Genomic DNA, 60948 nt, shown 5'->3' with positions numbered 1-60948 from the left:
AAAAGATTAATCTATCACTAATTTATTTATAACTAAATACTTAAATTTGTGTTGGGGGTGCACATGGAAACATTGACTTTTAACATAAATAGTAATGTTAAATATTAATTTCCAATGCTTTGGCAAAACTCAAAGCAAATTTTTTAATTCTTATATCTTTTTATCCCACTAAGTGCAAACTAATTTTAAATTGTAGAGAAGATTTTCCTCATGATTAGTGAGATATATACAAGCTCAAAGATTAATTAGTCAACACTTATCAAGAGTTGGTGGTCACAAATATTCACTTTTTCTATAGTCCCCTATACTAATCTCATCATTAAAATGAAGTTCCCACTAAACCATATATTATATATATTTATATATAAATAAACTCACTTAATCTCTATGAAATCAATCATTCGAAAATAAACCTTGTTTTAAAAAAAAAATAAGCAATACACACTCACATGTTTATACACATATATAAACACACATGACACATATATGGTGGATACATTAAATGCAGAATATAACAAGAACACTATATTTTTTATATTTTTTATATATACAGTTAAACCTCTATAAATTAATACAGTCGGGACTACGGAAATTCTATTAATTAAGCGAATTATTAAATTACCGAGTTAATAATTTAACACGTTTTCACCGAATCGGGACCGAGAGAAGTTATTATTTAATCGAGGTTATTAATATATCGAGTATTAATTTGTGGAGGTTCTACTTTATATATACAAGAACTAGGCTTAATGTGAACATAAGAATGAGTTTGTCATGCAATTGGCCTACTTTTAACTTTAGATGATTAAAGAGACCTTAACAATATTAACTTTACATAATCTCAATACTTAAACCAAATAGGTTGCATGCGTAAAGTTGCTACGTCAAGTCTAGAACCCTATTTAAATTAGAAGAAAAATAACATGTATATTTAACTATCTAGCTATTAAAATAAATAATAATAACAATAATAATTAAGTAATATAGTAATTAATTAACAATAAACGTGGTTTGGTTTGAGTTTTTAATAATGTAAACATCGTACTTTGACACCTACAGCCATCCAACTTTGTTCCTTGAAATTTAGACCACTCTAACTAAGCCTATACCACACTTTAATCACAACATACTTCTTAGGATATATAGGCTTTTTGTACCTTTAATTTATTTTCATTTAGTTCAAGGCTTCAAGCTTTTATGACTTATAGAATTAACTTAGCATTCAAGTGTTGTTTTTTTCTAAAAAAAAATGATTATAATTGATAGCTCGCGAGTTGACTAGGAATACGAGAGGGGCACATCATACAAGATTCGTTGATCGAACTGAGAACAATGTTCGCACGCATATAAACACTTAAAACACTTTGTGACACACCAAATAATCCATCAGCGATTATACTTCGTGCTCAAGTTACTATGGCGATATATTTACCATAGTAATGACTAGTTATACACTACATCAATATGTTTCTATATATAATTAAACATGATGATTTCTTGCTTCCGACTAATTTGGCCAACAAACAAAGATCTAACCATAGATTTCATGTCCCAAGCTTTTGGAGACAAACATCCATCATTCTTTTTTTTAATTTCTTTCCTCCTTTAGCTTCATAATTGACCTCTTCAAATTACCTTACCACCACTAGAGTGTTACAAACTAACCACCATTGAAGTAAAATTAATTAATTCAACCATTGCAATTAGTATACCAAACTTTTTCAAATACATATAACATCAAATTAGTGGCAACCATCATCCTTATTATTATACTTGGAGTTTTTTTAGAACACGATGACCGTACAGCAGTACGCTGTTACACCTAGTGAAATACAACTATTTATGTTGAAATAAAATAAAATATATCATATATCAAACATAAATCAATTATTTCAAAAGATGAAATCGTTTGCTCAATCTTGAAGCCAAAAACTAATAGACCCCACAAATTAAAGAAAAAGGTAAAAACCTTAGTTAATTAATCTCCTCTCTTGCTTTTCACCTTTTTATCTTCCTCACATTTTACTTTGTCCCTCAATATTTTCATCTCAAATCAAACTAGTAACATGATATACACTTTGATTATAATAATTATTTGAATTAACACAAGTTTTACCAATAATTAACCACACAATTAAAAGTTTAATACACAAACACTGGAAAACACTAACCACCCCAAACCAATTAATTACTCACTAATCAAAATACAAAAATTACAATATTTTTTTTTGGTTGAGAAATTACAAATGAGTAGTCTCATAAACTGGTAATTCTTGTCTATACCTCTCCATTCCAATGGCCGAAAGATTATCCAATTCGAACAAATCCGAACTCGCACAGCTTGCCGCGTCATCGTCTTCCTCGTCGAAATTATTTTGATTAATGATTTGATTATTTTTAATTACTTGCGGTTTTCTTAAATGATCGAATGACGAATCGAATTCACATCCGACTTGATTTTTCCGGTGGTAATTCCGTAGCAGATCTCTGGCGGCATCCTCCACTCGCCGGTTTTTGTCCATTACATGAACCATGAGCTCTTCGTTGATGACGTTTCGGAGACTGTTAATGTTGTTTTTGTTGTTGTTGTTGTTGGCGGCGGCGGTGGCGGCGAATTTTGAAGTTTGTTTTTTGGTGTAGTTGTTGTTGTTGTTGTTGTTTACTTTGTCGTCTACGATCACGCTCACCGGAGAAAACCGTACGGATCGTTTCGCGCCGTTGGAAGGTTTACTACCTCCGGACGACGGCGTTTTGCTGAGGCAGGATCTGGAGAATGATGAAGCCGACGAGCATGTGGATGCGTTTGCCGATTTTAGCGATGGGGAGTAGTCGCCGTTGGCGGCGGTTTTAGGTTTCTTCAGGTTTCCGCCGGCGAAGATGGAGTTCAGAAATCCGGCGAGCTTGCCGCCGGGAGAAATCGGCTGCTTCACCTTCTTAAGGTCGCCGTAGATTTTCAGCGCTCGCGATTTCGTCTTCAGAAATCCGCCTTCGTGCTTAGGTTTCTGCTCCACGTCGCCGCCGAAACCCCGCCTCTCGCGGCGGTGGAACTCCGATTCGGAATCGCGGTGGTTTTTCTCCTTTTCTAACCCCGTCCGGATCGGCTTCGGCCTCTGAACCGGAAACGATTCAGCCTCCGACGAGGAGAAAAAATCGCCGCCGCCGCAGCTCGAATCGGAGGAGCTAGAAGTCGAATTCTCCCGATCCTTCCGCGGCTTCTTCATCCCCAAATCCGCCGCCGAATTTCCCCGTACGGAGACCTTCTCACCGGCCTTCTTCTCCATCCATTTCTCAATCATACAGGCGCGCTGGAAATTAGCCATTTCCTCCTCACTCCGAAACACACCGGCGCCGCCGTCGGAACCGTAAGCAATACTCTGCTTCGTCCTCATACCTAATTTCTCCTCTTCTCCGCCCTGATCAATAGATCTGTAAATCGTATCCAACAAAGTGGAAGAAAACGAAGGATTGTATAGTGAGGTATTAATATCACTCTGCCTTCTGTAATTAGTACTATACCCATCCACCATAGCTTCCTATATATATATTTATAAAATTGAAGAAGAAACAAGGTAATGTGAAGGGAAGCTTTATTGTCTGCTTAGAGATTGTCAAAAAAGCTGCAATTAAACAAAATCATGTGAACAGAGAGACAATTACAGCAGTTGGGGAAAACAAACACACACACACAGAGCACACAGTACTTGGTGCATATATATATATAAATATGTATGTATTATTTTAATAAGAGGAAATTAAAATAGTGACTTTAGGTGGTGGTGTTGGGTTGGGGAAGAGCAGCCATGTTTATGATGGGTGAAAGCTCAGTGGTGAGAAGGGGAATTAAGAGTAGAGACAAGAGTACTCATTTGATGTTTGGGGGATTTGTTTTGTTTGATAATCAAAGCTTGTTTGCACGCCAGCTTCTAGAGAGAGAGAATCAAAAGAGGAGTGAGAAAGATATGAATGGTGTGTGATTCTCTCTCTAGTGGTTGTGCTTTATATTGGGGTTTCAAGGAATATTATTATGTGCAATTTCAAAATTATTTTTTATTCATTTTATTTTGTCAATTCAATTATTCAAATTACTTACAACCATGGGCCGGACCAACATTGGGCCCGGACACGGTCGCTCAACATTTCTCAAATCAATATTAATTTATTTACGAATATAATTTTGTTGTACATTATTATTAACAGCATCTCTCATAATTTTTTTTAATTCCTTCCGAGTCCGACCCGACTGAAAAATTTCGATGTGCTAATGCGTCCAACTAAATTATGAGCTTATTATAGAATGCATCCCTTGAATTATACAATTATTTTATATATAAAAACTTTGGATTTTTGTTACATTGAAAAACCAAAGATCTTAAATTGGAAATTATTGAAAAATACCTATATTTTTCCCTTATAATCTGAAATTAATTGGAAAAGTGACTCGAAATTCTTTTTTATTTTCGTAAATTTAGAATGAATGAATCGTGTTTGTTGTAAAAACTAAGCGTCATCGAGGAGGTGAACCATCTGATTCAAATGATCGATAATAATTAAAAAATAATATATATATATACATTAGTTGTATTATTACGTATATAATATTGATATTCAATTATATGAGAGTATATAATAAAGCTGGAGAAGTTGGGAACAATAAATTTTCAGTTGAAGAAACCATGCAGTGTGATCTCATTTATTCAGTCTTCTGGTTTATGGCCATACCATATACATATATATAGCTGTCATACGTGGTACTGTATTTCAAGATTAGGACAAAGGACGTGTTACGGAATAACATTAAACTAATCAAAATAATTTAGTTCCAATTTGGAAAAGGAACAATTTAATATTTTTTTTAATTTTTTTGGTAATAATCATTTAATTGGATAATAAATTCTAGAACGCTTTCTTCTAGTAATTTAAGATTCGAATTTTAGATTTTCTCTGTCATTTCATTTTCAACAAATTGCCCTTGAAAAAGGGTAAATAATAACTCATGTATGCCTTAATTTAGTAATAGGCTTCAAACTATATTGTATTAAATATTAAATATTTTATATATTTTCAAGCTCACGAGATTATTAAATATTTTTTTTCAGGAAGTAAATGCATGCATGCATGACAGAAGTTTTCAAATTTATTTAAGAATTTGCTCAATTTTTTAAAATCAAGTCGATATTTTCATATTAACGTTTCCATACCATTTGTTTTTTCAATTTTTCTGACTTTCTTAAAAAAAATGACTACTGAGTAAACATTTATAATAACTAAAGAATGGTTGGTGTTGTATAATCAAGAAATTAATATAACATTAAAGAAATAATGCCCAATTTAAAAGTGTGAACTAGTGTGCATGCACGTGCACAAGAGTGTAAAAAGTCATAAAGTATAACACTTTTTAGAGCCAATACTTCAATTAATATAATTCAATTAATCCAATTAATCCAAGTAGTTATACTAGTTAAAAAGTAACACCTCACTAAGATAACATACCAAAGCTTATCTCTTTAAACTTGATAAGCAATGGAATAAAAAAATTATAATTTAAGATGAATATAAGTCTTAAAATTTATAATCTACCTCTAAATTAAATTTACAAGTTTCTTTTATTTTTCAATATTTTTTTTTAATGTGTGTGCTCAAGTGTGCGTGTTTGGTTGCGTGCGTGCGTGAGGGAAGGTGGGGACAAATAGAATAAAATTAATTAATTGTTAAGTAATTATTAAATATGTAAAAATATGATTGCACTCGTGGCCCTTGGGCTCTCAATATATATTACCTTTTCTCTTTAGGGGGTTGGATGTTATGCAAAGTTGGAAGATATTCCACGGAAAGAATTTAATCAAGATTTGATTTGATTTCATGAAAGAATTAAAGTCACTAGTGACAAGATTATACCAAAAATAAATTGACTAATTCTAACTATAGGGATCATATATAACTTCAAAATACAATTTAATGTATAGTGAAACGTTCATCCCACAAAATTAATCGAACGAATCTCGGACATCTGAGTTACGAAAAATATGAAAGTCATGCGATATTGAGCATTCTCGCACACACATTAAAAGCAAAATTATAATAGTAGTAATAATAATTTTAAGAAGACTAATTGAAGATCCCATTCATATCATGAGGGTAATGGGCACTAGAGATTCCATTAAGATAAATACAATCAAGTGCATGAAAGACCTACCAATGTGTCTAATGGATACACATACGTGCAAGAAGTAGTTATTCAAACACATGTTCCCCATTATCACATTCACCACTGAAAATCAAATCAAACTATTCGATATTCGATTCGAAATCGTTCATTTAAAACTTGTTTGAACTTCAATCGATAAGATATGAAGCTCAACTCGAACTCGATCCATGTTCTAATCGACTGAAGCTCATTTGAACTCGACTCTATTGCTTATCAAACCAAGTTCAAAAGCAGTGACCAAAAACCTCAAAAAAAATGAAATTACGGGTGTAGCCCTATCGCTAAAAATAGGGTATATACACCTATCATCCCACTACTAGTTTCCACTTTCATAAACAACCGTTGAAATGTTGATGGCAAAAAAAGGCTACAACCATTAAGCAAATAGGGAAAGCAATGTTTGCATTAGCACAAATGTTGTTTGGTAACTTCTCATATCAATTAAGAAATTAATTTTGTTTTATATATATTTTTATAAAATTAAATTGATGGGTTGATGTAAATAATCTACACATGATCCGAGGAACAAATACTGCTAAGTGGGCCAAAAATAAAAGAAAAGAAGCAGAGGCAATAATTCAAGGATTAATAACGTCGTACATATACTAAAAAGTCTAGGTAAATTTGCAGTAGCCACGTGAACCACTGCTGCCATTGTCTTCCCCACAAGGCCGGACCTTGTTCATACATATTCACCACACTTTTTACTTCACTCGAAATTATAATTTTCCTTCTGTAAACCAAATTTTGGTTTATATGTAAATGAAAATGAATACAGGACTTCAATGCAAATAATAATTAGCTCTGCTACATTCATACAGAATCAGAGGTGAACATGTTTCAATTGAGTGAATTACAAGTTTCTGCAACATAGTGTTACAAAAAGTGTAAGAGTGTGTGTGTGTGTGTGAGAGAGAGAGAGAGAGAGATTGCTTTAGTTGGGGGGTAAAAGAAAAGAATGTGGGGGATAGAAAGGAAGGAGATGAGGGAATCATGTACAATCACCAAAAAAAGAGTTTTTGGCAATCCCAAGAAGAAAAATCAGTACACTCTCCCTCCACCCAAAGAAATTTAAAAAAAAAAACAAGAACATCTGCTGCTGCTGCATGCATCTTAAAGTGTATTATGTATACTTTTAGAGAGAGAGTGATGGATGAGTATTAACACAACAAATCAAAAGACACATCAGCCTCTTTATCTTTCTTTTTTTTCCCTCCCTCTCTCTGACAAAAGGCAAAACCAGACAACATGATAATTCCTTTGTTCACACACACACACACACACAGTGGGGGGAGTGTGCTTTTGAGTGTAGAAGGCAACAACAAGAATAAAGAGATGATGATCAATGAAAGTAACAATAGAGTCCAATTTTTTAAAACGAATCAAACAGGGTGGTGGGGAGTGATCCGAGGCGAGGCGAGGCGAGGCCCAACCGTTGCAGGTTTTCTTTTTCTAAAGCTAATAAAAGATGATGTGTCCACTTTTGCTATTTCCCATCTTATCTACCCTTTTTTACCCTTTGCTTTTAAGCTCTAAGCATACACTAACAAATTCCAAGTTGGGCTAAAACTGAAATTTTCTAGTTATTATATCCAAAAAATCGCTAAACAAGCTCTAACAAGGCATCTTACAATATAATACCAAAATCTAGTCAAGACAAGTTAAGTAGTTTCTAATACTACAAACTTAAGAAAATTAACTTGTTAATATGGACAGAACACAGTAAAGATTTCTCACAGAACAGAAACAAAACTAAGAGCTGAAACAAACTATCAAACCTTAGTAAATGAGATACTATACGAAAAAAACGAACAGCATCTCAAGTACTAAGAGGTACTTGAGATCTGGAGCTCCTACTCAAGGAATCTGTCCTAGAGATCAAAATAGGCTAAGGCAAGATGGGCAAGACAACTTCTCAATGCATTCATTAAAACCATAAAGCAGTCTTTACATTTCATAATGACACAGTTAAAGTACCTATAGCTTTTATATCTGCCTTTGCAAGCTAGAGGAGGGGGTCCGTCCAACAAAGAGCTAGCTCTCTTCAGAAGTTTCCGTTCCAATTCAAGTGCCCAAGCTGAGGTTGCTGATAGGCACCCACTTGTGCTCCGGGAGCTGGAGCGGCAACACCAACATTGCCGCCAATGGAGGGGCCCATATGGTGAGGACCTGCAATTGCAGTGGGCTGTGGAGAAGGATGGTACATTCCCGGGAACTGCATATGAGACGATTGTGCAGCCGCGTTAAAAGAAGCATGACCACTGTGTGATGTCAAATAAGCAGGATGAGGTGTCTGCCCAGGCATGTTGTAGTACGATGCTGACTGCATACCAGAAAGATCCCTTGGGTTCATCCAAATTTCAGATGTCTCTGCCTATATTATCAAACATGTAAAAACCAAAATTAGAATTGATCGGCAGTTTTATCTTGCAGAATCAGAATGCCTTCAGCAATGTAGATAGAAAAGTAATAAACATCTTCAAGATTGAAACAGGGGTCCCATCAGAAAAATTACAGTTCCATGAGCCTTTGAATTGTTGGATTATATTTCCCCACCAACAAAGATAAACAACATTATTTATGAGAAGATACATATTTCATCTCTTAATACCCACCACATCCACCTTTTACGAAATACTATTGTTGCCAACCAGCAAAAAAATTGACCAAAAAATCAATCAGTTTCTGACAAGTCCTTCATTTCCGATATAATATCAGTAGATAAGAAAATAAAACTACAGACAGACAAATCTATGTGCTACATGCAAGCCCAAAAACATTGAGGCACGCGTTAACTAATATATGCAAAGTAGGACGCTAAGACCCTGTTGAGTGAGCCATTGTTTCTGGTAGTTAACTAGTTCCCAACTTTTCATTACCAACAGAAGTATTCATTACAAATATTCAGCACATGGTTCAATAGTAATAAGACTTAAAAAAAAAGATGTTAGTTTACCTGAGGGTTAGGAACATAAAGATTATCTTTGTACTTGAGCCGAGATGAATCATCATGTCCGGGTGCACTTGCAACAATCCCAGGAGTACTGATGGCATAACCGGACTGATTGGTGAAGTTTCCAAACCCAGTTGCACTACCAGCGGGGACAGGCTTAAATTGCTGGATGCCATACTTGACGCCGCTTGATGCCTGGAAATTGCTATTTCCAGGCATCAATACATAACTGCTACCGTTTGAGGGATGAGGATAGGCAGGACTGTTAGAGTAACCAGGCACTGGCATTGGTGGTACATAGACAGGAGATAGGAACTGACGGTACGGCATTAGATTAGCAAAATGAGAAACATGAAGCTGGGGGTACATCTGGGCCAGCTGCTGCTGCTGTTGCTGCTGTTGTTGTACCATTGCCATCGTGGAAGCTGGCATCGCATTTGATGTGTGCACACTTAGGATCTGTGGACAAAAGAAAATCGAACAACTCTAAAAGGTAAAAACAATGTAGTAAAGCCAAAACAAAATAGCACAATAGATTCAAATACAGAAGAAAATCAACCCTTCAACTAAAGAACAAAAATAAATCTTGTTCATTATTCCAGAGGATATTATAAGTTTGAGTCAATAGAACAAACAAGCAGATATCTCATTCTAGCATATAGCTGAGGGAATGGCTATTAAAGGAATCTCCCAGGATGCCCTTTTACATCAAATGGCATCGAACATATGAACATTTAATTGGGAGGTAAAGCAAGTGGGTCCAGGGATTGACAACATCCATGTATCAGGGTTTTGATCTTATGTTGTTGTGGATATGCATGAAATATACAGTCTCTGATATTTGTTTCAATCCAAGAGCTTATCTATGGATAAGAGTGTATGATGGTATGTTAATGAGCAACAGGGCCTCCATTTGTGTGATGTGTGTGTGTGTGTGTGTGTGTGTGTGTGTGTGTGTGTGAGAGAGAGAGAGAGAGAGAGAGAGAGAGAGAGAGAGAGAGAGAGAGAGAGAGAGAGTGTGAGAGAGGGAGAGAGAGAGAGAGAGAGAGAGAGAGAGAGAGAGAGAGAGAGAGAGAGAGAGAGAGAGAGAGAGAGAGAGAGAGAGAGAGAGAGAGAGAGAGAGAGAGAGAGAGAGAGAGAGAGAGAGAGAGAGAGAGAGAGAGAGAGAGAGAGAGAGAGAGAGAGAGAGAGAGAGAGAGAGAGAGAGAGAGAGAGAGAGAGAGAGAGAGAGAGAGAGAGAGAGAGAGAGAGAGAGAGAGAGAGAGAGAGAGAGAGAGAGAGAGAGAGAGAGAGAGAGAGAGAGAGAGAGAGAGAGAGAGAGAGAGAGAGAGAGAGAGAGAGAGAGAGAGAGAGAGAGAGAGAGAGAGAGAGAGAGAGAGAGAGAGAGAGAGAGAGAGAGAGAGAGAGAGAGAGAGAGAGAGAGAGAGAGAGAGAGAGAGAGAGAGAGAGAGAGAGAGAGAGAGAGAGAGAGAGAGAGAGAGAGAGAGAGAGAGAGAGAGAGAGAGAGAGAGAGAGAGAGAGAGAGAGAGAGAGAGAGAGATAGAGAGAGAGAGAGAGAGAGAGAGAGAGAGAAGAGACGATAAGTAAAAGTTCGATTCTTACCTCCTGTGATGACGGCAAGCCCGACCCTCTAAAGGTTTCATCAACAATTGGACGGAAGTATGAGATATCGTATCCCATCTGTGGATCATAACCCTGAATGAAACAAAAGGCGAAGTAAATAACTTGGGATGGTCAATACGGCAGTGAGTCCAGTGAAAAGATATTTGAATCCTTAAGTGTTCAAGAATGCAATTAAGCAGGACAACAGTAAAAAAGAAACCTAGCATGCTCTGTTACAATCAAATTACTGAACGGGTAACAAAATCCGTACTCACCGAGAAGGTCGGCAATTCAGAAGCATCTTGCTGCTGTAGCAATTCTGGAGTGTAAGATGGGCTATTTACTCGTACCAAGCCAACAGCAGCATAGTTTTCCAGATTCTTCGGATTCGAAGGCTCTTTCTTCTCCGTCAGTTTGTGATCAGATACACCAGAATCGGGAGAATTGGACTCTGAGCTACGGACAGAGTCATCCATCGTCTCTACTTGTCTGCTACCACCAAGATCATCTGGTGAAGATTCTGGAACCGAGACTGAAATGCTGCAAATCAAAATTGTTCAGTCATTCTTACTGGTACTCTTCAAAATTACAGTATAAATGATCCACCTAAAACAAGCAAGGGGACTTATTGAACATCTATAAACATATCAATTAGGGATCACTTTCAACATAAATGATTGCAACCTTTTAAATTCATCCATCATCCTAAGAGAATCATTCCTCACCCACAATCAAGAAACTTGCATTAGAAAAATCTTAGTTTTCAGAAGTCCCTAATGCTGGTTCATTTCTAATTATGGATAAAAAACGTTTTTTTATGGAAATTAACTCAACAAGAGTTTACAACTAGCCTTAAAGATGATGAATACAGTAAACATATCCACTCAAATGATTCCTTGAAAGAAAAATGATCCTCACAACTCAAACTTCTAGGAAAATGTACTATAGAAGCAGGTTGGACAGGGCAAAAAGAAAAAAACACATATGGTGTAAAAGGTAATGTAACATTAGAAGTTACGAGAAATTATATAGCAAGTTACAAAATTAAAACAAACCTTCCAGAAGGTTCAGCAGATACTTCTTCTGCAGCATCAGCAGACATGCTCACTGAATTCGTCGAACCATCTAATTCAGCGCCCAAGCTGCCAAAGGTCAGTCGACATCTGTCTGTCTCGGAGACACGGATATGTGCTGCTATAATCACATTTTGATTCTCAGAGAGGTTCAATCGTGACATACTATCTTGCATCTGAGCAGCTTCCTTTTTCAAGTCTTCTGGATTGACCGCAGGGGGAGAAATTGTTTTTGCAGGAGTTCCAATAACGCCAGGACCGTTGGCAATTGGTTTCACGCTTGATTTTGGCTTCCATTCCTTATTAGGCTGAGGAGCTACAGCAAGAAAACCTCAGTAAGTTTTCTGATAACTAAAAGGAGTCTGAAACTAAAACTAATGCTCAATTATTCACATCTAATGCAGCGTATATGTTTCAATAAAGAACTAAAACCAGCTCTATTCAAAATGTAGATACCAATGTAGCCAAGTTACCAACCCTGGTCTTTTCATAAAGTTAAAACAACAGATGCAAAACACCAAACTAATGAAATTTAATCCATTTTAAATAGAAAAACACTTGACGAGACAAACAGTGAACAAAAGACTCTACAAAGCGCTTCAGGAAGACAATCTAGTTTGGACAGACATACCTTTCTGATGGCCCATCAGTTGATGTTGTCTGCTACCATATTGATTACTTGAAAAACTTCTGTTTGCTGGCAAACCAGGCATAGCAGACTCCGGTGCCACATCTTGAACTGATTGGTCGCCCTTAGGTAGAGCACTTAATGGTCTTGCTGAATCCCTTGAGTGACTTTCTCGACCTGATTGTGTATTGGGCAAAGAGATGTTCTGAGATGAGGGCTTAGCAGAATTATCCGATGACTGACGACGAGGTCCCACAACTCCAACTTCCCTCCTGATGGCCCCAACACTAGCAGCAGGTCTAGCAGCAGGTACATGAACAGGATCAGAAGAGGATGAATATACACCCACGACAGAACTGGTAGAAGAATTTGTAGAATGTGGTTGGGGGCCATTTGCCTTTTTATGCGATCGTGAATTAACATTTGTACTTGGAAGCCGCTTCTCCGAAGGCATTTCTTTCTTGTCATTACCGCTTTGTTTAGCAATCTTAATTTGTGGAGCATGTAAATCAGCAGGTCTATTTAAAGCTTGAGATGAACGCTGACCAGCTGGAGGCTCTTGATGTTCAGAAATTCCAGTCAAAGTGCTATAAAAGATAAATTTAAAATAATCTTCATGTCAAACACAGATCTATAGAACTTCTGCTTTCACGTATGGAAAGGTAAAAAAAATGCTTTATTTTATATCAATTTTTTTTATCTGTGTGCGTTGGTCTTAAGACTGAATAATAACTCCCAATTATTTAGCTAAACTTCTGGTTAAATATGCCAAGGACATCATACCAGCTAACTTAATGGAACCGACCTAGTCATTGAGACATATATTGCATTACTTTATTAAACTAGCATTTAAATAAGCGTACACAAGAAAGCAAAAAAACATGCATCAAGTATGCTATTAGTTATATCATATATACCTCTTCATAGAGACAGTGTTCTCACTCGTAGAATTAGAACTTTGAACAGGTTTTAAATCTGTACCGGCATTCTGATTAACTCTGTTGTCTCGAACAACACGGAACTCTCGGTTGGCTCCTGCATCTAGTTAAACAAAAACCATCAAGAAAGTGATAGCAGACAACAATATTTATAAATATAAGAGACTATGAGATGAAAAATTACTGGACTCCACAAATTACTTTAAAACAGACAGTTCTGAAACAGAATTAATAAACTGATTTTATAGTTTAACACATCTCTATGCAGAGATACTTCTAGTGGCACTAATGTTTTTTTTTTATCTAAGGATGATTAAGTCGGGTTCTCATCTGCAACCCATGAGGAATTCCCAACTTCAAATGTATTCAAACAACAAGCCGTGAGGGATAATGTATTACCAGGTGCAGCATTTCGAGTAGAAACACCTTTTCGAGTATTGCGGTCAGAATAAGCACCAAACTTCACTGGCATATGAGCAGGGTCGGCACTTTTCTTGGGATCTGCAGCAATATAGCTCTTGTACCCTGAAAGCTGAGGAAAAATAGGGCAGGCTCATACATATTTTATGGTTATATAATATATAAAATTAAAAGCACTGGAACTTCAAACCCAACTACCCAAACTTCACTCATCTTAGTATCCTACAATTCAGGCCTTGTTTGGTTGGTGAGATTAGTCATGATTAATTAAATAATTGGACTTTGTTTGATGTTTGGTAAACCCAATAACTTCACAGGTCGACCGTGAAATATTATGTTATCATGCTTTGGCATTCCTTTCAGGGAGCTTTTTTGTTGGCCTTGTGGGGTTCAATAAAAAATTGGGTTTTCATTAGATTATTTAATATTATCTTGGTTAATCCTATCTTGGCAACCAAACGAGGCCTCAATGTATTAGTTATAGGCAAAACAAATACACAAAAGATGAGCATTGCATCTCAATTAAACTAATTAATGAGCAACAAAATTTGACCAAGAAGACGTGACCATGATTATGAATTATATAAAATAAAAAAATAAAAAAAGAGAGAGAAACGGAAAGAGATCACATAATGTTTCCGAAGAGTATAATTGAATTTCGAAGGTAACGAAAAAAGAAGAAATGACCAAAATATACCTCTCTTTTCCTGTCTCTTTTTCTTTTCACCTCGTGAAATGGATCTGAATGAAAAACAAATAGGCACTTAAAAAGCTATGCAAAGTGAAGTATAGAAGTAAATGGATAAAAAGAATGAAAAAATCAGAACCTTAGATTTACATAATAAAAAATCAACTAAGGATCTATAAAGCAGAACATGTAAGCGCATAACTTAAAAGTGAAGCTTCTGGAGAAACACATAAAATTGGGTCTAAAAACAAAAAGAGTAAACAGGTGTAGTGAAAATATTTCTCACACAAATATGAGGTTAAGAATTTACGATTCATGCTGCAAACCATCAGCAAATGAAGCTAATTGTATTAATAAGCCTAGCACATAGCCACTTCCTGTTAAAAAATTCCACTTCTGATGAATTTGTCTCTGTACTCTGGTTATTATCATTCCCCATAAACTGTAAATACTCTTCTACAACCACAGTTCCAACACCACATGCAGAAAGAAACAACTCCAGAACTAACCTAACTGCCCACACAATAATCACTCTCCATAGTATATGTATATTTACAAAGGGCTAAGCACACATAATCACTACATAGGTAAATAAAAAATACATAATAACAAATACAGCAAATCAAAAAAACGAAAGAAAAACTGAATGGAAAAAAAAAAAAAAAAAAAAAAAAAAAAAACTAGAAATTGGACCTTGATTGAGCATCTTTTGAGCGGTTTCATTAGGGTCCATGTTTGTATCCTGAAGCACCGCGTAGATATCAGCATCCGAGTGATTCCCCACGATCTCTTTAATCGATTGTATAGTTCTTCGCACGCCCGCCGATATAACCAGCGGCCCGCCCTCGGCTCTCGAACCGGACGAAACCATCTCCAATCACCAACCGGAAAAGAAAAAAAACAGAGAGAAACAGCAGTAAAACACGAAAGCAACAACCCTCCTCCCCTTGCACACGTAACGAGCGGAATGTATCCGACGAGAATCCTGGACCGACGAAATTAGGGTTTGGAATCAAACGGTGTTTTGCATTGGAGGAAGAAGAGAACGGCTGAGAGAGAGAGAGAGAGGGAAGAAAGGGAGAGAAGGGTTAGAGAGAGAGCGAGGGTTTTGAAACTGAAATTAGGTTTTCGATAATGGCGAAAAAATTGGGAAAAAAAATTAATAGAAATTGAAAAAAAGAAAAATTTGCAGAAGGATGAAAAATCCAGACTTTTTATTAGTGCCAGTAGATGCTGACTAAGCCCTTGTGAATTGACTTAAATGCCCTGCGTTATTCCCGTCAGTCGTTACGATTCAACAGTTATTGACGAAAATAACCTTGCAAGTCGATTCATGATTATTTGGTGATTACTAGTTATTTCATTATTAATCAAATCTCATTAGTGGGAAGCACGTGCCAAATTAATAGATCATAGTTTGCAATCATATGAGCTAAAAATCCCTATTGTTGCTATACCTTGAAATAGCAACTACATATAATAGATATCTCATAATTGAATTTGACACTTATTTGTCAAATGTCTTTTATTCTTCATAGTATATATGAAAATTAAAAACACTATATAAACTTAAATCCCATTAACAAGAGTCGCTAGATCGAGTTTGTCACACATAGTTAGTCTATTGTGGTTTACGTCTCGTTATATATACATATTAATATATATATCATATTTTGCAACCATTAAAAAAAAATTTAGACCAAATCTCGACTAACACAATCATAATTCAGTACATCTATTTCGTTTTAATTGTTATTATTATTTGTATCTCTTATTTTCCAACATATTTTATTTAATTCTTCTTTGTTTCGTTTATTTAATAATCAATTTTATATTATGACAATTAAGTTTGTATATTTTTTTGCAGAATGAGTTTGTATTATTAAATTTGTACAAATATTTTATGTTGTTTCCAATATCATTAATAAATTTTATTATAATTGTTATATTCATGTATTAAATTAATCATTGTTTTATTTTTGAAATGTTATCCCGTGCATGGCATGTGGAAAATACTAGTTGTTAAAATGAACGAATACGGAGAGTTGAATAGCCTAAATTTGAATATTATTTTTGGCACGCCTTATCGGCCAAACTTATATGCCTAGTGTTTTCATTTGTTTTGGAAAAAAATAAAAAGAATAATTTCAAAAATATATATATTTTTAAAGAATAAGAAGAAAAAAAAAATGGGCCCAAATATAGCCTGCGAGCCAAATTAGGTCTTCATAGGCCCATGTGTTCCAACTAATTAAAATTTTATATGGTGATTTTTTTTTAAAAAAAGGGCAATTTTATATATCTTTTTCACATACGAAGAAGCAAAATTAGTGGGTGGTGGTCTATGAGATGGTACAACTACACCCGATAAGCACACATACACATAGGTGTGTTATTATGTCTACAAAACCTATTATGATTATTCCACTCAAACTCAACCAAACAGTTAAACTGCAATTACAAAATGGATTAAATCTTAACCGAAACCTTCTACGTACAAGAATGGAGAAAAAACGCAGCACAAATCGAAACCTATTTAAATCAAGTAATTCAAGACAATAACTCGTTATATTTTGTTATTTTTAAATATTTTTTGCCCTACTTAGTTTTAGCAACTCACAAGTATTGCTGTTGAATCCTTGCTTTGTTCTCTTCCCACCACAACCTTGCATGCGTTTCTCCAAACCGTTCTCGGCTGCATTCGTAACATCGAAGTTAGATAGGAGCAACCGTATACGCAAATTTAAATAAAATTAAAAAAAATTGCATATTAATAGAAGCAACCGCCGACCTGAACCGGACTCTTCTAAGCTCACGGGCGCCACCTGGCAGAGCTCTGATAGTAATGTAGACTCCAGGTTCGTCTTGTTCGACCCACTCACTCTCTAAATCGGAAGCATTGCTCACTGAAAGTTCACCAGAGTGGTCGATTTCTCTCGAAGAACTCGATCGTGCAGAAGCATCGATGGATGATGTCTCTGTTTTGGCTGCGCTTATGCTCGAGAGCTTTGGAGTTGAATTGAGAGCTGATGCTGACTCATCGTCATGGTAATTACGAGATTGACCTGTTTGGTGCTCTGTTCCTATTGGTCGGTGGAAGTGACGTGGCGGATGCTCTTTTGTGAGTGGAGGTGTCACGGGGCTGTCCTCGGGTGATTCTATCTTCGAGTTCTGTTAGTTGACATATTTAAATTAATTAAAATGAAAATAAAAATGAGTGATTCTATTCAATATTATTGTTTTTAGAAAGCACAAATAGCACCTTGGAGAGGAAATTGGAACGGAATTTCCAATTTCCGTCGGTTTTGATCTATATATTCCGATTTTGGAACAGTATTTTTCATCTCGAATTCCGAATTCCGTGTTTAAAAAAAAGGGATTGGAATTGGAATATATATATAAGATTCCAATTTTGATCCGATTTTAATTTCCAAAAACAATTCTGAAACATCCGATTGTTTTTTTCCCCGGAAATACACATGTAATATCAAAATTACTAAAAATTGAAAATGTTCGAATTCCGCCGATTTTGGTCCGAAATTTTCCGATTTTTGGAACACGTTTTTTCATTCCAATCTCCGATTTTTCATTTTTTTTCCATCTGATTTTTTTTCGAAAGTGTTAATTCCAATTCAATCTCTCCGGTTTCCACCCTAATAGCACTAGTATCTGACAGCAGACTGAAAAAGTAAATTGAATGAAAGCATAAATTTATTTATTCTTATTAGACCCGAAAGTACGAAAAGAATACCTCGTCTTCGGATCGAGGTGGAGTAGGCAATGGTACTTCGTGACGATTAAATCTCTGGACGTTGTATAATTCCATTACTTTGTCGTAGTTCTCTGACCACCACCTTTGAGCTTGCCACTTATTAAAAATCTCTCGACTGTAAAAACCCAAAAAACCATCGTGCAAAATCAAATATTATAACACAATACAATTATTGTAAATAACAATAACCCACCAACTCCATCTGCATGAATTAGTAAAAGCAAAGATACGAAACTTCAACAATGAAAATTGAGGCACTGAGAGAATCAGAAGGGGATAATATGGTCTGTACTTAACAGCAATAAATTACTACTCGGGCCCAATTATAAGTCGTTATCTTCAGATATTTATATCACTGAACTCCATGTCCCCGCTAATGTCAGGTATTAATGGCCATTGTTTTCCCTACAATGTTCATATAAAAACACTCCATCGTACCACTGTAGTTTTCTCTTTTCTAAATGTGGCACAAAATGATACGGTGGGGGTGAATTCAGGTTTCAAAGAAAGCTACCTAACACTGGAATTATCTTTCGAGAATTGTGTGGTGTGTAACTCAATTTTCCGCCTTCAACTTAGCAATTTTACGACGTATGAGCCAATATAATCAAGAAATTGATCGGGTAACCAAGTGTAAACTTCGTCTAAGTTGAATATAGATTAAACAACTGCGGCAAACTCGTGAACGAAAAGTAAAAAAGATAATAAAAGAAGAGCATCATACTTTGGTTATCCATAGCTTTTCTTTAAAGCCTTTAATAATAGTTAAAAAAAATTAATAATAGTTATTAGCTGTTCTGAACATTTTATTTAATAAGGCAGTAATCAAGAAGCCAATTGTGTAAAGGCCCACAATTTAATTTAATTAGAGGGGCCACTTCCAGAATTTGGGGGGCTGGTGTAACACAATGTGACTTCACATGCTCCCATTAAATTACACCACTGTATAATTAATTAACAAAAACTTAGCACCCTTTCAAGAAATCACGAGACAACGACCCATCATAATCGACATCTTGAAACCACATTGAACATTCACACCATTAACAAATCACAACTCTCAGATTTCAGATCCAACATAAACAGCTTCAAATTGCACCATGAAAAACAAAATGTACTAAACTCGTTTTCAATGAAGTTCAACACGGTTAAATTCGATGTATAAGTACTCAAGATAATAACGATGCTTCTACTACATATAAGCTAACTTCGATTTAGGCCTAAAACCGAAACGAAACAAAAATGAAATATCGAAAATACCTGAATCGAATCCTTTTGAGATCATTGCCACCTTGAGGCAACGAAACAAAGGTAATTAGCACACCAGGCTCAACCTGTGCAACCCACTCTTTCGGTTCATCTTCCTCCATGAACAATACTGAGTGATCGGTTCTACCACTGACTGAAGCCGGTGTAGCTGAGCCGCTCGAAAGGGCTTTCAGCTTGGCTTCTTCTATAAACTTCCGGCGAAGCCTCGGAGTGGAGTTTGAGCTGCCGGTTCTTCTGTACGAGCCGTAATACCTCTCCGAAACCGAGCCTGCATCGGAGGAGTCGACGTAGGCTCGGCCTCTGTCATGGCCGGATGAGCCTGAACAGGGCCTGCAGCTCTTGTACGCGCCTGATGCCTTCACTGCTATGTCCTTGATCTATGAAAAAATAAATTAACAAATTAAAAATTGAAATAGGTTATAAACAAAAGCGAATTAGGCAATATGAAATTGAGAAGGAGAGTGATGTGATTTTTGTATTTTAACCTGGGCGGTGAGGGTTTTGATGGCTTGCTTGGTGGAAGGAGTGGCGGAGTTTTCGTCGTCTTCGGGCGGCGCGTCGCGGAGAGATCCATTGGTGTGTGGCTGCTGCTTTGAGCAGGCGATACAGGTTAACATACTGCTCTAAATCGAAACAAAATGCCTAAAAATTTGAGAAAGTGGAAATACAGGAAGGGAAAAAATTAATTTAAGGTTGGAAAAACAATGTTTGTGTGAGAGAAAATGGCCCTTCGAATCGAGAGTTGGGAGGTGATCGAGGTGGCGTTAATGGCGGAAACATAGCGTACAGAACATAGGTTCCGGAGATTTAAGACTTTAGAGAGAGAAAGAGAGAGAGGTGCAGTGCAGCATAGATCAAGGGAAAAAAAATAAGGATTTGATTATTCTATTTCCGTCTTCACAAGTCACAGCTCAGAAGTCGAAGAGGAGTGAGAAAAAAGCACAGACTCTCTCTCTCTTCTTTTCTCTCTCCTCTCTCTTCTCTCTCTCTACTATTTCTCACCGGATCAGAGAAACTGTTGAGATTTGTGGGGTTCTCGATGGGGGAAGAGGTGGCAGCAGAGGGAGAGGAGAGGAGGAGCAACTCGTTTGTGTATTTATTTATTGATAATAAATTTGTGTATTTTGGGTAAATTACACCCACACCCCTGAGGTATGCTTAAATAACTTTAAGGTCTCTGTGGTATCGATAATTATACTCACCCCTTGAAACGTAGTTATAAACTCTAATGAGATGATGCATTAGATACATTATTATGATAGAGTTCTAACAGACTATTGGTTTCAGGAAGTGGTGGAGACAACAAAGAGTTATGAGTGGTGATTAAAGAAATATTGGGGGAGTCATGTCACCCCATAACTCTATGTTATCTACACCACTAGCAAAAAGTAATAGTCCATTAGAACCTTATCGAAATAATGTATCCAATGCATTATCCCGTTAGAGTTTCTAACTACGTTTCACGGGGGTGAGTGTAATTATCGATACCACAAGGACCTTAAAGTTATTTAAGCATACCTCAGGGGTGCGGGTGTAATTTACCCTTTATTTTTTTTATAATAATTCAGTAGCTATAATAATTTGTCTAGAATTATTGTATAACATATATGATTCAATTCAATTTTGGATTTAATAGAGATTAACGGTCTTTTTTTCTCGCACGTGGAATATTTGACATAACATCCTGAAAACAAGGATCGGATTTAATTTGCTGGTCTGGTTTTTAAAATTATCCAAAAATCCATCATGTACGAATTTATGGCCTTGTTTCAATAATTAATATTCAAATTATTTTGTCACATCCTGCTACAAATTGTGGAGTAGTATAAATAAATATATAAAATCAATTATATATTAAACTGTAAAATAATAAAAAAAAAATTATATTTATATGTATGTGTATTTGTACCTATTCAATAAATAGATAAGTAAAATAGCACTGAAGGCCTACATTTCAGGAATAAATTTGTCTATAAAAGGGAAGAGAAAAACCATTGTGATGTGCCATAAATAAAGTAAAAATTCACCAACTGACCAAAGTCTATGAAAAAAATATACATTCAAAAAATAAGGTCAAAAAGTTAATCATATGATTTTTTTTGTATCAAAATCGAATTAATTACACTTAATAAAAAAATGAATAAAATCTGAATATGACAGTCTGAAGTTTTACCTGCAGCCATTTATAAAGCTTTAATTGAATTAATTGCAGAATAGTAAAATATCAATAATAATATATATTTATATAATAATATTAATAAAAAAAAAAAAAAGTTTCTACAAGAGGTATACAGTAAAAGGGCCCAAGTCAAAGAGATCCAAGGGTCATAAATTAATAAAGGCCTAGGCCCAATGAGACGATATAAGAGCCGTTGAGTTTTCACGTGACGAGATTATGATTTTCTCACGTGCACCATTATTTAAAAGAAAAAAATCCCCAAACAATAGCTCATTAAATTAGTTGATTTAATTAACTGAAATGCTATTCATAGTGCGGTTTTTACCGGCTTGCAGTGCGATTTATTTCATTTGTAACTTTCCTAAAAAAAAAACAAATTCGCCTGCTATTTCGTGTATTATTACACGAAATCCACTCAATAATTTCGTGTCTTTTCACACGAAATATAAGTGTTTATTGTTATAGAACACGAAGGACGAAACTGTTAGATTGAAAAAAATCGTGTATTTCGTATAAACGTACACGAAATGTGACATCATATTTCGTGGAGTTTTCTACGAAATGGAAGACCATATTTCGTAGATTTTTCCACGAAATATGAAGTGACATTTCGTGGAATTCAGTACGAAATCACTAATTGATTTATTTTTTAATTAACCAATTTATTTCAGACACTCAAATTGACCTAAAAATTCAAATACAAATACAAATTGAACTAGAATTCAAATACAACTACAAATTGATCTAAATTTCAAATACAAAATTGACCTAAAAATTCAAATACAAATACAAAATTGAACTAGAATTCAAATACAACTACAAATTGAACTAGAATTCAAATACAACTACAAATTGAACTAGAATTCAAATACAACTACAAATTGATCTAAATTTCAAATACAAATACAAATTCAACTAGATTTCAGATACAACTACAAATTGAACTACCGACCAGACTTTAATTGTTCGTACAAGAGTAGTCGGGGCTTGTACGTTTTGAGTAAGTGCCTCAAGTTTTTAGCTCTATGGTGTACCCATGCCGGATGGATTGGTGGTAGTGGACTATTCGCGACCAAATTAACAAACATTAAATGATTGTTGTGCAATGCCACAACAATCATACATGATAAGTGACCACTGCCAAACATAGGAAGGTAAGTCATACTCCCTACTTGAGTCAAAAGTACCACTAATGCACTGTATCTGGTAGCAATGGCCAATCTCATTTCATTCATGTCCATCCAATAAGCTTGTGGACAAGGCCCTGAGGTCCAGTCACACTTGCATATGACCTCAACGTATCCGGTACTGCCAAACATCGTCGTGTAGACACTAGCATGCTCGTATAACTCAATAAGCAACTCCCCTCTCACTTGCGGCCATCTTTCTTGATCCCCGTACACGGCTTGAGCAACGCACCGGTACCCACAATTGCCATCCGCCATCACGTTAACATAATCTTGAATAAGACGGACCATAAATCTGGGCACGAAAGAATAAAAGTCGATTCCTTCATGTGCAGGTATTGTAGGGGCAGCAGATTCTTGTGTGGGAATACGAGAACCACGACCTTTCATCTTCGATTGAGGCGTTCCATCAGTGCTTCTCTCAACCTTTGCTTTAGGAATCTTTGCACCAAATGAGGTTTGGCGACCCGTGGAACCACAAGACGACTTAATTGTCTCCTCATCAATATGATACTGCCATCCAGAAGGGTCTCTCTTTGTCGAGTTATTCTTTGGTCGTCCTTTGGTCTTAACAAATGATGGCTCGGACAGATGCGACGTAGACGGATAAACGATGCCACGCAATGAGGCCACGGCATTTATCTTACTCGTGTAATTCATCTTCTTCAAATTGCAATTCAGGTCATCAATCTGTCTATCCACAATCTGCTCGCGGTTTACTTGATACTCAGGTAGCTCCGAAGGCTCAACTGCCATGGTACTCCAGAATGGATGCAAGTCTGAAATGACGAACGTGTCATTATCTTCCATTTTCTGCACAATTTTGCACGCGCATGGCAGCCCATGAGTATTCCAAAGATAGTGTGTGCAAATACTCGGATCTTGCATCGCCGGGGACTCCATCTCTTCATTCAATTTCTCTAATGCCAGATGCGTAACATAACAAATCAAACCCTGAAAACACGGCCATGCTGCAGTATGCTTCCTTATCTTAGATGATAATGAAAAATCGCACTTCAGCTGACTAATTTGGATATAAACTTGGTCCCAAAGTTTGCCTTGCACGTTATCCAGACCTCCGGTCGAAGCATTTAACCAACCCTTCGCTGAAGAATGAGCACTCTCCACCCTATCCAATTACAAAAACAATCAAAGCATACAACGACAATCAAATTACAAAATAAATATTATTTTTATATAATATATTTTATCATTTAGATAACTAAAACATGTAATACATGTTAGTGCTCGTGTTGCCAAAATGATACACATTGCGAGTATAGGCTCGAACAAACTTCTCCTTGTATATCAACCACGTATCATTCAAATATTGTATCAGCCTAGGATACTGTTGGGTGCTAAATACCAACACGCAAGTGTACGTATCGCAAACAAGTAGTAAAGTAGACTCGTGAGAGTCGGATGTCGATCCCACAGGGAATACGGAAATTATTTAATCCTAAGTACCAAATCCTAACAATTGTGATTTTTATCCAGCCTACGCAAGGTTGTCAAATTAATTAACTAATTAAATTAAAATAATTAAGAAAGCAATTAATCACGAGAAAATATCAATATAAAACGGATCTAGGATTTTATCTTCCCCCTATGCGATAATTCTTCACCCAATTAATTTCCTATCATGCAAGTTACGATTCCCGATTATTAACCCAAGACACAAAATTATTCATAACCAGCTGTCGTTGCGCTATAAACCTATTATTCATAAAAGATTCACTATATGTCTATGCAAACTTAGTATAAATAAAGCATTAAATAGCAAGTCTCGCAAACGGCTACCTAAGGTATTATCTGTATGTCTACGATAATACATGCAATTAACACACACATTCGGTGAAAAACTACTCGAAGGCTCTTCTATCCCTGTTCTAATTATTAAAACGATCTGTCAATCAATTCTAACAATAACAAATAGCAACATAAGTTAGCTACGCTCATGCACTAAATACGATCAAGATAGAAGAAATAATCGAAGAATTAAACTTGCATAAAAGTAGAAAAATAGGTTCGAGTTACCATATAGGGTTCCAATAAAATCCTAGAATAAAAACTTAGCTACTCATGTTCGTTACGAAAAGCATAATAAAAATACGAAAAATCATAAAAACTATAAATAAAAATCAAAGAGGAGAACTAGGATGAAGATTCGTCAAGTCTTCGTCTTCGTTCTTGTGCTCCTTGATCGCGTGTAGAAAGATGAAAGATAAAAACTAAAAATAAAGATAAAAGGTAAAAGATAATCCTAATTGTGTGTTTGTGGCCTTTAAATAGGGTGCAAAAATATAATAGGGCGGGTTTCCTTGTGTAATTAAACTTCCTTCACTGCGCCCCTACGCCCATCCGGACGGCCGTGTGAAATATAAGCTTAAAACCCGCACGGCCGCGCGGCCTTCTGTTCTTCAGAATTCTGATTATTTCACTTTTGGCCCACTTTTTCTCCGAATTTGCTGTTTTCACCCCAAAAGTTTACATTCTTCAATTTGCACCTAAAATACAAATAATAACCATTTTAAGCACCAATTATCATTAAAACACACCAAAAGCTCCAATTAAAAGGTACAATTAAGTATATAAATATACACTTAACAGATACCCTGCATACCGTCCAACAATTTCATTGTAATTGTAATGATACTCTTCTTCGGTTTCTGATTTCACCAACTTAGCCCACAGCACACGTCGGAATATTAGACCTTGGTCCTTGTTGCCTCCCATAAATTTCGTCGCATTTGCCTCAACATTTATGTTTATATGGAATATACACAACATATGATACGAAAATGGGAAGACATTTGGCAATGCTTTAAAAAGACCCAACTCTCTGTCTGTCAAGATCGCATCAGGTTCGACACCATCTAGCAACTCTTTCAAACAATTCAAAGTCCACTCGTAGGTGTCTGCATCTTCATGCGACATAAATGCAACAACAATTGTAAAATTCGTCCCAACTGGAGTTATCCCAATTATTTCCAAAAGAGGCATTCCATACCTACAACAATGTTGTTTTTACATATTTAAACAATACAAGACATTAAAACACAATAATCATAATTTAAACAATCGTAATTTTTACTTACTTATTGGTTTTGTATGTGCAGTCCATCAATATAACATACGGGAACAGCCGTAATAACTTAATAGATTCGGGACATGCAAACATAATATCTGTAATCGTGTTGCTCGTTTCACTATCGACGCGATGCCAATATCGATACTCGCCTTGTTGAAAGTTATGCATCATAAACTGAATAACAGTCATGCCCTCCATTTCCTCAGATTTAATCTTGGCCAACTCATTGTAAACATGCTTCATAGAGGTTTGTATCGACGGATCATCTTTCCTCAATCTATCCATGATCAGCATTGGCTTCACATGAGAATTTCGCAATTCTTTAATTCTTTCTTTCTGTTGTGGAGTTATACGACTAGTCGTACCTTGTCCGTGAGGGAACAAAGCCGGACGATGACTATGCCTGCCATCGCTGACAGTCAACCGCCATAATTCATCAAACCTTGACCTTTTGCCAATCAATTTGAACGGACAACCACATTTTTTTGTTCCTGTGTTTCTAGGATCTTCCACATCGATATTCGTTTGTCGGCCATGTCCGTATTTGTCACACGTCATGTACTGTGCATTCTCCCTTTTAGACTGACAAATCAAACGGTGACAATGACTAACTGCAGTTGCTTTCGCCCAGTTGATTAATTCTTCCCTACTACCGAACACAATATCAACTTGGAAGAAGTGAGAGAAATCTTCATATTCATTTTGATCCAAAACCGAGGGATCAAAATACAAATTGTCGTCATATGGCTGCGTAAATACAAAAAAAAGGTTAGATACTTGCACAAAAAAATTTAATAATAATACTAGGTATTTCGTGTAAAATGACACGAAATTTATGTATACATTTCGTGTAGTACTGCACGAAATGAATAACAAAACTGTTTTGACTGCTATTTCGTGTGACTTTACACGAAATAAGAGGTATCATTTCGTAGTATTGTACACGAAATGACTGGAAAACACGAATAAAGTGTTCATTTCGTGCAAAACACCACGAAACGACTTGAATAATTTCGTGATATTCTACACGAAACGACTGAAAATCGAAAAAAATCACACTAAAACGTATTTTTTTACCTCATTTACGGGATCGATGTTGGCCATCTTGATAATCGTTGGGTTTTAACTGATTTCTACGAAAACAAATCACGATCTACGAAAGTCGAAATATTTGGAGGTTGAGAGGATTTTGTAAAAGGTTAAAGTGTTTTTTGACAAATGAATTATTTCGCACTGTAGCTGGAAAAAACCGCACTATGAATAGTAAGCCCCTTTAATTAATTGATTTATTGATCAAACCACATGGCCAAACCCTGTAATTGATTTAATGATCGTATTTTATGATTGTTTCTTTATTAGCAATTAAGCTCTCAAATGACCGCTTAATCGTGCCACCAACCACTCTTAAGCCTCGTTTGATTGGGAAGATTAGTCATTATTAATTAAATAATTAAACTTTATTTGGTGTTGTATCCCCAATAACCTGACGGGTCGACCCACAAATATTATGTTATCATATCAAATTAATGGATAATCGGGGAAAAGGGCTGCCTCCTCAACTTCATGCACGTTCTTAGAATGGTAAAATATAAAGGGGTTTTAAGATCTATTTTGGGCCTTGTTGTTATTTATTAAATGAAAGTTTATATTTGTTAAACTTTAGCCCAAACAAGTTGGTCACGCTAAAGCTCAGCAAATTAACAATTTTGTTTTGGAACTATCAACTAAGGCCCACCTAGAGAGATCTATGTTCATTATTATTAGGTATATGTATTATCTTACATGCTCATTCTTACATTGTTAAACTTACGTACTAAATGAGGGATTTTTTCGTAAGAAAGTAAAAAGTTATGAGGTTGTTGTAATTACTTTATCCAAGTTCAAATCCATTTGTCAATAGTCGTTATATTGTGGTTAGCCTAGTGTTGTTTACGTCACTTGCATAATTTGCTAATTAACATACAAGAGCGTATGTTTACAGAGCACACGTATATAATTGGCTGTGCATTTTTTGCATTAAAAAATATATCTTAAACATATATGGAAGAATATAATCCGTTGAAGTTTACTGAAATGTAACATAGAATAAACCTCATTATTAACATGTCAAATTTGAATATTCCACTCCAATCCAATCTATTTTGTGTTGGCAACATGTAACATAAATATATGCTTTTTTATTTCCAAATTTTATTTTCTTAGTTATAATTAGAAACATAAATATCTTGGCTAACATATTTTATCAATTAAATATCATTTTGTTGACTTTCAAACTATAGAAAAATCAAATGAAAGGAGAAAAGAAAACCGGTGGGAGATCCGAACCCGGTTCAAGACTTCCAGATCACGACCCGGTTGAATATAATAATGAAATAATACACGTACAACAGCTCAAACGTGCCGGAGAGCATGGGACCGTCAAAATAAGCCACGTCACCACATGTAGAAACACCACTCTGCTGCTCGGCTCCTCACACCCCCAACCCTTCGACAGTTGCCACCACCACTCCCTCCGCCGCAGCGCCGCCACCTCCACCACCGTCGCAAAGCGACGTAGATCTTAGGAGAAGCAGACGCACAAGCTGCAACCAGCCACTTCGTTCCTTCTCCTCGATTTCAAATTCAATTGACGGATTCATTCCGGTAATTTTGAATTTTTTTTTTTCATTTTCGGGCAATTCGATGTCTCTATTGAGAAGAAGGAAGGTCCACGAGAAGGAAACAGCGCGCGTAGCAGCGGACGACTACGACGAGAAAAAACCCGAGACCTGGAAACCGGAAAAACCGGAAAAACAGAGCAAATGGTCATGTGTGGATAGTTGCTGCTGGTTCATTGGGTGCATATGTGTTGTGTGGTGGGGTTTATTGTTTTCGTACAATATGATGCCTTCTTCTTTCCCTCAATACGTCACAGAGGCTATAACCGGGCCGATGCCCGACCCGCCCGGGGTGAAATTGAAGAAGGAGGGTTTACAGGCGAAGCACCCCGTCGTATTTGTGCCCGGAATTGTGACCGGTGGGCTGGAGCTTTGGGAAGGGCATAGTTGTGCTGATGGCTTATTCAGAAAAAGGCTGTGGGGAGGCACTTTTGGAGAAGTCTACAAGAGGTATAAAAAAGAATTTATGTTTTTTTTTATTTGGGGAATTAATTTCACATTCGGAATGAATTGATTTGGAAATTAAATATATAGATTGCCTTGTACATGTTAAGGGTTTTGTCATGATTAATTGAAAAAGGGAAAAGGTCAAAAAAGCTTTTCATATTTCATGCTGCTCTTAATATGGTAATAGATTCACTGTATCTGGATTTAGAGAAGTTAGATTCAGTGTGAAGAATTTGTAGAACTGTTGAGTTTGAAAGGAATGATTGTATGGAAAAATGTGTTTTTATGGTGGTTTTAGTCTTCATTTATTGTCTGGAAAAGAGGCAATTGTTTTGTTGAACCAACGGCACTTGAATTTTCTCATGTCTTGTAGTTGATCAACGGGTAGTTGATTAGGAGATACGTTAGCCAGTTTGTGCATTCTTGAGCGTTAGTGCAATGAATGATTGCTATTGTTCATACCGATACTAATTTGGTAATTTAAGTGGTAGCAACGACCTCAGATTCGAGTGGATGAAAAGATTAATCAGTAAAGAACCAGATCGATTAGTCTGGAAATTAGAGGGATAATTTATTAAAGTTGAAAGATCGAAACTTTATTCACACCCGTGTTAGTTAAGTGATGGAACTGCACATGTTTCCTCTTTTCGAAATTCATTCACTTATCTTAGTTTTACCTCTTTACATATATGTTTTTTCCGTCACATACTTCAACTCAAGAAACTCAGTTGTTCACTTTTCCCGGAAACATTTTACGTGAATGTATGTTTCGTCGATCCTAATACCGTTTCTGTGAGAGGATGTTCTCTTTGTTCTGTACTCTAAATTCTTCATTATCTAAAGAAACATTAGAGCAGGTAATTCTTGCGTCTTATTTACGAGGTTTTCTTTAAATATTTTTTTCCTCGTAGACCTTTATGTTGGGTGGAGCATATGTCGTTGGACAACGAAAGTGGGTTAGATCCACCCGGTGTAAGAGTCAGGTCAGTCACTGGTCTTGTCGCTGCAGATTATTTTGCTCCAGGTTACTTTGTCTGGGCAGTTCTAATCGCTAATCTTGCTCGAATCGGATATGAAGAGAAAACAATGTACATGGCCTCATACGATTGGAGGCTCGCATTTCAAAACACAGAGGTAATTAATAAATGGTTTAACATATAAAAAAAGTTGTCTGCTAATTCGTTGTCTGATATTTTATTTAATTTTTTTTCAGGTGCGTGATCAGACATTAAGCAGAATAAAAAGTAATATCGAACTAATGGTTGCTACAAACGGTGGCAACAAGGCTGTAATAATCCCACATTCGATGGGTGTTTTGTATTTTTTGCATTTTATGAAATGGGTGGAGGCGCCCCCTCCGATGGGGGGTGGGGGTGGGCCTGATTGGTGCGCGAAGCATATAAAGGCTGTTATGAACATCGGTGGGCCCCTTTTAGGTGTTCCGAAAGCCGTTTCTGGTCTTTTCTCTGCCGAAGCTAGAGATATAGCTGTTGCCAGGTACATTTGAAAAAACAGTGTCCCCTTTTTTTTTTTGGGTGTGACGTAATTAGATGATTAACCGATTTTCGGGTTATTGTAGGGCAATTGCACCGGGTGTATTGGATAAGGATTTATTTCGGATACAAACATTACAGCACATAATGAGGATGACTAGGACATGGGATTCGACTATGTCTATGATACCAAAAGGTGGAGAGACAATTTGGGGTGGTCTCGACTGGTCGCCCGAGCAAGGATATTCGCCTAACAAAAGAAAGCAAATTAACAACGATACCGATAGTAAATCAGTCATTACCGAAGATGGAAACATAGGATCGAAACAAAAACATGTCCATTATGGGAGAATGATATCGTTCGGAAAAGACGTGGCCAAGGCAGATTCTTCCGAGATTCTGAGGATTGATTTTAGGGTAACTTTTTTTCTTCTTTTTTTAATTTAAAAAAGTTATATCATTTGGTTTTGCTATTGATATTGTCTGAATGGCTGTTATATTATATATGTAGGATGCTGTGAAGGGTAGTAATGTCGCAAACAATACGTGTAGAGATGTGTGGACGGAGTATCATGACATGGGGATTAGTGGAATCAAAGCGGTAGCTGAATACAAAGCTTATACCGCGGGAGATATACTGGATATGCTTCAATACGTTGCACCTAAAATGATGGAGCGTGGTAGTGCTCATTTCTCGTACGGGATTGCCGATAATTTGGACGACCCCAAGTACGAACACTACAAGTATTGGTCGAATCCATTGGAAACAAGGTTAAAATGATTCTCTCCCCCTCTCTCTATACATGTATTCAATTTTACGGGTTTCATTTCGACTTTAACTCTGATTTTTGAACCCTTTTTCAAACAATCAAGCTTGTAGACAGTGTCCATTCATTCATGCAGAACCCCGGACCTCGATATTCAGTCTAGCCGATTCAAGTTGGATTTGAATGCTAACTCAAAGAACTACAATCTTGATAGCTTTGAATTTTGTCTAATTCCGTAATTCGGACTAAAAAATGGTCATAACCTCATTAAAAATCGGACGCCACCAATAAATTTAAAACAACATTTGATACTTCCCTATATATTGTTTTCTAATCTGTTTTTTTTTTTTTATATGCAGGTTGCCAAATGCTCCCGACATGGAGGTCTTCTCAATGTACGGAATCGGAATCCCGACGGAGCGGGCCTACGTGTACAAGCAGGTCCCCGCGGCAGATTGCTACATCCCGTTCCAAATCGACACGTCAGCAGCCGAAGAGCTCGACAATGGGTGCCTCAAGGGCGGCGTCTTCACAGTCGACGGTGACGAAACGGTCCCCGTTTTGAGCGCAGGCTTCATGAGCGCGAAAGGTTGGCGCGGCAAAACCCGGTTCAATCCTTCCGGAAGCAAGACCTACGTGAGGGAGTACGACCACGCACCCCCCGCAACCCTTCTAGAAGGACGCGGGACCCAGAGCGGGGCCCACGTCGACATCATGGGGAACTTCGCGTTGATCGAGGATGTCATGAGGGTTGCGGCGGGTGCTAAGGGGGAGGAGTTGGGCGGGGACCGCGTTTATTCGGATATATTTAAGTGGTCCGAGAAGATCGATTTGCCTCTATAATTATTTATACGTAAAATAGTAACCAAAAAAAGATAAAAACAATGTTATGGTACAAAATGGAAGTGATCTCAATACACACATCACATCATGTATACTAAATAGTTAGCATCTCCTCTATTTCACTTTTCTTTGAATTTTGTAACAGCTCTGATTTTGAAGTGCTTCGCATTGTACTAATATTATTGAATTAGTATTTCCAAGGAGTCATTTTTTTTATTGCATTACCCAAAACTATTTCAAATTTGATGAATTATTTTTCAGATCACCATTTCATTTACCTTTTACTATCATGTTTAAATATAAGGGTATTATCGTCATATATGTTTATTTTGTCTTCCTAATTCAATTATGCTCATACATTTAAGTCAATTCTTTTGCCCAATATATAGACATGTGTATTAAATTTTATTTCTAAAGTAGATATATAGACATTATGATTGCAATTAGTGGAATTTTTAAATCTTGAATAAAGATATTAATAAAACAATAAATTAAGAAAAACATCTACACATCATCTTATGACAAATTTTATTTCCGATGACCGAAAACTAGAAGTGAATCTCTCGGCATGCTTTTTGGCGTCAAATTGATTCAAATCCCCGTACTCAATAGGCTCTTCACGACGAGTCGTCCCCCCCTCGTTCACCATCGGCACTTTACCATCTACTCTCAGTTTGTACATTACGAAAAAAGATGAGCACTCGGGATCACAATAGTAACCACAGTCGGTGTCGATAATCACAGTCTCAAGTGACGTGGCAGCAATCTTACACACATGCACAAGAAACTCATCTTCACTTGCACACCCACAATACCCTCCCATTTCGATTACCTTGAGATTTTTATGATCAAACATATTTGCCTCTGCTGAAGTTACTTCAGGAAATGGCAATAAATTCTGTCACAGCCAAGAATAGAGTTATCGATTTGATTTAAAACAAATAAACAAATATAAAAAAAAATAGAATTTAGATTGATTAGTACCCATCCAATGGTAGACGATGAGCAGCGCAATAAGTAGATTATCTGTCACGATGTGAAAGATACATCAATCAGTAAGAGTAGGATTGTTAAAAAAAAAAAGAAAAAAAGTAATTCGGGCGAAAGGGAACATATCACACTGACTTCACTTGTTGATTTTCAATTCTCATCAAATAGTTAAAACTGAAACGTAAGTTTGACTAACAAGAAGTGTAACGCAATTTTTACAACGTTGACCTTGATTTTAAACTCTTGCAATTGAGGAGAAGCCTCGATCAATGATGTCCAAAAGAGAAGACTTCGCCCAACATGTGACATGACGCTCAATTCCATCCTCTTGAGAGCGTATAACTGAGGTAATTCACGAGGAACAATTACACTCAAAGCGCTCTGCACGAAAAAAATAAAAAAAAATGTCAGTAATTGTTATGATTGCCGAGATTAGTTATCCATCATACAAGAGATATAATGAATGCTAACCTACCACATGTGGAATATTCAACACAAGCTTCACAAGTTGAGCTGAATAGCTCGAGTGTTTGTTAGGTTCATAAACGAAGGACCCACAAAAACTCCCACCAAGAGTTAGCTCGGAGAGATTCGGAACTTTCTTGAATGGCAAGCCGATTTTCATTTTCCATCCTTCGTATGTACACGAGACAAGATTCACAACAGATATCACCAGGCTTTGGATGTTGCAACACTCTGATATTTCCAATACTTTCAAATACGGCAAAGGGTCGACAAATTCGAGATCTTTCGTAGCATTGGAGCCCCTTATGCATATTTTTTCAATGTATTGACAGGAGGCCAGAAAATATTGAACCATCTCATCCTTAATAGCAACATTAACCAATCTAACAGATCTTAGAGAAATAAAGGCATTAAGGGATCTTAGGTAACGAGGCAAAGACTCGCGCACGTTCAGGGTGTCGAATAGTGGTAAAACCTTGTCAATTGGAAATCTTGTTAACAACATAAAAAGACAAGGAAATTCGTGGTTGCAAGAGGCACCAGACAAATCCAATTCAAATCTCTTTACTTCCTTGTGCAGAGCAAAATCTATCCATTTACCAATGGGATAAAAATAGGGCGATTTACATTTATTAAAAAAACGAAGAATCAAACTGTCAACACTTTTACCCTGATGCAACTTGAACACACGATCCACCAATCTTATAAAATTGAATCTATTTCTATCTGTACATTCCTTATCATCAAATCTCAACCCATATGCAAACGTCCACAAATATCTCCATCTACGAGAAAGAATGCTCGTCCCGATTGCGTCCTTAATGCTCATACGAGACACGATAGCAATAAGTAAATCATCAGGCAACTTATCAATTTCACTTTCCTACATCATCGTAATATCAAATCACACATAAGTATTTAGTATGAATTAACCAACAAAAGCAAAACAAAAAAGAAAAGAAAAGAAATTTCCATTACGTACCACCTGTTGCCTCTTTCCTCCTCCTCTAGGGTTTCGCGTAATTGGATCGGCCTTATGCTTCTTCATCACCATCCTATCACACATGTCCGATAATTAATGTGCCAAAGATTATAATTTTACCAGCTTTTGAACGTCAATTATTAATTGCAAAAAAATAAACAACAAGAGAAAAGTCGGAATTGAAAAGCATCAAACTTTGAAGATTTCTAGGCTAACAAGATTATGGGATAGCGCGAAGAAGAGAAGTGTAATTGGGTTTAAATTCTACCTGAAATTAGGTCTAGCCAATAAAAGTTGTTTTTGAATCCAAAATAAATTTGGGGAAAAAAAAGTTTAAATTACGGCATCGCCTTTAGGTAATGTTAAATTACGAAAACATTCCTTACGATCCTTTAACTATTAATTTTTTTTACAGGTCGATTCTTACATTGTTAAATTTAGTGAAATCCTCTAGATACGTGGAATATTTTTCAGTTTGTACCCATTTTATCCCATTCAAGCTCCATACTTTGAAATAAGATGATCATTAGATGCGTCTTAACTTGTAAATATCAGATTGTGGTGCATCAAAAACTACATTTTTACGTAAAATGAGTAGAACTATATAACATTTCACGGAATCTAAAAGATTAAAATAAATTTGAGCACATAAGGGTGTACAATGTACATGTAAGAAAATTTATAATTGAGGGAACTTATTGTAATTATCCAAACATGATGGGTATTCGTAATTTAAACCTTAGGGGTAGGCTTAATTAAAAAAAAAAAAAAAAAAAAAAAAAAAGAAAAAGGGAGAATTTCGTAATTTTGAAATGTCGGACTCATGAGCCAACTCTCAAATACAGTTAAACCTGTCCTTGTTCATTAGATTCAAATCCGCTTCTATAATTCCCATTTATTCTCTGCTCTTAAACCCAGCAATTATTTTTCTGCTTTTTTTCCACCATTTTTTTTTGTTGGAGATCGAGAAGACGAAGAAATGTTGGAGAGAGGGTACAATCCTCGAACTGTTGAAGAAGTTTTCAGGGATTTTAAAGGCCGAAGAACTGGACTAATCAAAGCCCTCACCACAGGTCTGTGTGTGTGTGTGTGTGTGTGTGTGTGTATTTTTATTTTTTTGTGGAATTGATTTTCCGCTTCACTTTTCATGGCGTTAGAAAAGCTTGCTTCGTTGCGCTGATACTAATTTTAATTTTGCAGACGTTGAAGAATTTTACCAGCAGTGCGATCCTGGTATGATCTTTCTCTTACTTGTTCGGAGCTAATGAGTTTATTTTATTTATTTTTATTTTCATTAATTTTTTTTATTTCCATTTTTAAGTCTGGTTAAACAACATGATTGAGTGTCAGTTACTTGAGATTTTGATATCTGAATTTTTAGTTATTCGACTAGATTTGTTTATATTTTGTTTTCGTACTAACGGGGTCACTTGGATATGCTATTTATTTAGTGAAATTTTCAATAAATTATGAAAATGTGGTGGTTCCGAGATTGTTGACTGCAGTTTGCGTTGAAATCGAGAGTGCAGTAGTCGGGGTTCATAACTAATTGGTTTGAGACTCATGGTAGAGATTAATTGTTAGCTTGCTATGTTTGTAGATTTAAGGTGCTATCATGATTGCACATTCAATTCTTCGTATTTCTCTTTAACGTAATAAGAATTTATAGCTATATGACTGCTCAAACATTGTTCTCGGTCTACATTTTGTTTCATTTTGCCAAGTAGTTGCATAATTTGCGACAGGTTTGTGTTTTCCGGAATTTAATTCAATTTATGTCGAGTACCTACAGCTCATGTAAGCCTCTGGTTGTGTAAGCGACAAATTGTTGGAGGTTTTTGCTTCTGTAGTTTAATGCCTTCTCCCTTTTGCATCTTGTATTTATCCACACACGACTCTGTCGGATTCATTGCCTTTTTAAACTGCTAATCAATTCATGTAATTTCCTAGTGTGAACCAGTTAATAACTTAATAAACAGTACTTACCAGCAAGGGAAATTTCGCACAGCCTTGATTTCAGCAAACTAGTGAAATTAAATTAAAAATAAGTAATGGAAAGTACGAGAGAGTTCGATGAGAATAGAAACAAAAAAAGAAAAAAAAAAGATGTTGCTATAGTTCGATCCGAATTTTGGATTTCAATTCATTGCTGTGAGATATTGCTTATGAAACATTGTGTTTATTACTCTGTGGTGATATATTTATGAGGATATCACAAGATCCATCTTTAACAGAATACGAAAATCACAATCCGTAACGATTCCTAAATGCTAAATAATTTCGACTATAGTATTTTTTTCCATCTAGTCCAAGCGTGTTCTTGGTACAGATTACCTAGTTTCATGATTTAGCCTCTCGAGTTTTAAGATGTATTGCTCATTTTCTTTGCCCACGAGATTTTAATGAAATGAGAACTATCCATGCTTTCCGTTTCAGAGAAGGAGAATTTATGCTTGTACGGATTACCTAGTGAGAAATGGGAGGTCAATTTGCCTGCCGAAGAAGTACCTCCCGAACTCCCTGAGCCTGCGCTCGGAATCAACTTTGCTAGAGATGGAATGCAAGAAAAGGACTGGCTATCTTTAGTTTGTGTCCACAGTGATGCTTGGCTGCTTGCTGTAGCCTTCTACTTTGGCTCCAGATTTGGATTCGACAAAGCTGATAGGTGGGCCCTACGCTATTTCGTTAAACCAATTTTCTTGTTACAATCTTTTCTAAGTTATGTTACTAGCTCGTTGTCTCTCTGAAAGCAGTAAAGTCGAGCATTTGCTTTACTCGTTTTTACGTCATGTTATATGATGATGATGATCTTTTATTGGGCAGGAAGCGGCTTTTCAACATGATGAATGATCTCCCGACTGTGTTTGAAGTTGTGACCGGTGCTGCTAAACCACAACAGAAAGAGAAATCTTCAGTCTCAAATCACAGTAGCAACAAGTCGAAGTCAAGCTCGAAATCGGTAGGGAAAAGATTATCTCAAAGTGGCTATGTATTTTACCGAAATATATTCTCTTACTCCGCTTCACTAATTTCCTTGGATTTTATTACCAACCTTGATTTCTGTTTTTTGGCTTCAGCGAACATCCGAGACAATGGGGAAAATTTCAAGGCCAGAGAGAAAAGGCGAAGAAGGCTTAGACGAGGATGAAGAAGAAGAAGAAGATGAAGAAGACGAGCACGGGGAGACGTTATGTGGGGCCTGTGGCGACAACTATGCATCGGACGAATTCTGGATTTGCTGTGATTTATGTGAGAAGTGGTTTCATGGCAAATGCGTCAAGATTACTCCTGCGAAAGCTGAGCATATCAAGCACTACAAGTGCCCTTCTTGCACTAGCAACAAGAAACTTCGCCCTTAGTATAGAAAATTAATCATGCTCAATTAGTTCCTTTCTTCGAGTACTAAGGCTAACCTGTGTGAACGTGTTACTTTTGAACTGGTGGAGGGATTTCGATTCTTGGTAGTTGGTATAGAGTATTGTTTGTTTGTAGTGTAAGTAGGATAGTTGAACTTGTAATCATGTTTATCTTGGAACAGGAATTAAAATGTTTTTCATGATCCGGTGACAAATTCTTGCTTAATGTGTGGTCCCAATGGTTTTTGAGTGGTTTCCCGTTGCCCTCACTAATGAGTCGTAATTTCGATTTCTTTAGTCATTTGCTCGACAGTGAAAACTGGAACGAAAATTTTGAAGTTTGCAGATGCCTCGAAAAGTTACCAATGTTGAAGCCAATTTTTTTCATTTCAATTTTTGATTTTAATTATTATGTATTTTATATTATTCGTGGATAAATAAATGAAAATTTCGAATGATGCGTCTGATTTTCATTTCCGATTTTGGAACAAATTTTTTCGTTACGATACAATATTCTCACAAAATCCTATTCCAGCATGTATTCCACTTGCACAAATCCAACTCCAAAACCCAACCCCACCTCCAGCCAAAACAAATATACAAAAGGAAAAGAAAACAAGTTCTTGATAACCCAACCCCAACCCCACCCCCACCCACCCCCACCTCCACAAAATACATACATACACACATAAAATACAATTTACATGTATTCTTTAAGAAAGTTTCTTTGTCAAGAACATAGCAGAAGTTATCCCCTATGATAGGCTAGAATTAAACAAATAGGCAGCCATCAACATCAGCCTACCTAAAAGTCTTTCTTAATCCCTCAATACTTAGTCAAATTTGTGGTGTTTCCCCACAAATTGGAAACAACTTTGAAAAAATCCAAACACAATCCACACTCAATCAATATTCAAACTATTCCAAATAGATTTGCACAAACTAGTTAGCTGTGGACAGCACATTTCCAAGTCAAGATATCAATCAACAAAAACTATGCAAAGTTTACATCTCAGTCAAAATTGAAAAAGAAAAAAAAAAACTGTTTGAGAATTGCCTTACATTGATAATCTAACCAGGGGAAGAGAATATACAGAAGCTCTATACATACAAAAAAAAAAAAAAGCAAACAAAGCTATGAAAAGAAAAAAATAAGAAAACTATCGGCAAAAACCTTAACGAAAACAAAGTTAGACGTACCACCTAAATCAAAAGCCAAGAAAAAATAAACGAAACCTGTTCTTCTATCTTTTAACTTTTTCAGTCACACGATAGTCAAAAAACTTTTTAATTCTTAGCGGAGAGCCGTTTCAAGAACTCGTAAGTAGTGATCATAGTAGTTGCTGACATGGACATGGAAGCGCACCTCGGACCCAACCCTCTGTAACAAGCCAACCACCCACCCTCCCTCACAAGATTCCTCACCGTCTGCCCCAAAGTGGGCCCCTTTCTACCATTCTCATCCCCCTCCAAGACCTGCAACCTCGTCTTGATTGTATCCAGAGGCATTGTGATCAAAGCCGAAACCCCACCTGCCATAGCTGCACTCACCCCTTGTACTGCAATCACCGTTTTACCGTCCGGCCTAAATCCACTATCAACTCCATTTTCGATCTTTTCTTCGCCTTTCTTGCAAAGAAAACACCCCATTCCATCCCAAACGAGCCTCTGCACAACCGAATAAGAAGCCCACCATACGGCATTCGAAGGCGCGTACGTCAAGATCGATATCCCAAACCCTCTATACAACCCTCTAACACCGTCCGTGCTCAAAATCTTCCTGAATGCATCGGCCCCGTTTATGTATTTACAAGGCAACGCAGTCAAACCGCTCCCCTGAGCCATTAGCCTCTGGCTGATAACATCAACCGGCGTCCACACCACCTGCGCCGCCATCGCGGCACTCAAACCGGCGGCGGCGTTGGCCACTGCTGCCGCGGTAGGCTCGGGAAATCCGAGCCTAGTGGCGGCGGTCCCAACCCTACTCTTGGTGACCTCGAGCGCAGTCATGTATAGAGCTCTAGCAGGTATAGTTCCCGTCAGTGAGGTTCCGAAGCCTCTGTACAATCCACGAAGGCCTTCGTGCCTCACCGTCCAAACCGCGGTTCTCACACACGAAACATGCGATTGAGCAACCTGTTGACGGGTTTTCAACACCACCGCAGGGTATAAAGTGGCGGAAACACCGGAAAACAAGGCCGCCCCGAGAAAGAAGAACTTTGACTTGTCCAGCATTTTCCAGTCTATATCTGCTGGAATGTGAATTTCTTGTGCTGTTGATTCTTCCTCAGCAGTACTTAGATTCATTTTCTCCAGTTTTTTGTTCAAAAGTGTTTAATTCTAAGCCCTAAATCACTTGCTTATAGATATAAACTATTCACTTGTATGACAAACAACATAAATCTAGAGAGAGAAAAGCATAGAAAACAACAAAAAATGGTAATCGGTAACGGATAATTACATATGTTAGAGAGAGAAAAGGCCAAAATCAAACGAATTGCAAACTTTAGGGATTCATACGAAGGGGGGAATCGATTTCCTGCGCTTGTGGAACCATGTCTCCGATTGGAAGTTAATTAACACAAACGGTAATAGCATTTCTCGAAAACTTCTTACCGGAAAACAGATTACTAATCCGTACCCAATCGGAAAGTCTCGCCGGCGTAAGATCGGATCTCGCCGGTAAAAGTAGGTTATTTTTATAGGTTTACAGTGCTGACACTGTTTGAACTGAGAGAGAGATACGGATGTGTGTAATATCAAATGTGAGGGTTCGGTATTTTATTTTGTGCAAGAAGCTAATATTTTAATATTTAATATTATTTATTTAGTATATATCCTTTTCAAGGAAATAATATTTTCGAAAATTCAATCACTAAAAAAAAAGATATTAATTATTTGAATTAAACGATGTGCTTAGCATTTCATGAATTATGACTTATTATTAACATAAATAAATTAAAACCGGGTCGGGTCTGACTGGATTCGTACCGGCCCAAAAGTGAATTGTACGGGCCCAAAAAGGAAGTATGGATAGAAAAAAAGCCCAAATACTGAATGAAAGCCCATCATACTATTTCAATATTTCAAGAATATAATACATACAATCAATACTATAGATAAATTAATTTTATACCAAATATCCAATATATATATATATATATATTTTACAAGAATGTATATTAGAAGAGATGAAAATTCTAAAAAAAAAGTTATTGGGGAGAGATGTACAATCTTGATCCGTCCGCCAAACACCTAAGATACGGTGATGTCCTTCTATAGAGTCTGAGTCGATTGACTAAAAGATGTTTTGAAAAGTTTCGGCCGAGCTATAAAGAAAAAAAGTTGGACTGATGTCAGATTTAGCATTCTGAAAGTCAAATTAGTAGGTGTCGTAAAGTGTTTGTCAAAGGATGGAAGCAATGTTACTGAAAAGTAGATTTGTACGTTGATGTTCTCTAAAAAAAAAAAAAAATATACGTTGATGAGAAAAATATGCTTTCGATACGAGGGTACAAGAAAAACATGCTTTCGATCGGACTCTAAGAAATCCTCCAAAATTGGATCGAAATATGTCAACTCGTTGTACGTCCCGTGGTAATCCGGACAGCGATCATCATTGCATTCATTTTTTAGTACACGTTTTGCAATATTTTACAAAGTATTTTAAAAAGCTTATATTAATGTAACAAATAATTTACATAAGTACATATTTTTTTGTTTATTTTCTTTCATTGGCAAAAAAAAAAAAATACAATTAGACATTAAAAATGAAAAAAGAAAAAGAAAAAAAGAAAAAAAAAATGAAAAGACACAAAAAGCCTAACCCTTAGAAATAAGGAAAGTACGAAAAAGTCCCTGACAAAAACAATCTCATCCAAAATCATTCGACACTCCGAGTCACATTGCCCACCTCCACTTCTCTCAACAATGGCGGCTCCTCACATTTTCAGATCCTCATTCCTCTCTACACAACCCCTCCCCCACAACTCCTCCGCCGTACGCGCCGCCCCTCAAAGCCCCCTCTCCATCCGCGCAACCGCCACCTCCTCCGATGCCTCCGCCGCCGCCGCCCCAATCAAGCACCGCCGCACAGAGGAGAACATCCGCGACGAGGCCCGGCGCCACACCTCCTCCCACAACTTCTCCGCCAAGTACGTCCCCTTCAACGCGGAGCCCACCTCCACCGAATCCTACTCCCTCGACGAGATCGTCTACCGCAGCCGCTCCGGCGGCCTCCTCGACGTCCAGCACGACATGGAAGCCCTAAAGAAATTCGACGGCGAGTACTGGCGCTCCCTCTTCGACTCGCGCGTGGGCAAGACCACCTGGCCGTACGGCTCCGGCGTCTGGTCCAAGAAGGAGTGGGTCCTCCCCGAGATCGACAGCGACGACATCGTCAGCGCTTTCGAAGGTAACTCCAACCTCTTCTGGGCTGAGCGTTACGGCAAACAGTTTCTGGGCATGAACGATCTCTGGGTCAAGCACTGCGGAATCAGCCACACCGGCAGCTTCAAGGATCTCGGCATGACCGTATTGGTCAGCCAAGTTAACCGCCTCCGCAAAATGAACCGCCCGGTCGTCGGAGTTGGCTGCGCCTCCACCGGCGACACCTCAGCCGCCCTCTCCGCCTACTGCGCCTCCGCCGGAATCCCATCCATCGTCTTCCTCCCCGCGAATCGAATCTCCATCGCCCAGCTCGTTCAGCCAATCGCAAACGGAGCCTTCGTTCTTAGCCTCGACACCGATTTCGACGGCTGTATGCAGTTGATCCGCGAAGTCACATCGGAGCTGCCTATCTACTTGGCCAATTCTTTAAACAGTCTCCGATTAGAGGGGCAAAAAACCGCGGCCATTGAAATATTGCAGCAATTCGATTGGCAGGTGCCCGATTGGGTAATCATCCCGGGCGGAAACCTAGGCAACATATACGCCTTCTACAAAGGCTTCCAAATGTGCAAAGAGCTAGGGCTTGTCGATAAAATCCCCCGGCTCGTCTGCGCTCAAGCCGCGAACGCGAATCCGCTCTACCTCCATTACAAATCGGGGTGGACCGATTTCAAAGCCGTCAAAGCAGGGACCACTTTCGCATCCGCCATTCAAATCGGAGACCCTGTCTCGATCGATAGGGCCGTCCTCGCGCTGCAAAATTCAAACGGGATTTGCGAGGAGGCGACCGAGGAGGAGCTGATGAACGCAATGGCGCAAGCTGATTCGACCGGGATGTTTATCTGCCCGCATACCGGAGTCGCTTTGTCTGCTTTGATCAAGCTGAGGAACAGCGGTGTTATCGGGCCCACAGATAGGACTGTTGTTGTGAGTACCGCGCATGGATTGAAGTTCACGCAGTCGAAGATCGATTACCATTCGAATGCGATCAAGGATATGGAGTGTAGGTACGCGAATCCGCCAGTGCATGTTAAGGCCGATTTCGGTTCGGTTATGGACGTTCTGAAGAAGTATCTGCTAAGCAAAGATTCCAAGGTGCAATGAGTAAGTTTTCGTGTTGCCTTGGTTAGCTTTTTTAGAAGAGGCGATCCCTTTTGGTTTTTCCCCGATTATAATTGTTGTTGTTTTTTTCATGGATATCGTTGCGCGATTTTTGATTCCGAGTTTTCTGTTTAACGAAACTATGTTTTTTGAATTCAAGAATTTCATGCAACTGATGTGGCTTTTCGGTAGACTTATCGTTTGATGCGTGTTATGGTTTAGTGAATGATGAAGCATGCATACAAGGATAGATGCAAGAATGAACACACTGTTTATCTTCCTTTCTTTTTACACACATCTGTGTGTGTATTATGTGTGAGTTCAATTTTTCATTTGTCTTTCTAGTATATGATCTTTTTTCTCTTCTCTCTTTCGATCATCGACGGTACGTAAACAGGGGTAATTACACTTTTCGCCGCTTTACTTGGCATCTAAAACGATTTTAGTCCTCATTTTTTTTTCTTCTTTTTACTTTTTGACACTATTGATTCGACCGTCAACTTTCCGGTTAACCACGTGACATTTAAAGTCGAGCTGAAACACACACCCAAACCATTTGGTGGTCTAAAAGCATGAGGAGTGACACCTCATTCTCTCTTCCCTATTTGTATTATGAAATCCCTAATTCTCTGTAATTTCTTATGAACGTAAACCCTACCCCGAATTTCCATTTCGAATCCTCCAATTGAAGTGAAATAAGGCAAGTCAGAATCGCCTTAACCCTAATTCCAGATGTTTTGGAACGTTTGTGGAGTTGGAACGTCACAATTGTGCTACAATAATCTTCGATTTTGGCCAAATGATAAAAAAGTTCACATTTTCACAAAGTAAACTTCAAATGTGTATTACTCCTCAGTTTTTTTTTTCTTCCTAAAACCGCGCAATGCAAGAATCTGGATTTGAACAGATTTGACAAACTCAATACTTTGGATTTCGTATGGGTTTATGGATTTGTGGGATTACGAACTAGGGCTTAGAGAGAAATCTGATGGGCTTATTGAGGATTTGAAGAAGAATTTGGGTTTGTTAGGGTTTAGAGGAAATAAGATGGAAAGAAAAAATGGGGGTTTCCTGCGAGAGAAACAATGGAAGAGAATGAAGTGTAATTCGTTTTGTTCCAGCTCGATTTTGACTGCTATATGGAAGTCGCGTGCTATGCACTTGACAATTTTGTCTAAGTTAATTGGGAAAATTAACGACCAAACCAAAAGTGTAAAGAAATGGTAAATTTGATGACTAAATTCGCGACGATGAAAGTTTGAGGACTAAAACAATTTAAGGTGACTAAGTATAGGATGTAAACTGTAATTATCTCTACATAAACACTAAGAGGGTTTTATTAAATTGAAAAATATAAATTTATGTCAATCAAATTGTATGAGCATCATTTCATTCAAGACAAAAAATCTTTTCAAGTATCAACCCAGATCTACATAAACAAATTCTTATTAATTTCCCATTACAGAAAGTTAGATGCTACATCTGGTTATTTACTCTCGGTAGATTTGAACCATAGATTTGATTAAATAACTACCCACTAAGCACACATACACATTAGTGTGTGATCATGTGTAGATCTAATCAGTGTACAGAGTAAATAACCAGGTGTACCATCTAATTTTCGAATAAATAATGTTTGATCACACGCATCTAACTCTTGAAAACAAACTCACAAGTGCATATTCCGTGACACTACAGTTTGTTCCCAAGAAGAAATTCCCAACGCCCTCTTTCACCCTATATATATACATGTATCTATATCACACTATCTCACACAAGCTAAGAGAAAAGAAAAATAAGTAAAATCAAATCAAATCTGTTTTAGTGATCTAGTTCATAAGTTACGCAGAAATGGGGTCGTCTTCGTCGTATCAGAAAATTGCGATTCTCGCCATCTTCTTCGTGGTGGTTCTTGGTGTGGCTACCACCACAGCCAACGGGCAGATGGTATGCAAGATGACGTTGGGGGATTTTTTGGCATGCAAGTCGGCGGCAACTCCACCGAACCCACCACCACCGTCTGCCGCCTGTTGCTCCGGCATATCACATGCCGACCTTTCATGCCTTTGCTCGTTCAAGAACAACACTCTGTTGCCTTCGTTCGGGATCGACCCGAACCTAGCCCTACAGCTCCCTAAAAAGTGCAAAATCCCCCTTCCTTCAAAATGCTAAAAAGGGTTTTTTTAAAAACCCTAAATATATAATAATAAAGCTTTGATAATACTATATATACATAAGATATATATATCTATATATGTATAATGCTATCTCCTATTGAGTAATTGTTGCTCTTGTGTGTTTCTGCTACTAAGCTGTAATAGTTTGTTCAATAAACAGTTCGAAATCTTACTCGAAGCTGATAATCAATTTATGACGTGGTTTTTTAATTTGCCGTAATTTATTCGTCAGTATCTATAATGAAAGATCAAAGACTGTTTTTAGCTTTGCAAGTACAAACTCCAAACTCGTCGCACAAATCAAACGAGATTATTCAGTTGGGATTAATTATACGGCACCAAACAGATTAAATTCTTGAACTATTATACCAAAAACATCATCAGCAAACCGAGAAAATTTGAGTTTTTTACCAAGATAATCGATTATCGACATGAGAGCGAAACAGGGTGGTGTAAAAGAGAGACACAGCTTGTAAGAAATCTGGTCTTCAGTTTTATTACAGCAACGTAAAAGCTCGAACACAAAAACCAAATCACGACACTATGGATAACCATAACTGTTCTTCCCATCAATGAAGCAATACTATCGGAAAAAAAATGAGGTTAATAAAAAAACGATCTTTGTCAAAAAAAAAAAAGAATACTAAATCTGACTTGATCCAGGACCCGGTCCTAGGGTAGACAATCCCACTTCTCGTTTCATCGAATGAATCTTTTCAAGCTTCAATTTAGCCCGGAAATTAGTGATAAAGCTCTCAGCTTTCGTGTCGACGTCCGGGCTGGGGCAGAACGACGGCGAAGGATGGAACGGGCCCACTTCGGTGGGGTCCACGGACGAGGGTGTGACGTCAGAATCCACGTCATCGAAATCGGGGGAGCCACTCCTCGAGCTTGTGCTGCTGTTGATCCTGACGTAATCGCCTTGCACCACGAACTTCCATGCCGGGTTTTTGTAGAATGACGGAGGGGGTGGTGGAGGAGGGGGTGGAATGCGGTTGAGGGGGGATTCGCCCCCACTGTTTGAGATTTCGTCTAGTATTTCGGAGGTGTTTGTTTTTGCTGGTTTTGGCGGTTTACGAGTGGTGGTGGTGGCGGTGGTTGATGGGGCGAGGGGAGACTCGGGTTGGATTGTGACGGTTATGGTTCTCTTTCTTTTGTGTTTCTTGGATGAGAAGAGATTTTGAAAGACTGAGGGCGGTGGAGGAGGAGGTGGTGGTGGCGGCGGTGGTGGCGGAGATGGTGGGGGAAGGTGGAAGCTTAGTGGAGGTTGAGCTTCGTGGATTAGAGAATCCAAATTATCGACGCTCTTTTGCCGTTGCTTCTTCTTCTTCTTGTTCTTGTTCTGGTAAAGAGAGTTCAAGAAATCTTTAGTTGCACTTCCAGTTGCACCGCCTCTTTTCTTCTCACTTTTGCTACTCTTTTGCTCCGGCGGCGGCGGCGGAGGAGGAGGAGGAGGAGGAGGCGGAGGTTCAGATGGTGTGGAAATGGGATTTGTGGGTTCAGTATCTTTAATCTGTTTCCGATTTGATCTGTCCTTTTTCCGTGCTCCTCTTTCCTGGGTTCGCTTTCCATTTTCCAGCAATTGAGCTGAATCCGCCGCCGCCGCCAGCAGACGTGGCTTCGCCGCCGTACCGGCATTCAACTGTTCTAAACCTTTTTCAAGTTTCCGGCTTGATCTCTCGTTTCTAGGTGGTGCACTTTCATTCCTACCCTCTTCAAGCTCCGGCAGAGAATATACCGCCGCCGCCGCCTGCGGCGGCGGCGGCGGCGGTGGAGTCGCCGGCGGAAATTTTTCAGAAACAACAGATTTGGTCAGCAATGTATCAACGAAAACAGTCCTACTCCGCGGCGGTGCTCTCAGAACCAAATGATCAACTCCTTCCAAGCTCCGGTGGCGGCGGTGGATCCGACCCGGATCCGAAACCCTACCCGAATCAGAACGAACATCGTCATCATCATAATATCTCCTCTGATAATCCCCGTAAGACCATTGTACGGACGAAACCTCACGCAGATCCGGGTACGAGTTGCTATTTCTTCTCAACACCGAATTCTTCTGCTCCAACTGTTCATACCATTGCTGCTGCTGGTTCGAAGAAGCTGCTAGATTCGATTTTTCCGATTTTTGGGATTTCTGGGAAGCTCCGAATTCATCGTAATTATACGGATAATTCTCGTCGTTTTTGTTTCTGCTAAGGAAACCAAACACCACAGCGACCAAAACAAGAAGTATGTTCAAAGAATCCCAGCTTTTCTTGACACTGTTTGGCTTAAAGATCTGAGCACTAAATGAAATTGTTGAAGGAAGAACAAACACCAAGAAAAAAAAAGCTGTTACCAAGAGGAGGAAAACCACTAGCCCGGAGCTGAAGAAGACGGAGGCGGCGCTGCGGCGGAGACGGTCGCCGCGGCGGACATTGGTGGTGCTCTGGACCCAGAACGGTGTCAGTTCTTCTTCCCCATCTTCTTCCATTTTTCTTTTTTCTTTTTTTCTTTCTTTTTTTGGAGAAACTCAAAAAAAGTGATTAGTTTGGCAACTTTTTGAGGGTCCCTTTAGCTTATGGCTTTTGCTTTTGTGGGTTTTAGCTGTTATCTTGCAAGGATTTGGAATTTATTAGATATGATTGTGAGGTTGGAAATGGTATATAGTAGTTGGATTAATGAATTTATTTATATATACATCTTCTGGGGTTAGCTTAATTTATTTCCAATTGTGCAATAGTTTATTTAATTTAATTTTATATATATAAAATAATTAGAGAAATAATTGTAGTCTAATATTTCAAGAAACCACACTGGCAATTAGCATGTAACTTCACATGTTGCCTGATTTTCCGTGTGGATTGTAAGAATGACAACCCTATTATATAACAAACGCGTTTGACATTTGTCTCGTACGTAATTCGAGCAATTAAGCATGTGTCAATTAACTCACATTCGAATCTTATTGCCAACGGTCATAAGGGACGATCTAGCAGTTGGAGCAAGTGCGCATGCGTCAATTAACTCGGATCTGAATCCCGTTGCCAACGGCTGTTAGATGGAGCATGTCACACATAGACAACCAAGTGTGGCTTGTCACACGTAGTCAGTCTGCGATTTACGTCTCTTGTATGATAATTAAGGTGTCATTCAGGTTGTCATCTTTTAAATTTTATTTAAGATTCAAATATTTACAAAAAGATTGAGTGTTTTTTTTAGTCACATGTTCATATGTCACTTTTAAAAATATTCTTGTGAGTTTGTTGAATTCTCTTTATGATTTTGATTGATGCTTGCTATATAATTTACTCAAATAGATGCACAGTGCATGTAAAATGATTAGTGTTTGTGTAAAAATAAATAAATTATTTTTCCAAATTTAAATAGTATCAAAAAGGAATTATAAAATATACTTTGCTTCACCTAGTGGTTCACCAACTTCCAGTATATTTGTGGAAAAATTCAATCGACTATTAATATTGTTGTCACGCAATTATTGAGAATATAAAGCAGAAGTCAAATTAATTATGCCAAAATGTAACGACCCATTCAATGATTCCATCTAATTTGAAACATAATCAAAAATTTAATAAATAAATAATTATTAATTAGCCACATTTTCAATTTTGCAACAGTGGTGTGGCGCGTTGTGTGTTACATACGATTCGTTTTTTGTTAAATAAATAATTAAGCATTTTTTACTAAATAAATAATTAATCATATGATTTTTCTACTTCATTTACTTCAAACCAAGCCCAAGTTATTTGTGCCCATGAAATAATTAATCTACCAGATTAGTCGATTTTTCGGGTTTTTGATATGTCGCTGAGTACTCTCCAATATAATTTCAAAACTCCTACAATTTAACAAATTATTCCTTGTCAATCTCGCATTTTTTTACGTTTTTTTATGGATTTTATCAACTAGGAAGAGACAATAAACCAAATGGATGACGATTATCCCGGTTTTCAGGTAATTTTTTGTTTTATCGAGAAAAAAATATGGTTTTGAATACAGAATCTCTATTTGCAATTCCGGATTCCAGGTTCCGTGTTGAACAAATTTACCTCAAATCTGTATCAAATATCAACTGACACAAGTTCACTTGCTCCAACCGTTAGAACATTTTTTGCGTGTCAAAACAACCCTTTTCTAGCACATATATAAGAGATCTCTAAAAAAGGACACACCATAAATATTGATTCGACGAGAACAATTTAATTTCCAACGACCTTATTTTTGCCATTAATTTTCCCTCCCAAAATCACCACAAAAATTCAAACAAACTTCATTTCTCCTTTTAATGTTTTATCATTTTGTGTTACCTACCACAAAGTGAATTAAAATGGTGAATAAATTGTTACAATTAATATGGAAAAAAAATGGGACCAAAGTACACAAACTTCTAATGAACTCAAAGGCATTACACTCCAGATTGTCACTACAGCTTTTTGAGACACTAGGACCATTTTCGAAAGAGACAACACACGGCCGGTTTCTGCTGTAATAATAATTCCGTGGTGGCGGTACGGTGGTGGTGGTGGCGCGGTGGTGGTGGTGATAATTCCCTGTAAAGATTTAATGGCAAAAGAAAATAACATATGCCCAAAATCTACTAATATACAGTGTGAAATTAGGTGCCAAAATTCTAACAAGAGTTGCATTTCACTTTTTCTATGTTACATAATTGTAACTAATTTCTCATACTTAACAAACATAAAAATCCCATATGAAAAATAAATGGGACTTTTTGCTATGCAATAATAAGAGCAACATACTTATATATTAAAATAAAATTAAAAAAAAAAAGAAAAACTAAATCACAATAAAGTAATTAAAGGTCAACCATCATATCATTAATTCAAGATTTGGACTTGAATTTTCTTTGAGCTTTCAAATCGACTACGATGATCGAGATATTGTCCTTGCTCCCCTTTTGTATGGCGAGATTCGATAGATAATCAGCCGCAGCTTGTGCAGCGAGATCTACGCCGCGCCCCCTGTCGGCCAATGGGTAGTTGGTCCCGTTTTTTTTGTGCCAAATTAAGATTCTTTTTCGAGCGACTTCGCACACTTCCTCGTTTGTCATAACATCCCACAAACCGTCTGTGGCTAAAACGAGGCACTCGTCTTCTCTTGCCCGCGGCACGAACATTGTCTCGGGTTCCGGAATTATCCACGGCTTCAAATATCTGTCGCCTGAGACAATTACAAAGTACGAGGTTGCACGAGAAATTTTAGTTCGCAATATTATGGTGGAACAAAATATACGTACAATTACAACAAGCTCTAAATAATCGAAGACCTAATTAACCTACCTATAGCTCTCGACATTGCAAGAACACCGAAAACACGGTGCCCATTCCAAGGTATAACCTTGCCACCAGACGCCTCGATTCTAGCATATTCATCCTCTCGATTCGGCTGACCAAAAAAAAAATCCGAAATTATTTACACAAAAACCGAAATAAATCAAAATCTATAAAAAGACCAACTTTTTTTATTTTTACCTTATGATCAACCGATAGGGCAACGACTTCTTTACCACGGTAAAGAACAGCCCTCGAATCTCCACAGTTGGCAACTATAATATGTGACGAACAAACAACCGCAACGACAGCTGTCGATCCAACGGTTTCCGCCGCAACGGGCTGGGAATTGCAGTGGGCCCCACTTTGAGACTTTCCGGAAACTTCTTCATCGACTTTGAGAAAGCAATCTGTGAAGACCTTCTCCCACTGAACCTGCCTAGTGTCTCCAGAAATCCCGTTTATTGGAACATTGTTAATATCTTTTACGTTTTTTAACTCCTCCACTAAAGCCAAGTGTAATCTATCTCGACAATAATTCGCTACCTACAAAATGAAAATGAAGCTACTAATAATGAGTCAAGCATTGCAGCAGTGTCTTAAATCAACCAAAACCGAAACAATATATATGAGTTAATTGCATTTAGTACCCTTATGCTATATCAAATTGCTAAAAAAAGTCCCCGTTTTGTAAATATCACCAAAAAAACCCTATAATGCATGTTTTTTAGCAAATAAATCCCTAAATGGTGAGTTTTTAGAGGGTAGTTAGCTAAACAAATTGCATTATAGGGGGGATTTTGCTAACGTTTTTCACGACTAGATCAAATTCAGAGGTGCTTAATGCAATAAAGCAAAACACACACACACACACACACACACACACACACACACACACACACACACACACACACACACACACACACACACAAACACATATATAATCTCACTACAATTGATTTTGGTTATTGTACTTGGCAACTTATCCAATAGAAATAGAAAGTGCACGCTTAATACGAAAACCAAGATCGAGTATGAAACACAATTTATAGAATGAAATAACCAATACCTGAGATCCACCATGACCATCGTAAACACCGAAGAAATGCGAAGTCAAGTGAGTCAAAGTTTGACTTATTCCATTTATTCCACTATCACCAATAAACATCTTAATCGGGATTTTCATAAAATCGGGTACAGCCATAACAGAATCTTCCATCTCAGGCCTATGCCCAATAACAGAAACCGAACCCCAAAGCGGAAGACAATCCAATTCAAAGACACTCTTGACACCGCTTTTGTTCGAATCCTTTTCGTTGGATAATTTGACAGCAACAACGGAAGCCTTAATAGTGGGCCCACTACTCGAACACCCTTCATCGGATAATCTCCGCTTGCTACTCTCTTCCAAGCTAATGACTTTCGCGAGTATTTGACCGTTTTCAGTGCCCTCAATTTCGACTGCAATTGGTAAGCTGGTTTCCGAAGCGGTATTTAAGGGTAGGGTTAAATTTGAAGTAGGATCGAGTGGTAGTAAATTTACGGTTGTTATTGAGAGAATTTCGTCTTCCTCACTTTCTTGAACGTTTTCAGACACCAGTCCAGTTTCTAGCATATCGGGTTTTGTTGCACTTTCTGTGTCTGGATTAAGAGGCGTGTTTTCGGAAACGGGATTGTCTAAGGTAAGCGAAACTGCAACCGCAACTGCAGGTGTAATCTGTTCCATCTTGTTTTAGAGCAATAGAGACAAACTTGGAGAATCTTAAGAACATGTATTCAGCTTGAGAACTAACAAAAGGGTGTGTAATAGACTAGACCACAAGAATCAAGACTACTTTTTTTCTTCTTTTTTTTCAAAGATATACACAAGAAACAACTGAGATCTAGTAATGAAATATAGGATCTAATCTTCCACACTTCTTCCACCAAGAAAGTATTTTTTTTTTCTTTTTTTCACTTTTTTTTGAATACTTAAAACAAATTCTTCTAATCTAGAAAAGAATTTAACACCAATTCTTTTCTAGTACCAACCCTTATATATACTCTAGGAGATGGAGAAAAAAAAAGGGATAAAATAAAAATCAAAGACTTATCCAAAAGTCCAACAAGGGATAAAACTCGTGGGGGAAGAACCTAGGAAAAAGGAAAAAAAAAAAAAAAAAAAAACAAAACCCCCCTGTCAAGATTCACGAGGAATCCATTAAAGATTCAAACTTTATGCCACATGGAACATGGGTTTTCATGGATCTAAGGCAACCCTTCTCAGCCTCTTGAATAATATTGGATTTCTTTATTTATATATTATTATTAACAACTTCTTCCCAAAAGAAAAAAAAGAATCAAGATTCAAGATTCCTCTAAGAACACTTTCTTGATACAGCAACTAAAAAAAAAACCCTCTTCAAGAATAAGAAAATGAAGGGTTCTTACCAAGAATTGGATTGGAAGAACACCATGAACAAGGGGCGAAGTGAAATTATGTCTGCTAATAATAATGCCCCCCTCTGTTGGTTTTTCTTTTGCCCCCCTCGGTTACTGCCTTTCTGAGATTGAGAGGGAAAGAGAGAGAAGAGAGTAGAGAGAGAAAGAGGGGGTATGTGGAAAAAGCTTTTACTGAGAAGTAGTACTCCACATGACACGTGTAGACTCAATTATCTAACTCCAATCAATGCTTCTGTACCGAAATATATATTATATTATATAAAATATATGTGTGTGTATATAGTTATTATTTATAATGGACAAAAATGAAGAAGAGAGAGAGGGAGAAGCAATCGGCTTCGGATTGTGCTTTGCAATAAATATTCCCAAAGGGGGTTCGTCATGGACTATTCATGAAACAGATTTCAAGATGGCCACGTGTCCTTTCTTGACAGGGGCAGATTTCCCTAGGCCTTTGCTTTGTAATGTAAGAGAAAAAATGAGTACATTTACTCTCTTATGTCATAGTTTTTAGTAGAGAAGGATCTTGTAGGTGGTGATGATATTGTGTACATACATATATTCCAAGTTGTGGTACCTTTCTTTTATGTAGTGCATTTTTAAATGAGTTGAAAAGTTGTTGTAATAAGCACAACCTTGTATCCATTAAATTAGATCATTTTTTGGTTGTTTTTTTTTTTTTTTTAATTCGATTAGAATCATCTAATTAGTTGTTTTTTTCTTCTAGAATGAGGACTAGATCCAAAATCAACCTATATGAATGGATCTAAGGTGAATTGAACTTGGATCGTACCGGATTCGATCCATATGGATCTATTGCATCTTTAACTCAACTTATGTGGTTTAATCTGTATTAGAATGTGTGTCAAAAATGTGTGTGCGTGAACAGTGTGTTGAAATGTGTTGAGGTGCTAACAATGTGCTACATTGGTTTAATATGAGAAAAATCACTGATTTTTAATGAGGGATAGCAACTCCATTGGTATGGGGCCTTTTGGAGAAACTTAAGAACAAAACCAGTTGGGCCCGGCCCAATCTGGACAATATCATACCAATGTGAAGTTTGTGCTATCTCAGGCGGACCCAATAGTGGTATCAGAGACATGGTCCAGACCTAACCAATCATGTGGTGAAAATTGCCGGAATTTGTGTGAAATTTCGGAATCCTCGGTACCGAACAAAAATGGTGAGCTCCCGGTGCACAAGTGGCAGACGACTCGACGAACTCCAAGTGGGAGGCTCAATGTTCCTTTGTTCGAGGCTCGGTGCGCTCTGAAACAAAGATGGTGTGAGTCCAAGGCGGAGGTTGGGTGGTCCTTTGTGGTCCGACCTATGTGGGGCCTTTGTTCGAGGGGGGGATTGTTGAAGTGATTCCAATGTGGAGTTTGTACTATCCCAAGATACAATGGATCCAGATCAGTCCAAGTTCGATCCAATTTAGATCCATTCATATAGCTAGGTTGCTTATGGATCCACTCCACATGGATCCGATCCAAGTTGAGTAAATCGTCACCTCTAGTTTTGACCGACTTTTTCAATTTTGAGATTTGACAATTTTTTTTTAGTACTCGGGCTTGATTATATCCAATATAGTCTACTTAATTTTTAATACTTAATTTTTAATTGAACTTTTAATTGATTCAAATTGGATCCACATGGATCCAACCTTTGAAAATTTTCTACTTGGTTCGACCCAACTTTGTTCTAACTAGATTTAATGCAAATCAAATCCATGTCGATCGAACCGAATTTGATCAGATCCATGGAGCGAGATCCAAATTGCCAATCCTTGTTAAAACAAAATAGAGAAAACAAAAGTCAAGGTATGTACACAACATAAGAAGAAGAAGAAAAAAGTGAGAACAAAACAAATGGATTAACACATATTTATGTAATTAAACCTAAGTGATGCATACATGGATATGCATAATATATAGGCATACATAGTGGTGGATGATGTACTAGTTCCTTTCTTTATCTTGGTTTATTTTAATAATATATTATATATATTGCGTCATATAATCATCATTTATCTTACATCATGGTCGAGCCTTTCATTAAAAATAAAGTACCAAAAAATATAAAAAATGAAAAATTGCATGGTGACTTTTCTTGATCAAATAGTGCAGTTTGTTTCAAAGTATTGAATCCTTTTCACTATGAGTAGGTATGCTAAGTGCCCCACCGGCCACCAAACAATTTATGTTGACTTAAATACTACATTTGTTTTATTTTTGGGATGTAATACTCTTACATCTAATACAACAACTAATCGAATATCTTACTAACTAATTAATTAATCAATCACAAGTTCATAATCTAATTCTTATTATTTCGATCAATACAACCAAACGAGGCATAGGAAAATATTCTAATTTAGGACATAAATTCGAACGAATGCTCGAAAAAGAAACTCGTACGTATCCTTTATCGTTAGAATACTACATCTCATATTTCATGTTATCAATATATATTTTTCAAAATAGTGACAAGACCACTAATATTTATACATTATCAATTATCATTATCATTAAAAAAAAAAAAAACTAAAAAAAAAAATACATTATACAATTGTCCCTTTCTCATCCTCACAATATTTTTGTAATAATTTATGGTAATTTAAATTTGAAGACATTTACATCCATTCAACCAACGGTTCAGAAATAACCTAAGAATCAAAACCCCAAATATAGGCTTAAAACTCAAAAAAAAAAAAAAAAAAAAAAAACGAACGAAACAAGTCCATAATCTCCTCCACCGGTGACGAGGTTAATTACGTGCATGCACGGCTGAGCCGCCACGGTAGCGCCCAACCAGCAACCACCTCTTCCAGTGGTGCCGCTGTCCAGCGCCACCCCTTCTCCGCCATGCAACCACCGCATATATATTAATTATATATATGTATGCATAATTAATCCCTCGTAGAGCTATATAGCGTATTTAACATGTCGAATCAAGATTCGAGATCATCGGAAGAAGGCAAGATTATTTCCACCGCCGTTGCCATTGACAAAGACAAGAACAGCCAATTCGCTGTCAAATGGGCAATCGATAAATTAAGATTGCGGGACAATCGAATCATCCTCGTTCACGTTAGAACCCATCATAGTCATGATTCTCGTGGGTATTCTTGCTCCTTTTTTTTATCCATTATTATTAAAAAAAAGTTATTGGATATACACATGCAATATAATTGTCAAAATTTTATTACATTTTATTTTTAATGCAGATGAAATTACTAGAGAAGGGCGCGAACCTACTCAAGCTGAAACGCAGCAGTTATTCCTTCATTATCGTGGTTTTTGTGCACGAAAAGGGGTACCTAACACGATTTTCTTTTTTATGATCCACAAATACACATATATATGTATCATGCATATATAATTAGCACATATTGATGAATATATGACCATCTGTTATGTATGACAATTAAAAGAGTCCAATTCTTGATAATGAGCTTCAAAAATCAAGATTCTCTAATATGTATTACTGACCTGAGTTTTGCCGATTTGAATCTCGAAAAACAAAGCTTGGAACCTGATTATGCAACTGATTCCAAATCATCAGCAGATTCAAAACAGGATATTCTATTACAATTTCTACTGCAACATAAATAATAACTTTGTGACTGACCGTTTATTCAGATTCGTGCAAAGGAGGTGATTCTGCAAGACATTGAAGTTGCAAACGCCCTTTCCGAATACTTCAAAGTCAACTCCATCACCACCGCCGTACTTGGCGCTTCTAGCAGAGGTGCCATAGCAAGGTACACACACACACACACACATACACACACATTATATATACATATATTCAAAAATTCGAAAGTTGGATTTTTCGATACTTTTAATTTTGTTTTGTCAGGGCATTTAAAAATGCGGATGTTCCCACTTCAGTGGCAAGAAATGCACCTGATTCTTGTGCAGTGTATGTTGTATCAAAGACGAAAATAATGAAACTAAAATCTTCGAGTCAACCCGATACTCCCTGTAGCGCAACCAGCTCCATGCCACGTCATGCATTTTCTCCCGATGCCCCTGCAAGATTCCGACCGTAAGTCATTTCTTTTATTCTTCTTTTTTTTTTTTTTTTTTTTTAACGTGGGCCCCACTTTAACAGTCAGGACAGCTGGAAAAGTGCCACCTCAGAGCAGTTGTCACTCGAAAGCAGCATGAACATATCATCACTCAATTCAACAAGCAATAGCATTAGCAGAGAGTATCCACAAATCACTCAAAGAGAGAGGCCTATGGAATCATCATCAACAAACACTAGCTACGAATCTTTTGTCTATGGCAGCAATTACAGCCAATCACAAAGCTCGGGAAATGGTGACAGCGTATACGAGCACATGATACCGCCACCTAATCGCCAGCCTGCCAACAAGATTTCCGCAATCTTGCAACAGTCAATGGACAACCTTAATCTCCAGATTCGGACAAAGGAGATCTCACCTTATTCCATGTCTGGATCGAGCGACCATTCAGATATGATGAGTTTCCCTTCAGATGTCTCCTTCGAAATACTTGACCAAGCCCAGAGCTCGGATTCTTCTAGAAGCTCCACTTCCTCACAAGCAGCTGTAAGTCAAAAAGAAAAGCCTTTAATTTTTCATGCATGATAACTTGATGCACTTTCTCACCATGCAATAATATTCCAGGACATAGAGGAAGAGTTGAGAAGGTTAAAACAAGAATTGAAGCAAATCACAGCAATGTACAATGTCGCCTGTCAAGAAGCTGTCACTGCTAGAGATAAGGTATAATTTAAAAACATTTTTCTTTTTTTTGACAAAAAAACTATATTTCTTTTTATTACGTTGGACCAGGTAAAAGGGATTGTTCAGTGGAAATCGGACGAGGGTAACAAGCTCGAAGAGGCTAAGCATGCACAAGAGGCTGCCATGGCTATAGTCGAAAGGGAGAAGCTAAAGTGTAAAGCTGCAGTGGAAGTAGCATACAAGGCACAGCGTATAGCAGAACTGGAATCTGAGAAGAGAAAGCGTGCGGAGATGAAGTTCAAACAAGAATCCGAAGAGAAGCAGAAGGCAATCGATGCATTAGCACACAGTGAGATTCGATACAGAAGGTACACTACCCAAGAAATCGAACTCGCCACAAATTACTTCTCCGCTTCGGAGAAGGTCGGTGAAGGAGGATACGGGCCTGTATTCAAAGCCACTCTTGACCACACACCTGTCGCCATTAAAGTTCTTAGACCAGATATGTCACAAGGTGATAAGCAATTCCAAAGAGAGGTAAAAATAGCTTTCTTATATAAATCTCCGGTCTCTCTTTAATTTTTCTTGCAAATATTTTTCCATGAATGGACATATTTTTTCTCAATTTCTTACAGGTGGAGGTGCTGAGCCGAATGAGACATCCACACATGGTTATCCTATTAGGTGCATGCCCTGAGTACGGTTGCCTTGTCTACGAGTACATGGACAACGGCAGTTTAGAGGACAGGCTCTACCGCAAGGAAGGTACAAGCACCTTACCGTGGACCGCTCGTTTTCGAATAGCTGCAGAAATCGCCACCGCCTTAAATTTTCTTCACCGAACAAAGCCTGAGCCGCTTGTGCACCGTGACCTAAAACCTGCAAACATTTTACTGGACAAAAATTACGTGAGCAAGATAAGTGACGTGGGCCTATCGAGACTGGTCCCACCATCTATAGCCGATACAGTAACACAGTACCACATGACATCAGCAGCTGGTACGTTTTGTTACATCGATCCAGAGTACCAACAGACAGGCATGCTTGGGACAAAATCGGACATATATTCTTTAGGTGTAATGCTGCTGCAGATTATTACAGCCAAAAATGCTATGGGTTTGACACATCATATCGAGACAGCGATCGAGAATGGCCGATTTTCTGAGATTCTTGATCCGACGGTGCACGATTGGCCGGTTGAGGATGCTTTGTCTTTGGCGAAATTGGCTTTGAAATGCTGTGAGTTGAGGAGAAGGGACAGGCCGGATCTTGATTCGGAGATATTACCTGAATTGCAACGGCTAAGAGACCTAGGATTACATGCGAAACCCGAGGGAAGATTCTCTTACATGCATTCATCAAGTCGGAGGTTTAACGAGAGCTCGTTCGCGAGCCAGATGAATCATAACAGATATAATTACATGAATTCGCAAGTGAGCGAGTCTTCTAGTCAGGTGAGTGTAACAATTAATGGAATTTATTTTCCGTACTATAAATTAATGAGCTGATAAACTTCGTGCTTGAACAGGATTCGAGGGACAGTAGTTCTGAAACACAAAAACAGAGCAAGAATCTATCTGGAAGTGGAAGCAGCACAGTTACGACATTAGAAAACTATTTGGATTAGTTGTTTCTTCAAAGGAAAAGGAATCGACAATTTGATGAATGCATGTTTATCTTACCGTTTCTTCAGCCTGAGGGCAAACTTTTTCTTTCAGTAATGTATACACTAATAAATTTATGACCCTCTTAACAGGATATTAAAAAAATTCCAACATTGGGATAAGCCGTTCTATATTATGAAACCATGATTTTTTTTCCTATCCAACTCAAAAAAGAAGCCTGTCATTGTCGGTATACTATAATGTCTTTACATAAATCAGGTTCATCGTTTATTTTCTTTGAACATATAATTGTGGAAAAATTTCACAGACACACAAACGATCCCAGAAAATGGTGAAAAAAAATCCCCATTTTGGGATTGTTAGGAGCCAATAGCAAAATGTTTCTGAAAAAAATCTTCAGGCACATTGTTGGCTTGCTCGATCCATTAGTATCGAGCATAAAATTACCCTGCAAAATTTCTTCTTTGGTTATCATTCATAATATATACATGGGGTTACAGGAAATAAACCGCAAGAGAAAATAATGAAACAAAAATGTACCAGTTCATTACGGCATCTTTTTTTGACCAATAGGAATTGAAAGTAAAGTTCTATAAGATGGTGAATTTGCCGAACTGTTGTAAGGAATCTAGGAGTCAACCTTCTTGAAAATGGCACGTATCCAACGCCTAACCATATGCGACAGATTACACAACACCAAGAAAGCCATCATACTTTCTTTATCAGTAAAATGTCAACTTAGAGCAATGAAATAAAGAATGCCAGAACGACCATTTTGATTTATACCGTTCAAACGCCATGTTTTGTTGGCGATTATTGACTTGTCTGCAATACGTACTCATATCCACAGTCTCGAATCCAGCTTCACGAAACAAATTCAATAGGAAATCTTCGGAGAAATAAAACGAGCACTGCAAATTAACCAACGATCATTAAAAATTAAATATTTAGTAACATCAGCAAGTAGCTCAACAAACATGAAATAAGTAAACCAAATTACTCCTTACAGTGCCATCGCCTCTGTAACAGAAATTATCGCTGATTATCTGATTTCTGCTCTCCAGCTTCACCTGAAAACTTACACACAGTCAGGCTATAAAACTCAACCATCAAGGTAATAAGGTGTTATTTGATTCATTAAATCGGGTTATATATATTTCATTATTGCCATAAATCACACCCTAATGTGTTTCTGCTA

General features: G+C 37.5%; 14 protein-coding genes and 1 long non-coding RNA gene across 25 annotated transcripts in view; 5 read left to right on the top strand and 10 right to left on the bottom strand.

The window, feature by feature from the left end:
• Nucleotides 1-2167: 2167 nt before the first annotated feature.
• Nucleotides 2168-3975, bottom strand: LOC105975733 (protein BIG GRAIN 1-like B). Its single transcript, XM_013000950.2, has one exon. It carries the CDS (start codon nt 3525-3527, stop codon nt 2241-2243), a length of 1287 nt encoding a protein of 428 aa, XP_012856404.2. The 5' UTR covers nt 3528-3975; the 3' UTR covers nt 2168-2240.
• A 3896-nt stretch (nt 3976-7871) lies between these two features.
• On the bottom strand, nt 7872-15739 carry LOC105975731 (dentin sialophosphoprotein, putative (DUF1296)). Of its 2 annotated transcripts, none has more exons than XM_013000948.2 (10): nt 15201-15739; nt 14517-14560; nt 13799-13931; nt 13379-13502; nt 12465-13048; nt 11816-12149; nt 11036-11300; nt 10761-10853; nt 9162-9617; nt 7872-8579 (listed from the first exon to the last, which is right to left on the bottom strand). In XM_013000948.2, the coding sequence occupies exons 1-10, from the start codon at nt 15376-15378 to the stop codon at nt 8250-8252; spliced, it is 2541 nt and encodes an 846-aa protein (XP_012856402.2). In that variant the 5' UTR covers nt 15379-15739; the 3' UTR covers nt 7872-8249. The 2 variants fall into 2 exon arrangements, with proteins under 2 accessions (XP_012856402.2, XP_012856403.2); XM_013000949.2 differs by having other exon boundaries at nt 13379-13496; nt 15201-15699.
• Nucleotides 15740-16926: 1187 nt separating this feature from the next.
• On the bottom strand, nt 16927-20665 carry LOC105976051 (protein Brevis radix-like 2). Its single transcript, XM_013001332.2, has 5 exons — nt 20034-20665; nt 19540-19925; nt 18259-18394; nt 17299-17678; nt 16927-17202 (listed from the first exon to the last, which is right to left on the bottom strand). Exons 1-5 carry the CDS (start codon nt 20163-20165, stop codon nt 17124-17126), a joined length of 1113 nt encoding a protein of 370 aa, XP_012856786.2. The 5' UTR covers nt 20166-20665; the 3' UTR covers nt 16927-17123.
• A 2006-nt stretch (nt 20666-22671) lies between these two features.
• Nucleotides 22672-28644, bottom strand: LOC105971992 (uncharacterized). Its single transcript, XM_088822805.1, has 4 exons — nt 28483-28644; nt 26013-26752; nt 25538-25924; nt 22672-24043 (listed from the first exon to the last, which is right to left on the bottom strand). The coding sequence occupies exons 1-4, from the start codon at nt 28642-28644 to the stop codon at nt 22672-22674; spliced, it is 2661 nt and encodes an 886-aa protein (XP_088678931.1).
• LOC105975942 (phospholipid:diacylglycerol acyltransferase 1) lies at nt 28375-32408 on the top strand. The gene is made up of 6 exons (XM_013001197.2): nt 28375-29112; nt 30021-30243; nt 30323-30606; nt 30689-31019; nt 31114-31373; nt 31729-32408. Exons 1-6 carry the CDS (start codon nt 28688-28690, stop codon nt 32210-32212), a joined length of 2007 nt encoding a protein of 668 aa, XP_012856651.2. The 5' UTR covers nt 28375-28687; the 3' UTR covers nt 32213-32408.
• Nucleotides 32409-32610: 202 nt separating this feature from the next.
• Nucleotides 32611-35010, bottom strand: LOC105976116 (F-box/FBD/LRR-repeat protein At1g13570-like). 4 transcript variants are annotated; one of them, XM_088823155.1, is made up of 6 exons: nt 34918-35010; nt 34650-34722; nt 33678-34550; nt 33431-33583; nt 33197-33238; nt 32611-33110 (listed from the first exon to the last, which is right to left on the bottom strand). In XM_088823155.1, exons 2-6 carry the CDS (start codon nt 34719-34721, stop codon nt 32724-32726), a joined length of 1527 nt encoding a protein of 508 aa, XP_088679281.1. In that variant the 5' UTR covers nt 34722; nt 34918-35010; the 3' UTR covers nt 32611-32723. The 4 variants fall into 4 exon arrangements, with proteins under 4 accessions (XP_088679281.1, XP_088679283.1, XP_012856862.2 ...); XM_088823157.1 differs by lacking the exon at nt 34918-35010 and having other exon boundaries at nt 33678-34255; nt 34337-34550; nt 34650-34911; XM_013001408.2 differs by lacking the exon at nt 34918-35010 and having other exon boundaries at nt 34650-34911.
• Nucleotides 35011-35472: 462 nt separating this feature from the next.
• On the top strand, nt 35473-38231 carry LOC105976050 (PHD finger protein ALFIN-LIKE 3). Its single transcript, XM_013001331.2, has 5 exons — nt 35473-35722; nt 35850-35882; nt 37086-37314; nt 37473-37608; nt 37727-38231. The coding sequence occupies exons 1-5, from the start codon at nt 35629-35631 to the stop codon at nt 38006-38008; spliced, it is 774 nt and encodes a 257-aa protein (XP_012856785.2). The 5' UTR covers nt 35473-35628; the 3' UTR covers nt 38009-38231.
• Nucleotides 38232-39037: 806 nt separating this feature from the next.
• On the bottom strand, nt 39038-40791 carry LOC105976100 (Mitochondrial substrate carrier family protein). Its single transcript, XM_013001390.2, has one exon. It carries the CDS (start codon nt 40310-40312, stop codon nt 39293-39295), a length of 1020 nt encoding a protein of 339 aa, XP_012856844.1. The 5' UTR covers nt 40313-40791; the 3' UTR covers nt 39038-39292.
• Nucleotides 40792-41782: 991 nt separating this feature from the next.
• LOC105975874 (threonine synthase, chloroplastic) lies at nt 41783-43646 on the top strand. Its single transcript, XM_013001113.2, has one exon. It carries the CDS (start codon nt 41936-41938, stop codon nt 43496-43498), a length of 1563 nt encoding a protein of 520 aa, XP_012856567.2. The 5' UTR covers nt 41783-41935; the 3' UTR covers nt 43499-43646.
• A 1606-nt stretch (nt 43647-45252) lies between these two features.
• Nucleotides 45253-45866, top strand: LOC105975873 (putative lipid-transfer protein DIR1). Its single transcript, XM_013001112.2, has one exon. The coding sequence runs from the start codon at nt 45347-45349 to the stop codon at nt 45665-45667; it is 321 nt and encodes a 106-aa protein (XP_012856566.2). The 5' UTR covers nt 45253-45346; the 3' UTR covers nt 45668-45866.
• Nucleotides 45867-46120: 254 nt separating this feature from the next.
• On the bottom strand, nt 46121-48378 carry LOC105975872 (uncharacterized). Its single transcript, XM_013001111.2, has one exon. It carries the CDS (start codon nt 48143-48145, stop codon nt 46316-46318), a length of 1830 nt encoding a protein of 609 aa, XP_012856565.2. The 5' UTR covers nt 48146-48378; the 3' UTR covers nt 46121-46315.
• A 1909-nt stretch (nt 48379-50287) lies between these two features.
• Nucleotides 50288-53620, bottom strand: LOC105975937 (protein phosphatase 2C 16). Of its 2 annotated transcripts, XM_088823154.1 has the most exons (5): nt 53394-53620; nt 52033-52680; nt 51165-51509; nt 50973-51078; nt 50288-50853 (listed from the first exon to the last, which is right to left on the bottom strand). In XM_088823154.1, exons 2-5 carry the CDS (start codon nt 52576-52578, stop codon nt 50516-50518), a joined length of 1335 nt encoding a protein of 444 aa, XP_088679280.1. In that variant the 5' UTR covers nt 52579-52680; nt 53394-53620; the 3' UTR covers nt 50288-50515. The 2 variants fall into 2 exon arrangements, with proteins under 2 accessions (XP_088679280.1, XP_012856645.2); XM_013001191.2 differs by lacking the exon at nt 53394-53620 and having other exon boundaries at nt 52033-53134.
• A 2512-nt stretch (nt 53621-56132) lies between these two features.
• On the top strand, nt 56133-60060 carry LOC105975791 (U-box domain-containing protein 35). The gene is made up of 9 exons (XM_088823151.1): nt 56133-56525; nt 56635-56723; nt 57050-57171; nt 57270-57458; nt 57525-57987; nt 58066-58164; nt 58234-58662; nt 58761-59579; nt 59654-60060. Exons 1-9 carry the CDS (start codon nt 56351-56353, stop codon nt 59750-59752), a joined length of 2484 nt encoding a protein of 827 aa, XP_088679277.1. The 5' UTR covers nt 56133-56350; the 3' UTR covers nt 59753-60060.
• LOC148768226 (uncharacterized) lies at nt 56300-57175 on the bottom strand. Its single transcript, XR_016033516.1, has 3 exons — nt 57039-57175; nt 56900-56954; nt 56300-56438 (listed from the first exon to the last, which is right to left on the bottom strand). It is a non-coding gene; the product is annotated as an uncharacterized LOC148768226 (long non-coding RNA).
• Nucleotides 57467-60948, bottom strand: part of LOC105975789 (tRNA N(3)-methylcytidine methyltransferase trm141) — a 5008-nt gene continuing 1526 nt past the window's right edge. For 2 of the 6 annotated variants that reach the window (XR_016033513.1, XR_001174396.2), the window contains 4 exons: nt 60758-60820; nt 60537-60661; nt 60291-60418; nt 57467-60198 (listed from right to left, as the gene is read on the bottom strand). Coding sequence is in view for 2 of the 6 variants with exons in the window: in XM_088823153.1 (XP_088679279.1) it covers nt 60379-60418; nt 60537-60661; nt 60758-60820 (228 nt within the window). In the remaining 4 variants the exon portion in view is untranslated. Of the gene's footprint in view, nt 60419-60536; nt 60662-60757; nt 60821-60948 lie in introns of all 6 variants that reach the window. The other 4 variants (XM_088823153.1, XM_013001018.2, XR_016033515.1 and 1 more) reach the window with 3 other exon arrangements.

The sequence above is a fragment of the Erythranthe guttata genome, chromosome 9 (genome assembly GCF_056151865.1).
Source record: "Erythranthe guttata isolate IM_541 chromosome 9, IM_541, whole genome shotgun sequence".
NCBI lineage: Eukaryota > Viridiplantae > Streptophyta > Magnoliopsida > Lamiales > Phrymaceae > Erythranthe > Erythranthe guttata.
This window is presented reverse-complemented; position numbering and strand designations above follow the sequence as displayed.

Excerpts from the sequence above, each read along its gene's own strand:
- LOC105975733 (XM_013000950.2), bottom strand. The coding sequence starts at position 3,527 with ATGGTGGATGGGTATAGTACTAATTACAGAAGGCAGAGTGATATTAAT.
- LOC105975731 (XM_013000948.2), bottom strand. The coding sequence starts at position 15,378 with ATGGTTTCGTCCGGTTCGAGAGCCGAGGGCGGGCCGCTGGTTATATCG. Across the intron at positions 11,301-11,815 it reads TCTGCTGAACCTTCTGGAAG|CATTTCAGTCTCGGTTCCAG; the intron begins GTTTGTTTTAAT and ends TTTGATTTGCAG. Across the intron at positions 8,580-9,161 it reads TTTATGTTCCTAACCCTCAG|GCAGAGACATCTGAAATTTG; the intron begins GTAAACTAACAT and ends TTGATAATATAG.
- LOC105976051 (XM_013001332.2), bottom strand. The coding sequence starts at position 20,165 with ATGTTAACCTGTATCGCCTGCTCAAAGCAGCAGCCACACACCAATGGA. Across the intron at positions 18,395-19,539 it reads CTCAAAAGGATTCGATTCAG|TCGAGAGATTTTTAATAAGT; the intron begins GTATTTTCGATA and ends GGGTTTTTACAG. Across the intron at positions 17,679-18,258 it reads CACCTCGATCCGAAGACGAG|AACTCGAAGATAGAATCACC; the intron begins GTATTCTTTTCG and ends GTCAACTAACAG.
- LOC105971992 (XM_088822805.1), bottom strand. The coding sequence starts at position 28,644 with ATGAATCCGTCAATTGAATTTGAAATCGAGGAGAAGGAACGAAGTGGC. Across the intron at positions 26,753-28,482 it reads CAACTGTCGAAGGGTTGGGG|CCATATGACGACAATTTGTA; the intron begins GTGTGAGGAGCC and ends GTATTTACGCAG. Across the intron at positions 25,925-26,012 it reads TGCACATACAAAACCAATAA|GTATGGAATGCCTCTTTTGG; the intron begins GTAAGTAAAAAT and ends ACATTGTTGTAG.
- LOC105975942 (XM_013001197.2), top strand. The coding sequence starts at position 28,688 with ATGTCTCTATTGAGAAGAAGGAAGGTCCACGAGAAGGAAACAGCGCGC. Across the intron at positions 29,113-30,020 it reads TTTGGAGAAGTCTACAAGAG|ACCTTTATGTTGGGTGGAGC; the intron begins GTATAAAAAAGA and ends TTTTCCTCGTAG. Across the intron at positions 30,244-30,322 it reads TCGCATTTCAAAACACAGAG|GTGCGTGATCAGACATTAAG; the intron begins GTAATTAATAAA and ends ATTTTTTTTCAG.
- LOC105976116 (XM_013001408.2), bottom strand. The coding sequence starts at position 34,733 with ATGTGTGATAGGATGGTGATGAAGAAGCATAAGGCCGATCCAATTACG. Across the intron at positions 33,584-33,677 it reads TGTTGAATATTCCACATGTG|AGCGCTTTGAGTGTAATTGT; the intron begins GTAGGTTAGCAT and ends TTTTTCGTGCAG. Across the intron at positions 33,239-33,430 it reads TGCAAGAGTTTAAAATCAAG|ATAATCTACTTATTGCGCTG; the intron begins GTCAACGTTGTA and ends ACATCGTGACAG.
- LOC105976050 (XM_013001331.2), top strand. The coding sequence starts at position 35,629 with ATGTTGGAGAGAGGGTACAATCCTCGAACTGTTGAAGAAGTTTTCAGG. Across the intron at positions 35,723-35,849 it reads AATCAAAGCCCTCACCACAG|ACGTTGAAGAATTTTACCAG; the intron begins GTCTGTGTGTGT and ends TTAATTTTGCAG. Across the intron at positions 37,609-37,726 it reads CGAAGTCAAGCTCGAAATCG|CGAACATCCGAGACAATGGG; the intron begins GTAGGGAAAAGA and ends TTTTGGCTTCAG.
- LOC105976100 (XM_013001390.2), bottom strand. The coding sequence starts at position 40,312 with ATGAATCTAAGTACTGCTGAGGAAGAATCAACAGCACAAGAAATTCAC.
- LOC105975874 (XM_013001113.2), top strand. The coding sequence starts at position 41,936 with ATGGCGGCTCCTCACATTTTCAGATCCTCATTCCTCTCTACACAACCC.
- LOC105975873 (XM_013001112.2), top strand. The coding sequence starts at position 45,347 with ATGGGGTCGTCTTCGTCGTATCAGAAAATTGCGATTCTCGCCATCTTC.
- LOC105975872 (XM_013001111.2), bottom strand. The coding sequence starts at position 48,145 with ATGGAAGAAGATGGGGAAGAAGAACTGACACCGTTCTGGGTCCAGAGC.
- LOC105975937 (XM_013001191.2), bottom strand. The coding sequence starts at position 52,689 with ATGGAACAGATTACACCTGCAGTTGCGGTTGCAGTTTCGCTTACCTTA. Across the intron at positions 51,510-52,032 it reads ATGGTCATGGTGGATCTCAG|GTAGCGAATTATTGTCGAGA; the intron begins GTATTGGTTATT and ends TTCATTTTGTAG. Across the intron at positions 51,079-51,164 it reads CCCTATCGGTTGATCATAAG|CCGAATCGAGAGGATGAATA; the intron begins GTAAAAATAAAA and ends TTTTTTGGTCAG.
- LOC105975791 (XM_088823151.1), top strand. The coding sequence starts at position 56,351 with ATGTCGAATCAAGATTCGAGATCATCGGAAGAAGGCAAGATTATTTCC. Across the intron at positions 56,724-57,049 it reads GTTTTTGTGCACGAAAAGGG|ATTCGTGCAAAGGAGGTGAT; the intron begins GTACCTAACACG and ends CCGTTTATTCAG. Across the intron at positions 57,459-57,524 it reads GCCCCTGCAAGATTCCGACC|TCAGGACAGCTGGAAAAGTG; the intron begins GTAAGTCATTTC and ends CCACTTTAACAG.